Genomic DNA, 71,361 nt, shown 5'->3' on the forward strand with positions numbered 1-71,361 from the left:
CACTATATTGTCTAGGTGGCTATTGCTAAAGATATAGTGCTGGACTGACAAGATCATAGCCAGGGCTGGTGTACTACTAAAAAAATGATGCATAAACAGATATCACTGTCTGATTCTATGCCCATTGAAAATTAAATAAATGAGCAAGGAAATGGCAAGGGGTGTCCTTCGTTACCAGAGTGCACAGTTCTTTGTGGGGAGAACACGAACATGACTGAGCCAGCAACTTGCAATAGAAATAAAACTAAAGAACTCATCAGGTTTCAGAGATACGCTTTGGAAAGGTTCGCTCAGTAGAACCATGAGGAAAGGAGGGTCGGTATTAATATATTTAATAAATAAATAAAATAACTGAAGTCCTGGCACAGGCAGTTCTTGGAACTTTATTTAGAATGTTACATGCAAGTAGGAAAAATCCAAAGGAGAATATACAAATACACACACACACAAATACACCCTGCCAAATAAAACTGACAGGCATAGCTGACTATTCCCCTCAGTGCTGAGGAAATTAAAATCCTTGCTTTGGTAACCTGAAAGATTCTGCTTAGAGTCCATAAAAGTAATGAATAAACGAACAAAAAGCAGCGGTGTTATTGTGTCTTGCACTCAGGGGCGCTGTCTTTATTTGTTCTGGCAATCCTGCGTTTAAGACCGTTTTCTGAAGATGCTGCTTCTGTGGATTCACCACCTGCAAGCTTTACGTCTGTTGGAGATAAAGAACGTATGACAGTTATCCAAGATTGAAAAGTCTGCAATCCAACATATGCCCTGAAATTACCTGTAATGTTAGATACAACCAGAAAATAAACAGTTGTTCAGAAAATATTGGCCTGAGGCAAATGTGCCCAGGCCTCTTAGACTTTCCCTCCTAATGTTCATTGGTCATTGTATGGAGATTATTGTTTGTAAACGAGTCTCTACAGACAGCCAGAGTAGTGTAGTATAGTAGTTAAGTGTCAGACTACAATCTAGGAGACCCAGGTTTGAATCCTCAGTGCCATGAAAGATCACTGGGTAACCTTGGGCCAGTCACACACTCTCAGCCTAATTTACCTCATAGGGTTGTTGTGTGAGGATAAAATGGAGGAAAGTAAAATCATGTAAGCCACCTTGGGTCCCCCTTTAGGGAAAAAGGTGGAGTATAAACAAATAAGACTTGAAAAAGACAAGAATTTAACTGTATCAGTACATTTTGTCCCAAAAGCACTGTCAAGTAATCTGTGCAATTTAACTGTATGCTGCTGAGGACAAGCTACATTTTGGAAGGGGGTGATTAAGAACTGTTCTTGGCAGGAATGAAGAGATTTACAGTGCTGAAGTGGGTAGACAAGGACTGCAAACATGCTGCGAAGTATGTTTAAGAGAAAGATAAAAATATCCTGGATTTGGAGGTTTCTGATCAATTTGGTGTCTCCAAATGTGTGGAGACAATGGCACAGCCACATACCATGCACACTAATCTCAGTCATGAGCCTCTAAATTGAATAAAGATGGGTGGGCATGGTTTTACTCATAGCAATTGCTCCCTCAATGAATTTGATAGTTGGGACTGGATTTGCACATACACGTGAAGCTGCCTTCCCATGAATCAGACCATTGGTCCATCAAGGTCACTATCGTCTACTTAGACTAGCAACGGCACTCCAGTGTCTCAGGCTGAGGTCTTTCATATCACCAACTACCTTTTAACTTGAGATGCTGAACCTGGGACCTTCTGCATACCCAGCAGATACTCTGCCATTGAGCAATACTCTCTCCCCCAAGACTTTAAAAATTAGAAACAATTCAGAGCCCAAAGTCTCCCAGAGACAGGAACGAGCCATCTCCCCCAAGAGTCTGGCAGTCCGTTTTAAAGAATGTATTAAGATTGTGTATGATACACTAACAGGTGCTGTCAGAACACTTGACTGTACTTGTAACTGAGAGCTCCAAGAGCTCGTATGACAGTATTCTTCAGCAGCACTTGTACTTAAAGTGTAATTTTGTTTGACTCGTACCTTTTGGTACAGTGATTAAGGCTCTAGTTCTACCCACATAGAAGATGAGAAAGAAGACTTGGGCCAACAACCCACTAATCACTAGAACAGGAAGGTGCCGCTGCTGCCTGCCATCTTGTTGCCTTGGAGGTTTAGCAGCTACAGGCCTGATGTGGGGAAACGATCAGCATCCAAGGAAAACCTGCAAACAAGTTTTATGTGGAGTCTTTTGGGCTGCCCATACTGTTGAGTCATGAAGACTACTAATCAGTCTTGTGTGATTAGGCTGACTTAAATCTAAAAATGGACAAGATTCAAGCAAAGCCTTTGATGAAAGAAAGTAGGTCCAAAGTGCATCCTAAGTTACCTACCATTAAAGGTTCCCAAGCATGAATTATCAAAGAAAGACACTGGACAATTCAACTGCACAGGTGGTGTATCCAATGACAGAACTGCTCGTGAGGAAGGAGAGGAAGACAGCCCTGCCAATGAGGGAGGTGCAGTTTTCCTTGGAGATTTTAATCTTGGTTCTTCACTAATGTCTCTAGATTGTTCTTTCATCTTCAGAGCTCGCTCCTTCCATTTCTTAACTTCCTCTTTCAACAGAAGTTCATTTCTTAAAGAGACAGGTACAAATATGTAAGTATTCAATGTTCAGCTGAACTCAACAATTTTAACAAGAGAAAAGGGTTTTGTGTTTAGGCAGAGGAAGATATTCCACTGCAACCACCTTCATGACAATATCACATGTGAATCTTCAGATGGCTCAGTACTGAGGCGAGATTTTCCTATTTGTCAGCTTTGAACTGGTATTTGTACTGTGCACACACATGCCTGGGTACAAACAGTTATACAGAGTAACTCACTGCTACAGGTGACCACCCGCTATTCAGAACTGGTGGCAAAGAGATAAAACGATCACCATCCAAAAAAGCTCAGGCAAACTGCCAACCCTATCCAACTGCATCAGGCTGGCTCAGATGGTTCTGTTCCAATAACAGCAGTCTCTTCCATTAGTGTAAAGAGCCTCTTCTGCTAGGCTTTTGCATCAGGGTACGGCACCTTGTGCCAGTGGAAGGCACCCATTAGTAGAACAGATCTGTTGGATCCAGTCCATCTTGTGACAGGCTACAGCCTGACCAGCCCACTGTTTAAGGGAGGCAGCCAATACAGATACATTGTTAAACCTAATAGATAGTTTTCAGCTTGTTGGTCTAGAAGTCGTATGTACCAGTGGAAACCTGATGCTTCATGGTTAAAAAAAAAGCACTTTGGAGAATGCATTCTTTAAAAGAGCAACAAAACCTAAATGTCGAAAAGGCAGGCAACGATCTATAGAAACGAAAGTTCTGGATCATTGTTAAGACTTACTTCAGCAGCAGTTCATGTTCTTTCTTGAGCTGGCCAAGTTCTCTTTCCAGTTTAGCACGCTCACACTGCAGCATGAGCAGCTGGGTATTTTGTACAATTCCACTTCCACCACCGCAAGTTATAGGTAGGGATGGCTGAGAAATGTCTTTGCTGGACATTACTGAAAAATAATTCACCAGAGTCTGTATGAGAAACAGAAGCATAAAATGCACCACAGCAGCATAGCTGCCTCTGGATGAGCAAGAGGAGTGATGGAGGTGGTGTGGTAAGGAAATATTTCAACCTTCCAGCTTTTGTAACTGACACTGTAGCCTGAAAAGAGGACTCTCCCAAATGCTGGACTACCAGCTGTTCCCAAAGCATACAGATGTGTCCCAGTTTCACCTTTTAATCAAAAGTGCGCATGTTCAAGGTTGTATGGCTGGGATTTTAATTGGAGAATTCTACACCTTTAGACTTAAAGAGTAGACGTGGGTATGGATCGAAATACAAATCAAATTTCGTGACGAATTGGGCAGATTTGTGTTTTGCGAAACGTGTTTCGTGGGGCTGCAGTTTTTGTGAAATTCATGAATTTTGGAGCCGATTTGTTTGATTTTTGAATGATTCGTGATGCCAGACAGGCTGGCGCCGCTCCAGATTCCCTAGGCAACATAGGCCCGGAATGTCTGCAGATCTTTTGTTGCCATTGGAAACCCCAATCTTAGCCCATATAACCTTGATAGGCAGCTCTCCCTGCCAACTGGAGAGCTTCCATTCTGCCTTATACAGCAAGGAGTGGGGTGGGGGGTTAATCCCCTAGGCAACTGAGGAGATGGGCCTTCTGTAGCCATGGGAACACCAATCTCATCCCTCCAAACCCTGTTAGGCAGTTCTGTCTGCCAACCAGAGACCTCCTGTTCTGCTCTATGTGAGCATTTCTTACATAAGGCACAGCTCTCTGTCTCATGTTTTTCAGTTCCAGTAGACAGAGGGAGAGGGAGGACCTGTTGCTGGGATTCGGAGTGAGAGAGTGGAATTGGGAGCTTTTGGCTGGATTTGCTGCGGCTTTAAAAGAGACTGAAAAGCCTCTTTCTTATTTTCAGCTCTTGGCCTTGCTGGGAAGGTCGTTGGGTGAGGGTGCCTTCTTTCCTCCACCCCACTCAACCCCAGTCTCAGGGCATTGCCTAGCTCTGGGGTCTAGCTTGACTGAGGTCTACCTTTTTCCCTTTATTTTTCTTTGCTTATATTCTTATTTAGAACATTTGTTCTTGCTGGCTTGTTGGGTGAGGGTGTGTGGAGGAGAGCTTGCTGAAGTCTCCCTGCGAGTTTGGCATCTCTGGGTATGAAGGGGGCCATTGAAGTGCCCTGAGTTCTGATGAATCACAAAACTAACGAATCATTTCACGAATCGGGACAATTTCGTGAAAGTTCATGATTCATGGAATGTGATGAAACATGAAATGCTTGTTTCGTTTTTTCCCCATTTCGTGCCCATCTCTATTAAAGAGCCTTCTATAAAAAACTTAAGTTCTGATGCAGTTGCAAGTACCAATGTGTGCAATCCAGAATGAAAAAAGTGTCTCCATAATTTCAGATGCAAATTTTGGTTTTATAGTGCCAAGACTTTGAGTATAGGGGGAGGAATTTCTTCAAGAATCCTAGTTATTCTTTGTGCATTAATTGGGAGGAAAGTCTCTGCTTTCCAGTAAGCTCTCTTTCAACAACTGACTTGAAAATCACACCTTCTTCTTTGTAGAAACTCACACTTTGCCCAACAAATATTTACTTTAAACTCACCTGTTACATCTTGATCTTGTTGTGCTTGGCGCAGATCTTCCCTCAGTTTTCTTAACTGTTCACCCCTGTGCTCTGCAAGAGCTTTTGCGTTTGCCATTCTAATAAGAAATAACAGTCTTGTGATTTACCATCCACATTCCATGCTTTAAAGAAGTTTCATCAGAACGTAAGAGCGGCCCTACTGGATCATGCCAATGGTCTATCTAGTACAGCAACCTGTTTCATCCAGTGCCCAACAAGCAGGGCATAGAGTCCAAACCTTTCACTTGATGTTGCCTCCTAGCCTTTGAATATGGAGGTTCCCTTTAGTCACCATTGATGGACCTGTCCTCTAGGAAATCTGTCGAACCTCCTTTTAAAACCATCCATGCTCATGACCATCTCTATGGCCACTGGCAGTGAGTTCCACAATGTAACTACTTGTTGAGTAAAAAAGTATTCTCTTTTGTGCACCTCGAATCTTTTTACCTATCAACTTCACAGGGTGCCACTGAGTGCTAGCACTATGGGAGAGGGAGAAAAGTTCTTCTCTATCCACTTTCCCTACCCCATGCATACTTTTATAAACCTCCATTATGTCCGTCCCTCCCCTTAGTCATCTCTTTTCCAAACTGGAAAGTCCCAGACTCTTCAGCCTTTCCTCATAGCAAAGATGCTCCAACCCCTTAATCACTACAGTTGCCCTCTTCTGAATGTTTTTCAGCTCTGTAATGCCCTCTGAGATACAGTGAGTAGAACTACAGTGAGTAGAACTGCACAATGTGCTCAAAATAGTTGCTTTTCTGTAAGTATGCAAGAGTTATTTTCACCCAAGTCTAAAAATGCATAATACATCCCACTAAAAAAGTGTAATAACATTAGCAGTATTCATTATTAAACCCAGAGTCAACCAGAACCCACCATGCAATCCTAAGCAAAGACACACCCTTCTAAGCCACTGGTTTTAATGGGGTTAGAATTGCACCGCAGAGGTCCTAGAAATAAGGCACTTTTCAGCAGAAGCTGCAGGAGGCATCTGCCTGGCACATCACTCAAGGCATTTACAACATAGGAAGACCATGCCCTGGTTCCTAGTTTCTTTAGTCCAAGTTAAGTTGGATTCAGTACTAACATTTAAGCTGCATATAAATATGTGATATGCTGTGGATCTTTAAAGATACTTCTGGCTGTTAAGTGAACTAAAGCAACAGGACAATTCTCCTGTTAACACAAGGCCTCTTCAAATGGAGGTATTTGGTCCTCCTCTGAAAGAGGTGCAAGACCCAGAGGGACTGAAGTGCGGCTAACCTTTCTCCATCCACAGTTTGAGATACAAGGGCCGAATGAGCAAGACACTGGTCAAATTAAAAAGGGAACAAGTGGAAGTGTAGCCACCGGGTGCTGTAAAAGACACTCACAGTGGGAAGGGAGCTGGCAAAGGAACCCAGGAATCATCCTATTCCAGGTGTTCCAAGGTAATAATATTATTATTTATTTTATTTATTCTTGGGCTCTCAGCTAGCAAAGTGTCGAAAAGACTATATATATAAAAAAGCCATCAGCTAGAAATTTAGAACTTACTCCCGGTCAAAACATTTGGACTGTTTCATTATTGCCATATCAGCTTTAGCAAGTTTAGTTTTGAGGTCCTCAATTTCTTCCTTATACAGTTGAGCACCTTTGTTCAGCTGGGCCTAAACAGAGGGGGAGAAGAGGAGAAAGGAACACGTATGGGAGAAAAATCCTGCTTTTTATTCTTCTGTACAGATTCCTCCCCAAGACAACAGATAAGTGGCTTTTTAAAAAACTGCTTGGTTTTTTTAAAGTCCTAGGAAGATAAACATTACTAGGACTATAGCATAAGGCTTCTCATTTCAGTAAATGAATAATGAAAAAGCCTCACTCTGTCTACAATTTTTGTTGTTTGTTATTATTTAAAAACATTTTTATGCTGCCTTTCACACAGTGTGAGGTCCCCAAAGTGGCAAACAATCCAAAACACTGAAAACATGCTGTAATGATTTGAAGTGTATGTTTTTTTTAAATGCTTGGTGTGTTACAGAAGAAGGGGGGCAGGGGTCAAAGAGAGGGATGAGTGAGTGAGGTGATTGGTTGATGACTGAGAGTATGGGTGGAGCTAAAAAGTGTGTGTGGGGAGAGAGAGGCAGTTAGCTATGTAGCCGGGAGTTAATGGTCAAGCTGTTAGGAGGTAATAGAGTGTCTTCCAATTAGAATCCAAAAAAAGTTGCTGTGAAAAGCCCTAGAATTCTAGAGGGCAATTTAAGGACTAGAGAATAGAGGTTGGCATGGACCAGAAAACAGACCAAAATTTAACATGGACTGGGCCTGTTCAGCATTCGTGAACCTGTGGGTCATGGGACACCCATTTCCCACGGACACCATGGAATTTTCGCTGGTCCATTGGTCTGTTAAAGCCTCCCTGCCTTTGTGGCAAGCAGCGCTGGGAGCGCTTTCGTATTTAAATCCTCCCTTGCTCCAACTGACTGGTGACCCACCAGTCAGCTGGAGCAAGGGGGAGAGTTAGAGTGCTCCCAGCACTGCTGGCAAGAGGCGCCAGGAGCGCTTTAACATTTAAATCCCCCCTTGCTCCAGCTGACTGGCAGGCCTGCCAGTTAGCTGGAGCAAGTTTGGGGTTAAAGTGCTCCCATTGCCAGCCCGGACCGATGAACCGATTGGTTTGCGAACTGCCGCTGGACTGTTAAAAGTTTGTGGTCCGTCACGGACCATGGGTTTTTCCTTGTCTGTGCCCACCTCTACTAGAGAGAGTCAGATCTTGATATTGCCAGAGTATCATAGGAGAGTGAGATGAATAAGCTAAAGAAGAGAAGTGAAAGGAGAGAGAAGTGACTGTGACTCTAAGCCAGAAGAATAACATACCCAGTTTTATTTTCTGAAGAGAAATTATCCAACAACCTGAAACCAATATGCTTCATGTATTAATAAAGGTTTGTTTTGGATTTTTTTGTTCACTCCAGAGTTATATGTGATTTCTATATACCGGTCTCATCCTCAGGGCCCATATAGTCCCACAAAGGAGCCCAACGCTTGGGCACAATAATCAGGGAAAAATTAGTTAACTAGATTGGAATTGAATTCCTGGTGGCAGCATTACCTACCCAGAGGGTGAAATAACAAGAGGGTTTAAGGTACCAAATCTAAACACATGACAGAAAGGGAGTCGTGAAACATGCTTTTAAAAATACAGAGTATAAAAGCAATTAAAAACATTAAACTACATGCATATGCACAATTGAGCCACATACACCAGCAGGAGGGTCACTGAGGGAATGCCAAATGAAACAGTTAATTTTTCACTCGCCAGTGAAAGACCATGACAGAGGAATCCCCCTGGGGAGAGAATTTCACAGTTTGGGTATCATGACCAAGGAGGCCCAGCTCTAAGTTTGCCACCTGACTTGCCTCTGAGGACAGAGTTGCATGAAGAAGGACCCTTGAGGATGAATAACATTTATATACCTTGTAGGTGGTTCATAAGATATGTTGGTCCCAAGCCATATAGGGCTTTAAAAGTCAACATCAGCACCTAGGATTGGACCCAAAAGAGTAAGGGCAATACATCACATACTATTCCCTCCTCCTGTATCATATGGCTTTGCAATTATTGGGCTCTTTGAGAATGTTTGTCACCCATCTGTAATGGGAAATAGGAAGACAAGGCAGCACATACCTTGAGAGTCTGGTTCTCCATTACTGTACTAGTTAGGCAGTTCTCTTTCTCCTCTAATGAAGCCCGAAGTCGGACCACTTCGCTCTTGGATGCTCTCACTTTAAGTTCCATTTCTAGCACCGCTATTCTTTTTTCCTTTTCTAGAAGATTTTTCCCTGCTTTGTTTGCTGCATTTTCTAGTTCTTGAATTTTCAGCTTCAGACCCTTTGAACAAGCACATGTTATTTGAATAGTCATCAATGACAAACACCAGTGGAATCTGCTGAGTTTTTGCTGTTGGTGACAGCTTGTCCCTTTGGCTCACAGCCTAGAGGACAGTTACAGCAACCCTATTATTTCAGACTGAGGAGCTTTAAGACCAAGTGCATCTTGACAACTTAATGCACATACTTAAAAGCCATGCAACAAATCCCATCCAGTCTCTGCTGCAGCACTAGCCGTGTCTAGAAAGGACACTTCAATACACCTCCTATCTAGAAAGCAGCTTGAGGACACTGCAGGTTCTCATGGCCATGTTTTCCCATATAGGGACGTGCTGCAGGGAGATGCAGCCTCTCCCCATTAGGGCATGTGTTAGATACTTGTTCTATTTTTAAAACATGCAGCCAATGCTGAAAATGTGTCAAATGAAGAAGTGACATGCCCCCTGACCTCAAGATCAGTTCTGTCTTCCCTGATTGGAAGCCTAGAAACTCAGCAATGTGGATTGAGAGATACAAGAAACAGCACACACTTGCTCTAGATGTTCAAGGTGGACGCACAGCTGCTACTGAAAGCAAGCAGCTCCACATCTCCTCCACCCCATCTATGGGGTCTTCAGATTGCCTAACCGTGAACTAACAAGGTGACACATTGCTCTTGGTCTCCCACCTTCGTAAGCCACACCCAAAGTGGAAGAGGGCTGCCATGCATCACGAGCTTTCAATGGGGAGAAGGGAGAGGATTCAGGACTACTGTTTTCAGCAGGAGCCATGCATCCTCCATAATATCTAGTTCCAGTAACCCACGTCACCTTCTTTAAGGACTGCCTCGTGTTTCAGTTCTCCAAGGTAAACTTGAATGCCCTATTAGGACTTATGACTAAAAAAAAAAAAAATCTTTTATCACCAACACATCTGAAGAGCTGATATGAGACAGTACATGTGGATGTGTGTGTCTTATTCTGATGCCTCTGACTGTATAAACAAGTCATACCTGCATGTCTTGATCTTGCGCTTTTAATTTACTGTCAAGTCTGTAATTTTCTTCTTCTAGGATAAGGTTAGCATGACCACTAGGCACTTGCAGTTCTTTAAGGGTATTCAGTTCCTGAAGCAATTCCCTCGTTCTCTCTCTGCATATTTTCAGAGCGGCTTCTGCCTCTGTGCAGTAATTAGCTTTCCTGGCTTCTAGCTCTTCTCTAGCTTCTATGAGAACCTGAGATTTAGGTTTCAAGAACCGGCCCACAGGCAACAGCCTCTCGCTGTCTTGCTTTGTTCTCGTCTCAAAGTCTTGTACATCAAAAGGAACTGAACACCTGCTTGCTCTTCTGCCATCGATCTCCAGTTGTTGCAACATCACTTCTATACTGTGAATTTCATCATCCATTTGGGACACATCGTTCCAAATTTGCTGCATCAGGGAAAAAAAAAAAGATGTTCACATATTCTTCATGCCCCCACCTGTCCCTTTAAAGTTCAAGCTTCTGGTCTTTGTGGTTAGGTCAAAAGTCTGAACACAACACTTGTTATAACACTAATAATGATTTCAATGAGTGTGTATCTACTAATATACCTGAACTCCATTCTCAGCAGTCACCCAAATACACATTTTTTCACCTTCTCTGTACTCCACTTCCTTAGTTTACATCACAATTACTTTGGCAACAAGTTCAAATCGTTTGGGGCATTATTCCTCTTTTTTCAAAGAGTCAACTCTGCTTGTCCTTGATAACTAAATTGTATCAGAAACAGCAATACTCAGAAGGGGTGACACTAGATATACTGCAACTGATGTACACAGAGGCTAGAATCCATATCGCTACTTGGGCATAACCAGCAGATTCTAATTTTTCCTTCCTTGAATAGCAGACTTCCATGCCATTATTGGAGGACTTCTGAATGTCTAGCTAGGTGGCTCCTGCTTTAAAGACAGACATGGCCCAAACCAGCACCATGAGTCTCTGGGTCCTGGCTTATGTACTCCATTTTCAGAATATCTGGCACTATCAAAGTAGAATGTTTTGTCATGTTAATATAAAATGCTGTGGTTGTACACACAGGGTTGGATTCAGCAGAAACTTTCTACAAAGGGAAGGAAAACCAATTCTCCACCTGCTTCTCCTCTAACCCCTTTCATGCTGTTCCTGGGGTGTCCTTAACCTCACCCTCCTAATGCTGCTGTGGGACATTTTTGGGCTGCAGCTGGGGAAAGGTGAGACAGACATGCTCCATTGGTGGAAATCCTTTCTGTCAACAGACATGATCTGTGGGAACCAAGCCAAATTCAAAAGCAGAAAGATGACTGAATTGTATTCCTTAAGGAGAAGCCGTAACCTACTGAATTTTTTTGAATTTTCACTCTAGATTAAAAAAAATATCAACACATGAGTATCTATTTTGGACACTTGTAGCAGTGACCAACTTCAAGTTTTTCCCTTTCTAAAATATAAATTTTCTGACTTAAAGGGACATCTTAACACAACAGCTTAAAACCACCTGATTCCCGGACAGGAAGTATAATCAAAATACTACCTCTCCATAGAAGTCCAAATTCTGGCTCAGTTCAGGTATACGGAGCTGCTGAGATACAGCGGCATGTGGGTTCTGGCAAGGCTTAAGACTTTGGATCTGAATTAACAGCTCGTGTTGTTTTCTCCTCTCATCAAGCAGCTCCAGTGTGTAGTTGCTGATGCTAGCATAGTATTCACCCTTCTTCTTGCACAGGCGGGTAAAAAGGAACTGCAGAAAATGGAAATACTTTTACTGAGAACATGCAAATGGTACTTAGTCAGGCACTGCCTTTGCAGCACTGCCTGACTCATGAGAAATCACAAACAAAAACTATTTATCTGGATTGGTAGGAAGAAGATGAAAAACCATTTGCCTTCTGCTCCCCTCCAACCCCACTCCAATACCGGCAGTTATAATAGGTTTTCTACAGCTATCTAGCAAACATATTATGAGCTCATACTAATTCAGCGCAACTAAGACAGAATGAAGACGGATAGTTCAGTCAACAGGATCACATTAGTAGCAGCCAAATAAAAGGGAAGTCGACTGTGTTTTGTGACAAGGATTATTTCGCCAGGAGTTAATTTTGGCCATAAACATGAAGAGAGGCAGATTTGTTTCAATGGGTAGTTTCTCCTGTAATTGCAACCAGAAATATCCAGCGGTTGGCTCTTTCCTAGTTCTAAAAGACCTGGCAACTCTAAGATCTTTGAAAACTTACCGGAGTTTTCTCAGTGAGAAGACTGTCAGAAGTTATTTAACACATGCACACAGGTGGGCTTGGATGTGTTCTTTTTCCTGCTTCCCCACAACATTGCGTTTCCATGCACCTCCTGGTTTCCCCCATCTTTCTTGAAACCTTCCTCAAATCTGCTGTGCAGTGATGTTTGGGGAAAGAACACCACAAAACCAGGATGGCACCCAAGTGGATGGTAATGGCCAGAACGTTCTGGTCCTGCCCTGTTCCCCTTGGCTATTCCCCCCATCACTGGTAGGCTTTTTTGGGTGTTTTAGTCAATAATTGAAAATTATAACCATCTTTTAAGGCAGCTGCAAAAAACAAAATGCTGTTGCTCGACTATTAACAGGAGCAAGCAGGAGCTTGAACATCATTCCCATCCTACAGTCACTCCATTGGCTACCTATCAGTTACTGTGCTCAGTTCAAGGTAATGGTTATCACATACAAAGCCCTTCACGGCCTTGGTCCAGCATACCTACGGGACCGCCTCTCTCCCTATGTCCCTCCACAGCAGCTTCGCTCATCTGAACAGGGTCTCTTGCAAGTGCCAGCCTGTACATGGGCTAAATCAACAGCCGCCCATACACGGGCTTTCTCTGTGGTGGCCCCTACCCCATGGAATGGCCTGCCTGAGGAGGTCAGGAGAGCCCCCACCCTCCTGGCTTTCCACAAACAATGAAAAACTGAATTATTCAAAAAGGCCTTTTTCTCAGCTAAGAGGGTGATATTGTAGGAAAGGGATCCCAAATGTTTTGCGAATGAGTTAGAAACCATAGAATTCACCATTATGTTGCCTTACATAATGTTGCTTTAAATATGTACTCCTATATCCTACCTGTGCTTTCTATTGTTCAATGTAAGTCTTAGAATTGATTATGTTCTGTTTCAGCAATTCCTCAACCCCATACTGGATCCTTGCTAATACTATATCTTTGTAAACTTATATTCTTTTACCCCATGACATTGTTTATGGAAATGTTCTTGACACTGTATAGAAATACCTGCCCTTGTCCTTGCCACTAATTGTACTAATCTCACACTATGTAATCCGCCTTGAGTCTCAGTGAGAAAGGCAGAATATAAATAAGATAAATAAAATAAAATAATGAAAAGTTAATTCTTCTAAGAATTTTTAATCAAAGCTGAGAATTCAGAGGACGTGCTATATTACAAAATATAATTCTATAACAATATTCAACTGCCAGTTTAAAAACCCTGAAGAAAAACCCCAGTGTCACAGAGGGGACTGGCCATTGCTAGATGGCTGGAGAAGGGAAAATGCAGGGAAACCCACCGTACATAAGCCCCTTAGCAGCTGCAGCAGGGAAACCATGGAAGACTGTCCACATGTGGAAAACATGAGCGGCAGACAAGACTTCTTGAAAGGCAACTTGACTACCCACCAGTTTCCCTTGCAGTATTAAACTGCAGGAACACAGTGGGCATTCCAGTTTGTATGCTCATTTCATACTTGTCTATAGTGAGGCCAAACCGAACCAGATGGTGCCACACTTTTTGTTATTAAATGTTCCTATCGTGAAATCTGTATGCACAGAGCTCTATGTAATACAAAACAGCAGGTCCCTGCCTTGAGGAGCTTCATGTAAAATCCAACATAAGGAAACGGAACTAGAAATTAATGCACTGAAATGGGTCTTGGAATACTCTCCCAGAACCCACCGCAACACAGCACTTGCATAAAGCTTCCAGGGCAGGCAGGCAAATGCAGAAAGAGATACCTGAAGGCAGAAAGCAAGGACTAGCACTTCTGTTATATGAAGCGCAAGACTGTGGCTACACACAAACAGAAAAATTCTCTGTGCCCACGTTTACATTTCATGCAAAGCTACTGCATAGTGAAGAATGTTACAGAACACACATGAATTATTTAAAACTGATACCTGCACTTTGTTCAGCAATCTGTGGAGACTGTTGCTTACGAGCTCATGTTCCACTTGAAGTTTTCTGATCGGTTTTGCCTTCTCGCGGGACACTTCTTCAAGACCTTTTGCCACTAGTGCTTTTTGATTGTTAACTTCAATGTTTAGATAAAGTGCAATTCTTCCAAGATATTCGTATCTCTTTTCTATCAGCGGGAGTTTCTGCAGAGCCTCCTGATATAAGAGAAACAGAATAAGGTTCAGTTGCAAATAATGGGTTGGATCCAACCAGCTTTTCTGCTGGTGCAAAAGGAACAAGGAGGGGTCCCTTTTGATCGCTCACAAAGGCTAGGCAGCTTTTGGATCCTGCTTTATTGCTGGAGAAGCAAGGCAATATGGCTGCAAAAAAAAAAAAAAAGCATTTTACCAACTTAGCTTGGAAGACAGCTCTTATCTTGATCCAACTGACTTGGCTATATGGATCCGTGCTACAGTTACCTCAGTGCTAGACTACATGGGTCTGCCCTTAAAGACAACTTGGAAACTCAGGTTAGTATAGAATGTCGCAGCATGGTTATCAACAGGCACTAAACAGAATCTTCTATCGCTCATTCTGCAGACACTCCATTGTTTGCCGATCAGTTACTGGGCTTAAGTTCTAGCTATTGTTTACAAAGTGCTTAAGGGCATGAGCCTGCATACCTGCAGGACCACTTACCGGTGTGTTCTATTGCAACAGCTGCCATCACTGGACCAAAGCCTTCTGAGGGTACCACCCTGCAGAACAGGCAAAACTGGCAACTGTCTGTTCATGCAAATGGTGGCGACTCCCACATTATGCAGCAGCCTGCCTGAGACTATCAGGAAGGCTGCCCCCCGCCCCCGGTACTTCCATTGTTTTACACAATGTGCAGAACAGAATTGTGCAGGAGGGCATCCTTTTAAAAGGAGATGCACTATAGTATAATGGATCAGCCCAGGTAGTGACTTCTATTAAGAGATAAAATTTTCCTACATTGATTGTTCTGTTGTCTTAGACAACTGTTCCTTGATCCTCGTTCCATTGTGTTATTTTGTTTTATTAAATATCATTGCTGTTAGACTGAATTGTTTTATACAAGGAATAAATTTGTACCTACATTGATCATCTGAGTGCCTTACGTCTTTTGTTTGCTTGTGTTGCTTTCCCCATTCTTCAGTCCCAGCCCGTGTATTATTCTGTTTCATTAAGAACCTTTGCTGTTAGCCAGAATTGTTTTATCATATTTTTACTCTGACTGACTGACTGTCTTTCTTGTACCTGTAATCTGCCCAGTCCTTCTACATTATACTGTTTTAAAAGAAGCTTTGTTAGACTCAACTGCTTTTTATCATATTTTGTAATTTACTTGCTGATTGACTGAGCAGTTCTTATATTTGCAATCCGTCTTGAGTCCCAGTGAGAAAGGAGAACTATAAATGAAGCTAATAATAATCATGGGATCTGTGTACCAAAGCTAAGTGAAATTTACTACCAGTGGAAATAGCAATGGCCATATCTTTAAAAGGGGGTTAAGACAGATTTATGGAAGACAGATCCACCAATGGCTACTAGCCATGGTGAGTAAAAGAGACTTTCATATTCAGAGGCAGTAAGCCTTTGAAACCCAGTGCTAGGAGGTAACATCAGGAGAAGCCCTTGGCCTCTATGCCCTGGGTTTTTTTTGCCATCCAGGGCAATGGGTTGACCACTGAGTGAAACAGGAAGCTGGACTAGATTACACAGGGAGCACAAAAGAGGTGTCATTTCATCATGTTGCTGTGGTCGAGTGGAGAAAGAGCCAGCTAAAAATGAAACATAACGCAAGACTATTTTGAAGGGTATATTGCCAATTTTATGCATCATCTGTGCATTCTCTTCAAAACTGATTTGGAAATTTGTTCTGGGCAAACTTCAATGACAGCTATTACTTTCTAACATTTTAAGTATGATTATAATCTTTCCAGGCGTATTGTTATTCTGTTGTAAGCTGCTCCAGAGTCCTGGTGGGAAGGGCAGGGTATAAATATTTTAAATCAGTAGAATTTTTTAAACATTCATATACCACATCTCAGTATCAATTTTTCAAAGCCATTTATAACTATAACACAACACATCAGAATTAAACCACTAGAACAGCAGATCAAGCAAAAGCACTGGAAGAGAAGCCTGCCTGTCAGAATGATACCAGACACAATTACAGTGGGCGTCAATAAGCGAGCATCTCCTGGAATAAATTTGTAGGGCAAAATAAAAGCTCTCTTGCACCTAAATGCACTTTCAGGGCATAAAAATAGATTCTGTAATAAATGCAGTTCAGTATATATGTGAAGAATGTGATGAATGTTAATGTTATTCACCGTTATTTTTGAGACTTTTGCTTGAAGCATTTCAAGGTTCTCTTGTTCTTTGTTTTCCGGCATCTTTTCTTGAGTGTCTTTTTCCAGTTGCTGTTTCAGTTCATGCAAATCTTGCTCCAATTTTGCATTTGTTTTGGAGAACTAAAATGCAGAATATGTATTGAAAGAACAATGAAATAGTTGAAGCAGGGCGTGTGCAATATCCAAGTAGTTGTGCAGCTTCATCTTGGTGTCAAATTAAAACCAAATACAGAAAAACCTTTTTAATTCTCTCTGTGAATGTAAATGGGAACACAATTTGGTTGACTAAGTCACTGTGACAAATTGTAAGCATTGGAACACTCAAGCAACTGCTATGTGTCTGTCCTGAATAGATGGGAAACAAATGAGGAGTACAGGCTGGATTAAACTTGTTCATTTTCAATTCACCAATTTTTAGCCACCAAGATAGTTAATTTGGCATTAGAACTGCAGCCCAAATTGACTTGTGTATGGATGAATTAATAGATTTTTCCAGAGAGGGACTACATCTTGGTGTAGTGATTAGAAGCAGCAAGACTCTAATCTGGAGGGCCAGGTTTGATTCCCCACTCCTTCACCTGAAGCCAGCTGAGTGACCTTGAGTCGGTCACAGCATCTAGGAGCTCTCTCAGCCCCACCCACCTCACAGGGTGATTGTTGTGAGGATAATAATGACACACTTTGTAAACCGCTCTGAGTGGGCATTACGTTGTCCTGAAGGGCGGTATATAAATCAAATGTTGTTATTATTACTTGGAAATGATAAAAAGGAGGGCTGCTTTGGTCTTGTCCCTCCACAACTGAATTCATACTCTACTTTCCCACACAACCCCAAAGCAGGCCATAGTACATTCTCTGTATAAGACTGCAGAAGAAGCTAAATATAGCACCAACTAGCTCCATTTTTTAAAAGTGATAAGATGAAGCGATATAGATGTCAACTTTGATAGTTATTACTTCAATAATCACATAATGTTCATTTTGCAGTTTTGTTTTTAAAAGTTAGGCTTCAACGTCTCTAAAACTGCCAGATATGCTTCTGTTCACACAACTGCTAATTAAGAACTGAACCGGTCTCAGAAAGTTGGAAATTGGATCAATTTAAAACCATATTTAAATACTTTGTTAACCAGTGTTGTCAAAAGATAGCTAAAAGCCAGAAGGTTCCAAGTCTTGGCTTCTTCTAAACTGCACTCCCACACCAGGTCAAGACAACATCAATTCAGAACGGGCAGGAACATGGTTTACTGCCAGTTTTGTTCATGCGTCTCCACCACACCACCAACGTAGGAATTCTGGTTCAAAACTCTGGTGACATATATATATGCTTGGTTCTATGGAATTAGTTTTTCTTCCATAAACTGCAGTTCTAATCCTGGATTAAACTCTGGTTTGTAGGCTGGGGTGAGAACACACTCAATTAATGATGCATGATTGCACTCATGCGGCATGTGTAATGAGAGTTAGTTTTAGAACAGGATTCCTACATCACACTTGGCATGGGAAGGGAGGAGGAAGGACTTGAACACATAGTCAAGCCTGATGTTGATTTGGTGCAATGTCTGAATGCAGCCCTCGTCTTACTCCAACATAACAAGAGCTGAGTGCTTATATTGGTGGAGTCCTCCCTAAAAAGCTATAGTGTTTGGGGTAGTTAAGTCTACTCTACAAGCTGAGATACAGACAAGGCCCTGGCCCAGCTTTGCAGCTTGGCAAGTAGCAGCTCTCTTAACAGGTATACCACCATCAAGAAGTACTGCCCCATCACAAGAATATGATACTTTGTTCAAACACACACTTTCTCGAACACATTAAAACTATCCAGAATTTAAGTAACTTCTCACAAGACACTGTTGCTCAAGTGACAGAGGTGGGGCTGGCCCGTCTAATTTACATTTGGCACTACAGTTCAAGTTACAAGGATGAAAACATTCCTGCTATTATTCTACATGCTTGAGCATCTCAAATACCTTCTCAGTGTTTTCAAGCAAGTTGCTCTGAAGCTGGTCGTTCTCAGCTTTAGCGTTCTCCATTGCTTGCTGGATGTTGTCCCTTTCTTTTTTAAGCATAGAATTCTCCATCCCAAGTTGCTGCACATTCTTGGCCTCAGCTTTCCATTTAGCCAGCAAATGGTTGTTTTCAGCAACTTGTAATGTTAATTTTTCAGTCAACTCCTCCAACTATCAAGACAAAAAATTATAAAAACAAAGTTAAACTTTCTGGTAATATCTGTTACAGACTTATAGGAAAGAGAGAAGAATAAAGCTCTCTAACCCCCTCCCTGGAAATTTGCACCCAAGTGCCTCAAGGCACACAGAGCAGTCTACATAGAAACCAAACTTTGCCCAAGATGCATATTATCAATTGTTTTGCAAGGCTCAACATTTGAGCTGAGGGCATAATTACATACATAGGTTTTGTCACATAAGCACATATTCTGCATGCATGGGGACTTAACATTTTACGCTCAATATCTTACTAGAGCATTAGTTAGAGACACCCATTTTAAGTAAAAACGTTTAATGGGAACTCATGGCCCCCATCAGCGCCTGCGGCATGCTGAACCATCCCCTTTCAAAGTGTGCGACAAATTCTCCACAGAAGCCTCTGTCTTCGAAACCATGACAACCACATCTGCTATAGTTGAAAAGCAAGTATTCTGTCTATGGCCTTTAAGGTCAGGTTTCAGAGAGTTGCTTATTCTGAACAGCCAAATTCAAAAAGCCCTCACCTAAGTTATAGACAATCTTGTTTGTTGCACTGCTCCACAGACCAATGGTGAATGAGAACATGAAAGAAGGTTCAGCGCACCCAGATGAGACTGAGCAACTGCTGGACCATTTGGACTTTTCTGAACTTTGGATTTAAGACTAGTAGTTGTTGGCTGGAAACTGCAGGAGGAGTCTTTATCAAATTTCCTTTGCCTGTGCAAATGCTGTCTGAAAAGTCCAATTTCTACTCCGTGCAGCCCCTTATTGGAAAATGGTGGTTACGGCTATAATGGTTTATGGAGAAGTTTTTAAAATAAAGTTTGATGTATCAAAAGAGCTCTAAAGGATGGAAATATATCTAAAGGATGCAACTGTTTTCCAACTACACTTCAAGGATTTTCTTGTGCAATTACATGTTTTGCATAGAGTAAATGTATAAAGTGGCCAAAAGGATGTAATGAAGAACATACAATGAAAATTTTGCAAGTCCTTGTTGACCAGCTCTCACGTATTTCAATTTTTAAAATGTTCGGAATACAAAATGAATATATTGCTGTGAGGAAATCTTACTTTGCAAGGTAGTATTTTGTGGATCTCATGCATTTCGAAATCACTTCAATGGGCGCACAGAACTTCCAGCGTTTAACAGTCTCCTGCCAGTCATTTTCATACCTGCATTTTTAGCAGTGCCGTTTCTGTTTCAAGTTCTGCTTCCCGTTTCCGAAGCTGCTCCTCTTGCTCAATGATCAAGCTCTCCTGCCTAGCAATCTGCTGCTCTTGGCATTTTGTTTTCTCCAGCAACTTCTCCACCTCTGCCTGAGTATCTAAAACCTTAAAAGACAAAGTATGCACAAGAAATGAAAGTTCAGGCTGTTAGCCACTGGCACTTCTAGACTGAAATGGCAGCAAGGGCATCAGGTGCCTTTTCGGCAGTCAATGGGAAAACAAGTGTGCACGAACCCCAGCAACTCACACCTCCCAGTTCTGAGTGCTGACCACAGCCACTCCGGAAATCAGGCAGGTAGGATGCGGTTCAAGTTATTTGTGAGCGGTCCCTCAGTGGAACAGGCTTCCTCGGGAGCTGGTGGGCTCTCCTTCTTTGGAGGTTTTTAAGGAGAGGCTAGATGGCCATCTGACAGCAATGCTGATTCTGTGAACCTGGGCAGATCATGAGGGGTAGGGCAGAATGGGTTACATTAGTTCTCATGGCCCTTCTTACATGCCCACGGTAATGCTGCTCACCACCTTGGGGTCAGGTAGCAATTTTCCACAGTTCCTGGAGGAGTTTTGCCATCTTCTGGGCATGGAGCTGGGGGTCACTGGGGCAGTCGGGGGGAGGTAGTTGTGAATTTCCTGCATTGTGCAGGGGGTTGGACTAGATGATCCTAAAAGTCCTTTTCAACCCTATGATTGGAAGCTCTCCCTTTCTCAAAGGCCACACTTCCCAATCTCTGGTCCGTTTCTGGGGTGTACCCATGCACAAGGCATGAATTCCAGACTTCAGCTTAATAAAAGGTAAATTTATTAGTTAAGGAGTGTCTCCACAAAACATGAAACACTCTATTCAGGCAAAAAGCATTAAAACAAGAAATCCTTACTGTTGCTAAATGCTAAAACCAGTCTATCTAAACTTTCAAGCTACCTAGCAAAGCATCTTTTTGTGGTTTCCATAGTTGCATATCTCACCCATCAATCACAAAACAAGCCATCTCTCTCATACTCAATCAATTCAGCTAAGGACATACTAAGGGTGATAAAACTTTCAGCGTTCATTTTACAGCTTCCATCTCTGTTGAGTAAGTGAACGGAGAAGTCATCTTTCTAGCCCTCACTGAGTCACCCAGCAACACAGGAACCAATCAGAACTAAGCTGTTAATTGGCATTACAGCTGTGTGAAAACTAGGGAGTTGAGCAGAGAGCCCTCTTGAGAACAGTCTCTTCAGGGAATCTCTAGGGAACTCAGAAACTGTATTGTCGAAGGCTTTCACAGCCGGAGAATGATGGTTGTTGTGGGTTTTCCGGGCTGTATTGCCGTGGTCTTGGCATTGTAGTTCCTGACGTTTCGCCAGCAGCTGTGGCTGGCATCTTCAGAGGTGTAGCACCAAAAGACAGAGATCTCTCAGTGTCACAGTGTGGAAAAGATGTTGGCAGGTCATTTATATCTACTCAGGAGGGGTGGGGTTGAGCTGAGTCATCCTGTAAGAGTTTCCCAGGGTGTGCAATGCTAATGGCGGGAGGCTTCACTGTATCCTGAGGAGGTTCTTTTGCATATGGATTGGTACTTGATGTGCTAATCTTCTCTGCAGGGCTATTGTTGGGGATAGAATGTTTTGTTAGCCTGGTGTTTTTCAGAACTGGAAACCATGCTCTGTTCATTCTTAAGGTTTCTTCTTTCCTGTTGAAGTTTTGCTTATGCTTGTGAATTTCAATGGCTTCCCTGTGCAGTCTGACAAAGTAGTTGGAAGTGTTGTCCAGTATTTTGGTGTCCTAGAATAAGATACTGTGCCCTGTTTGCGTTAGGCTATGTTCAGCCACTGCTGATTTTTCAGGTTGTCCAAGTCTGCAGTGTCTTTCATGTTCTTTTATTCTTGTCTGGATGCTACGCTTTGTGGCCCCGATGTAAACTTGTCCACAGCTGCAGGGTATACGGTATACTCCTGCAGAGGTGAGGGGGTCTCTACTGTCTTTTGCTGATCGTAGCATCTGTTGTATTTTTCGGGTGGGTCTGAATACTGCTTGAAGGTTATGCTTTTTCATAAGCTTTCCCATCTGATCAGTAATTCCTTTGATATATGGCAAAAACACTTTTCCTGTAGGAGACTGTTTTTCCTTGGTTGTTTGATTCATCCTGGGTTTGATTGCTCTTCGGATTTCATTTCTGGAGTAGCCATTTGCCTGAAGTGCGTGGTTTAGATGATTAATTTCCTCATTGAGAAAGTGCGGCTCACATATCCGTCTTGCACGATCCACTAATGTTTTCATTATGCCTCTTTTCTGTCGGGGGTGGTGATTGGAGTTTTTGTGTAAGTACCGATCAGTGTGAGTTGTGAGTTGGTTTCCTGTAGACCTTGTGACCTAACTGAAAGTTTGCTTTCACAAACCCAGCTGCTGACGAAACGTCAGGAACTACAATGCCAAGACCACGGCAATACAGCCCGGAAAACCCACAACAACCAACTCAGAAACTGTTCCAAAGGTGTTTCCCAATCAGCTCTGGCAAACATATTCCTGTGCTAGGCCACAAACCAACAACACATACAGCCTGAACCTAAATTCAGGCATTTTCTTCTAAAGACCTAATCTCAGGCTAGCAACTTCCATACAAAGTAGTAATCAGAGACCGTCCTGCCACGGGAACTTCAGTTCAAAGAAGAATTCCTGAAAATGTGTAAATGGAAAGTGGCCTCTTACCTTCTGCTTCAGTTCCTCAATGTTCTGGTGGAGATTCTCCTGCATTCTTGATGCCTGGGAGTTCTCACCTCTCAATTCTTCTACAGTATCATGATATTCTCTGAGGGAACCATTAGCATTTTCAAGCTGTTCTTGCAGCTCCAAAGCCTTTGAATTTAAGAAATAGCCACACAGTTATTTAGCTATTGCTGGCTTAATAGTAAAATCAGAGAAGATATTTTTCTTGGAATCTTGAAAAGCTTTTATTAAAAAAAATTGTGTGTGCCCTGACCTGGATAGCCCAAGCAAGCCTGATCTTGTCAGATCTCAGAAGCCATGGGGCTGGCCTTGGTTAGTAATTGGCTGGGAGACCTTCAAGGAAGACGAGTCACTACCTAGGTGCAGGCAATGGCAAACCACCTATATTAGTCCCTTGTCTTGAAAACCCCAGCAGGGGTTGGGACATCTGCTATGACTTGAAGGCAGTCCACATTTTTTCATCCATCATAAGGGAACAGAGAAGAAATGAAACCTGAGGTGTTTGTGCCAAAGCTCAAGAGCCCCATCCCCCTTTATAATTGTCCAAACCATTCTCCCGGTTGCCTGATGGAACACGTAGAGCCTTCTCTTTAGAATTCTGTTTGCTCCAGAGCAGAGGTCAGCCACAGCACCACTGATTACCCCTCCACCACCCATGCTGTTCTCCTCCATATTAGGCCCACTTCAAAGGATGATGCTATAGATCAAGCAGGAAGGACCGTGCATGGAAAGGTATTTATAGAAATTCAAAGTTGGCATTGCAGCACAGCTCGCTTACAGGGAAGGCTCAAAGCAAGCAGATGCAGCACATCCTTAACTGGAGAAGGCTGTTTAGAATGGCAGACCAAAATAATATCTGAGAGCTCACCCAATCCCCTGGGTAAATTCCCCAGCTGGAATGGTACAGAGTCCCTTTTAAGTGCACAGAGGATCCTTCTCCAATCTTAGAAGTGCCAGTAGAAGCCTCATTTGGGGAGAGGACAGTGACACTTAAGGCTACGTTACTTAGAAACCACAGAGGTTAAACTGTCACACTAAAGAAATGCCTCAGCCAAGCAGTTAGACGGCAAGCCAGATGACATTCCCTTTTGTTGGCATTTTAATTCTAGTACAGGACAAAGCATGCTCAGCATACAATCAGCACAAAAAGTCAATTTTTGATTGTTTGAAGTTAATTATTTTGGGTAGGAGTTTCCCAGGCTGTAAGATTTCAACGTTGATTTGGGAACTGGCCATCAAAATATTGTCAAGTCCTACAATGTCCAAGTCACAAATCTCAGGGACTGCACTTGCAGCCTCCCGCCTTGCAGCAGGTCTTTGCTTACCTTGGAGGTGGCCTCTTCCAGGAGCTCTTTCAGCTTCTCTGTCTCAGTGTGGAGAGCAGCCCACCGCTGCTTCAAGTCGTCCCTTTCCAGGACTAAGGCTCTTCTCTCCTCTTCACCACCCTGAAGTCTCTCAGCCATTTCCAATTTCTCTCTCTCTTTAGCCTCAAGCCGGGATTCTAGAGCCCTCAGTTGCTCTGCCAGTTGTTCCGTCTCCCTCTGATTCTGGTGGGCTTCACCACACAGCTGTTCTTTCACTTGAAGCAACTCTCTTGCCTCGACTTGTAGCTCTTTAATCTTGCTCGACAACTTTAGCAGGTTAAAAAAAACCCCAACGTTCAGCATTAACGCAAAATTAAGAGTTTGTTCTGTGGCAGTTTTATCTATTTATGTCATTTATAGTCCACCTTTCTCACTGAGACTCAAGGCAGATTACACAGTATGAGATTAGTACAATCAGTATCAAGTACATTTCAATAGAGTATCAAGAACATTTCCAGAAACAATGCCATAGGGTAAACAAACACAAGTTTAAAAGACAGCATTAGCAAGAATCCAAAATAGAGCAGAAAAAATACTGAAATGGAACATAATCAATTCTAGGACTGACATTAGACAACATGGAGCACAGGTGGTACGTAGGAGTACATATTTAAAGCAAGAGATAATATGCAAGGCAACATAGTAGTGAAGTCTACGGTCCCTAACTCATTAGCGAAGCATCTGAGACCGCATCCCTACAATAGAGCTCTCCCACTTGAGTAAAGAGCCTTTTTGAATAATTCAAGACCAATCCTATTTTCTCAGTGCCCTCTGGGTTTGTTCAGGCCCAGAATTCTACTTGGGCTGACACCTACAGTAAGTCCCCCAAACTCTACCTTTCCCTTGCCTCTCAACATGACATGAAGGTAACACACACCTAATCTGGAAGAAGTAGGCACAAGCTAGAGGCTTCCTCAAGGGCTGCAATTACATTTGAGGAGTCTCTGGGACAGCTAACTAACAAGTAACTGGCTTTCCACACCAAAGTCTACAAGGTCTAAATGGCCCAATTGTACCGAACAGGTACATCACAGTGCTGTTCATCAATGTGCCTCTCTCTCTCTGGTTAGGTACTCCTAACCATTTTGCAGGTAGGATGATGCTTGTTCTAACAACTGCTTTAGCCAATTTATGAAACTGTTCTTCAGTCTTGCATTGGTTTGGGGGACAGTATCCTCTACTTTTCCCAGAGAAGCCCCAGATGCTAAATGGAAGCGCCTGAAGCTGTTTCAGTGACCAATACATCGCTCCCCTCCAAATCTCCTTTGGAGTGTTTTCCTCACCCTCAAGGACTGTAGCCTTCATAGAGGGCATTTTTAAAGCTTCTATAGTTTCCCAAAGATGATGATGGAAAGTCGCAGCTCCAGCCTTAACAGAGGGACAGATTACTAAAGTGTGACCAAGGGAGCTTGGGCTCTTTGAGATAGCTTCTGGGAGCCAAGTGGAAGCGCCACTCAATAACAGGAACGCCTCGATTGTCTTGGCCAAGTCAGGCTGAGCTTTCTACTCTTCCCTGCATCTGGAGGCAGCTCCTCCCTTGAAACAATACTGAGAGAATAACAAGAGAAACCCCTTTGAGCGTTATCTATTGAAGTCACAAAGCTGGCGCTTTGAAGAGCTCGGGGCTGCTGTATTTCAAGACCTTCCATGAAAGAAGATTCAAGTAAAAAACGACTTCCACTCTTAGCTAGCCAAAACCTAGGAAGAGCAGAAGAACTCCTAGGACCCTGAAGCCTGGGTTAAGGGTAGACAGACTGAGTACTGCTAGAGTTTTGTACCTTAGAATAGACAGGATTAAAAAAGTGGTATCTTGGTTAGGCAACAGTGGGGAGGAGGAAGGAAGGGCTCTTCCACCATCACAGATTATATTAGAAATTATTTGCTTAATACTACCTATGGAAAAATCCATTCCTCTGTTACCTTCTATTAATGCCTTCTGCCAGCGGATGTTTTGTTTGGCAGATCCCAGTAACTGTTACTGGCCCTTCTCCTTGTTTTTGTTGTTGTGTGTATTATAATATTTTACATTTTTAAAAAGTGTTTTAATGTTTGCTGCCCTGGGGACCCTATTTGGGTATAAAGGCAGCGCCTGAATAAATAATAAACAGAAGGGACTGATACAGATGTGCTTTACCATGGATTGAGTTGCTCTCATTTCCTCTTGGACTTGATCCCTCTCTAGCTGGAGAGCAGCCTGCTTATGCCTCAAGTCGTCTCTTTCCTGGACGAGAGTTCTTATTGCTTCTTCATGTTCACGAAGTTCCTGAGCAGCTGCCATCCTGTCCGCTTCCATTCTGCGCTCGCTGTCTTTCAGTTGCTCTCTCATCTCTTCCATTTCACTCAGTTTCTGAAGAGCTTGGCTGAGCTTCTCCTGCGCAATGATGAGCTCTTCCTCTTGAGTATTCTTTGCTTGCCACTCTTGGATATTGCTGGCCAGCTGTTTTGGAGAAAAGGACACAGATTTGCTGGTGAAGCATTAGATTGTAAAGCTCATTCTACTTTATTCGGAGACTACAGGATGCTTTATTTTCTGACCCGCTTTATTATTTCATGCCATTTAAGACTGCTTTTTGGTTGCACTATCATTTCCCAGTATTCAGCAGCTTTGTAAAACCATGTGAGAATACTCAAAGTTACTGTCTACCAGGTTTAGATGGATGGTTGCTTTATTCTAAAATTATTTTCTCATTTTCAGTTTGATTGGCACTGCCTCTAGTAGCAGGTGTCTGGAGAAGTGGCTGATAAGTGGCCCAAATAAAGGAAAATAGTATTTTCCTTCTGCATGCTGCCCAGTCTGGATGATTTTACAAGCAAAAGTACTTACACAGTAGGACTGAAAACTCAAGACTGAGCACATGCTAAGCAGAACTTGTGCTTTAAATACATGCTTACTTTAGTGAACTCAAGTCTCATGTACAATGAGATATCCAAGGTATTTCCCATGCCTTCAATTAGCTTACATTTATTTCCCACTTACTTCTGCAGTGGTCTCTTCTAGGAGCTCTCTGAGCTTGTCTTTTTCAGCTTTGGCGGCATCCCACTTGTGCTTCAAGGCATCTCTTTCAAGGACTAAGGATTTTCTCTCTTCTTCACTCCGCTGAAGCCTCTCAGTCATTTCCTGGATCTCCATCTCTTTAGCCTCAAGCCTGGACTCCAGATCCTTCAGATGGTCAATTTCACTCTTATTCTGCTGGGCTTCCCCAGAGTGCTGCTCTTCCATTTGCAGAGACTCTTCTTGCTCTTTTTCCTGGTCTTGCAGTTCTTGGGTCTTGTTGGAGAGCTTTAATCAGTTAGAGAATCATTTACAATCAAATGCTTGGTGATAGTTTAAGACCAATACCATGTTGCTGACTAAGTACTGCTTTAACTACAACTGAGCTTGTCCAGACTTCAAAAAGACTTTTTAAAACTGCAGACCAGGAAACAATATCTGAGAGCTCACCCACTCCCCAGGTAAATTTCCCAGCTGGAATGGTAGAGAGTCCTTTTTAAACACACAAGAGGATCCTACTCCAATCCTACAATTGCCAGTAGAAGCCTCAATTTGGGAGAGGACAGTGACACTTAAGGCTACTTAGAAACCACAGAGGTTAAACTATCACACTAATTTTTAAAGAAACGTTAAAGTTAACGTATATTCTTTGTCATCCTTTATGAATTCGTAAAGAAATGCCTCAGCCAAGCAGTTAGACGGCAAGCCAGATGACATTCCCTTTTGTTGGCATTTTAATTCTACTACAGGTCAAAGCATGCTCAGCATACAATCAGCACAAAAAGTCAATTTTTGATTGTTTGAAGTTAATTATTTTGGGTAGGAGTTTCCCAGGCTGTAAGATTTCAACGTTGATTTGGGAACTGGCCATCAAAATATTGTCAAGTCCTACAACGTCCAAGTCACAAATCTCAGGGACTGCACTTGCAGCCTCCCGCCTTGCAGCAGGTCTTTGCTTACCTTGGAGGTGGTCTCTTCCAGGAGCTCTTTCAGCTTCTCTGTCTCAGTGTGGAGAGCAGCCCACCGCTGCTTCAAGTCGTCCCTTTCCAGGACTAAGGCTCTTCTCTCCTCTTCACCACCCTGAAGTCTCTCAGCCATTTCCAATTTCTCTCTCTCTTTAGCCTCAAGCCGGGATTCTAGAGCCCTCAGTTGCTCCGCCAGTTGTTCCGTCTCCCTCCGATTCTGGTGGGCTTCACCACAGAGCTGTTCTTTCACCTGAAGGAACTCTCTTGCCTCGACTTGTAGCTCTTGAATCTTGCTCGACAACTTTAACAGGTTAAAAAAACCCCAACATTCAGCATTAACGCAAAATTAAGAGTTTTTTCTGTGGCAGTTCAAGACCAATATTTTTTTCCCTCAGTGCTTTCTGGGTTTGTTCAGACCCAGAATTCTATCTGGAATGACATTAGATTAAGGCCCCAATTCTACCCTTCCTTCTCCTCTCATCAGAAACACCTAGTCTGGAAGGAATAGGCGCACAAGCTAGAGGCCTTCTCAAGGCCTCAGCGCTGGTGGAATCCAAGGGCTGAAGTTACATTTGAGGTATCCACTTGAATGACCTACCTTGTAGAGCCAGGTTTGTATTCCAATGGAATTTCAACATACATGCTACTCCCATTGTATTCTTACCTTGCGGCAGTCTCTGGGACATGGACATCCAACTAACAAACTGGCTTTCCATGCAAAAGTCTACAGCTCTGAATGGTCCAATTATATCTAGCAGATATTTCACAGTGCTGTTCATCAATGTACCGTCTATATTCTTGCAGCATTGCTTAAAGGAAGGATTACTGCATACACTCTGAAAATCGAATTCTGTTCCGTAGATGCAATGAATCCTGATAGTGGAGGTGCTCCTAACCATTCTGTAGGCGGCATGTTCTGGCAACTGCTTTGACCAATTTATGAAGCTCTTCCTCAGTTTTGCATTGGCTAGGGGGCAGTCTCCACTACATTCTCCACTGAAGTGAAGCCCCAGGTACTAAACGGAAGCCCCAGGAAGCCATTGGAACAACTTCTGGGGTTTCACTTCTGTGGGAAATGTAGAGGAGCCTGCCCCCTAGCCAATACAAAACTGAGGAAGAGCTTCATAAATTGGCCAAAGCAGTTGTCAGAAAAAGCATCATTCTCCTTTCTTGGCCCTCATATCTGTGCCACCATCTCTCCCCCTATGTTCTGCAGCCACAGGAGCTTCACTCATCTGGACAGGCCTTCTGCAGATACCACCCTGCAGTTGAGTAAAATTAGCAGCTGCCCACACATGTGCCTTCTCTGTGGTGGCTCCCACCTTATGGAATGGCCTGCCTGAGGAGGTCAGGAAAGACCCCAGTCTCCTGGCTTTCTGAAAACTTAAGCAAAACTGAAGCATTCAGGAGGGCTTTCTACCCAGACTACAGGACTGCTTCATAAGAAATAGCTCAGAGAGGGGCCTTGGGAGAGACAGGGACTGAATGCTTCGGTGTGGGTACTGTCTGCTGATGTTGATGTGCACCTGCTAGGGAGTTTCCACGCTGCTAAACATGCCATTGAAATAAGTTATGCTTTGTTTCATATGTATTTCATCTCTGTGCTTGGATTTTTGCTTATTTAAACATTTTCTGCTAATATTCACTCTTGTATCCGTTTCCCTCAATGTCCTACATGTTGTTCATTACTGTGTTTTGCTCAATGAATGTCCTAGTTGTTGTATTGTCGAAGGCTTTCACGGCCGGAGAACGATGGTTGTTGTGGATTTTCCGGGCTGTATAGCCGTGGTCTTGGCATTGTAGTTCCTGACGTTTCGCCTGACATTCCTGACTGTGACACTGAGAGATCTCTGTCTTTTGGTGCTACACCTCTGAAGATGCCAGTCACAGCTGCTGGCGAAACGTCAGGAACTACAATGCCAAGACCACGGCAATACAGCCCGGAAAACCCACAACAACCATCGTCCTAGTTGTTGATTATATTGTATTTTCACTTACACTGTGTAATCTGCCTTGTAATGCAATGTCAGTGAGAAAGGCGGAACCACCACCACCACCACCACCACCACCACCACCACCACCACCACTCCCCCCTCTCCTTTGGAGTGCTTTCCCCATCATCAAGGACCATAACTTTCAAGACAAAGGTAGCAACTAGGTCTTCATTAGAGGGCACTTTCAAACCTTCTATAGTTTCTCTAAGAATTTGAGAGTGACAGGAAGTCTCAGTTTCAGCCTTAATAGAGGGATGGACTACCAAGACATGACCAAGGGAGCTTCAAGTGGTGTCTTGGTTGGGCAATAGTGGGGAGAACCCCCACCATCAGAGGTTATGCTAAAAATAATTTGTTTAATCCTGCCTATGGAAAAACCCATCCCAGGATCACACTTCCACCCCAGGAAATTCCCAGACTCTCAGCTCTTTCTGTGCTTCAGTACAGAACTTTGGGACTCTCTTCCCAGGGAGATTCGTCTGTCCCTCTCTGTTGTTGCCTTCCACCAGCAGGTGAAATTTTTTGTTTTGCATATCCCAGTAACTGTTCTTGGCCCACTTCCCTGTTCTTGGTGGTATGTGCTTCAAAATGTTGTTTTAAATTTTTTTAGAAGGTTTTCCTATCTGCTGCCTCCGGGATCCTATTTGGGGGAAAAAGCAGCATACAAATACATCCTTAAACATAAAAGGTGAGCCGTATTCCTGATGACTCACCTCTTATCCTGGTGCAGGTGCACTGAGGACCCTCTGGTGCGCTTGTGCCAGGATAAAAGGAGAGTTGCTGGCAGCAGGCCTCTGAGGGACCGTGGAACCGTCAGGGAGGTGCAGCATGGGGAAGTTCCCGCCAGCTTTGCTGCGGCCACGGGTCCCTGCTGCACTTCCCTGCAGGCTCCACGGCCCCTCAGAGGCCTGCCTACAGAGCTGGCGGGGAGGCACAGCATGGGGGACCCCCCCATGTGGCCTTCCTGTGGCAGCTGTGGGGCAATGGAGCCAGCAGGGACTGAGGTGCAAGCATGGGGGTGCCCCTCTACAGCCTTCCCACTGCATCTATTGTGGCAGCGGGGTCTTGGCCCCGCTGCTAGAGCCTGTTGTATTTATTTTTACAATGGGCTCTACTGCTAGTTATAAATAAACAAAGAACTGATGCAGATTTAACATTCTGGTCACAGATTGTATGTCATCTTTCCCTTATCTGCCTACTGGTGTTCTACTAAGGAAAGTGACAGAAATCAAGGTCTGCTTTACCATGGATTGAGTTGCTCTCATTTCCTCTTGGACTTGATCCCTCTCTAGCTGGAGAGCAGCCTGTTTATGCCTCAAGTCGTCTCTTTCCTGGACTAGAGTTCTTATTGCTTCTTCATGTTCACGAAGTTCCTGAGCAGCTGCCATCCTGTCCGCTTCCATTCTGTGCTCGCTGTCTTTCAGTTGCTCTCTCATCTCTTCCATTTCACTCAGTTTCTGAAGAGCTTGGCTGAGCTTCTCCTGCGCAATGATGAGCTCTTCCTCTTGAGTATTCTTTGCTTGCCACTCTTGGATATTGCTGGCCAGCTGTTTTGGAGAAAAGGACAGATTTGCTGGTGATGCATTAGATTGTAAGCTCAGACATTCTATTTTAAGACTACAAGATGCTTTATTGTCTGACTCATGTTACTATTTCATGACAGCTAATACTGCTTATGGGTTGTTCTACCTGGTAGTATCTAGTATTCAGCAGCTTTCTCAAGCCATTTGAAGATACAGGGTTGCTGCTGTGTTACTGTCTACCAGGTTTAGATGGATTGCAGCTTTAATCAAAAATTGATTTCTTGTTTTCAGATTAATTTGGACTATCTGTAGCAGCAGGTGTCTGAAGAAGTGGCAGATAAGTAGTCCAAATAAAAGAAAATAGTGTTTTCATTCTGCATGCTGCCCAGACTGAGTTCCTTTGAATTTACAAGCAAAAGAAGTACCTACAAAAGCAGGGAAAACTCAAGACTCGACACATGCTAAGCAGAACTTTCATTTGAAATATAACATGACTTCAGTGAACTCGAGTGCCATATACAATGAGAAATCCAAAATATTTCCCATGCCCCCAATCATGTTACCTTTAGTTCCTACTTACCTTTGTGGTGGTCACTTCAAGTGGCTCCTTGAGATTCTCTTTTTCAACTTGGAGACCATCCCACTTGTGCTTCAGGTCATCTGGTTCCAGGACTAAGCATTTTCTCTCTTCTTCATTCTGCTGCAGTCTCTCAGCCATTTCATGGATCTCCATCTCTTTAGCCTCAAGCCTGGACTCCAGATCCTTCCGATGTTCAATTTCACTCTTATTCTGCTGGGCTTCCCCAGAGTACTGCTCTTCCATTTGCAGATACTCTTCTTGCTCCTTCTCCTGGTCTTGCAGCTCTTGGGTCTTGCTGGAGTGCTTTAATCAGTTAGAGAATCATTTACAATCAAATGCTTGGTGGTGGTTTAAGACCAATACCATGTTGCTGACTAAACACTGCTTTATCTACATCTGAGCTTGTTCAGAACTTAGCCTAGAATCCTGCGTAAAGTGAAATTGATGGGCAAAGGAAGGAGGCTTCTGGGGACACCATAAGCCAGGAGTTATAACAAGCGTCTGGCTTCCGTGCTTTAAGGGAGACAGCTAAAGAGTATTAAATGTGATTTTAAAAATCCATTTCCCAGAAAGGTTTTTTAAACGTAGAAGGAAAAAAAGAGAAGGGAACACCAGATCAAGAGTGACATCTGAGTACTGCAGGGTTGGGTGAGTGTTGCAGGCAGGATTTTTAAAATGGAGCCATTGATAATGGTCAGTGGGAGATGGCAAGGCATGAGCAAGAAGAGAGGGGCCTTTTCCATCATCATGGAATCTGCTAAAAACAAATCTTGCATATTAAAAAAAAACCCCTCCATTTTAGGATCTCCAGGGAAGGAGTTTTCAGCTCTTTCTATGCTTCCATATTCTTTTGCATAGGACAAAGATATGCAGCATGCTGACTCTAGCCGCTGACTCTAGCCACAGACTGCAATGCCACCTTTCTCCTATCTGAGAAGAGCTATTCTACTGGGCAGAGCGATGGAAATAAAATTCTGCTTTACCACTGATTGAATGACTCGCATTTCTTCTTGGACTTGTTCCTTCTCGAGCTGAAGAGTATCTCGCTCATGTCTCAAGAGATCTCTTTCCTGAACGAGAGATCTTACTACTTCTTCCTGCTTGCAAAGTTCCTGAGCCATCGCCAGCTTGTCTGCTTCCATTCTGGACTCACTGGCTCTTAGTTGCTCTCCCATTTCACTCAGTTTCTGAAGAGTTTTGCCAAGTTCTTCTTTCATGCCAATGAGCTCTTCCTCTTGCATTCCCTTTGCTTGAGAGTCTTTTATGTGAATGGTCAGCTTTTGGGGAAAACAGTACAAGGTTACATCAGAAACATATTTGATTGCAAGATCAAACACTTCTTTATTCTGAGATGGTTATAAGATGTTTTAGCTCTCCATCTGAATTTGCTACTCAAACAGTAATCACAATTAGAATGGATAAAGTGAGACAAAAGAGTTTGCATTTTAAATACAAAATGCTCACTTCTGTTGTACTGTAGCAGTCATTGTTTTTGTTGGCCCATTTATCCACTGAGAGAGAGAGTGTTTGGGTGGGGTGGGGGGGCACCTCCTGCTTCTAAAATACCTTTGTCTAAAAGTTTATAGTTATAACTAATGATCCAGTTATGATGGCTGTGCTTTGAAATACTGTAGTGATCACTTGTTATTTCATTCCTTACTAAAGGCATTACTGTAATCCAATTCATCTCTGGCTGTTATGAAAACAACTGACGCCTGACTTTGTCCATCTAGAAGTTATGATATTTACCAATTGATGGCTTTCCTGGCTCAGAGCCTTTTCCTCTTGCATAGCTTCCAGTTGTTGCTGTAACTTAGTTTTCTCTTCCTCTAGGCAGAAAATTTGCTCCCTCATTAATTGAAGCTCATTATTTTCTTTTAGTACTTCCCCTCCTGCGTTTAATTGATTCTTCTCCAGGGCGGCCTGCTCCAAATCTTCTGTTAATCTCAATATCTGTAATAATAATAACAGGACTTTTTTGTACACTGGAAGGGATTGTTGAACTTTTAATTTACCTGCCCCCAATGAAGTAGCAGTTTTTCCTTCTCTGTAACCTCTGTTCATATTAAGCCAAATAAAGGGACAAGTTCAACACGTATTTCCCTGATCTTTTCATTTCATTCCATGGTGCTGGATATCTAGAGAAACTTGATAGATCCTCAGTTGTCTGAACCACCTGACATGCATTTCTTCCTACCGCTAAATCTAGTCTTTCTGCCGGTTTCCTCAGTGGTTTACACCAGCAGCTCCTGGCCCTTAAGGGCTCAGTGCAAGCTGAACATTCTTTAGCCCTGTGCAAAGGACACAGCAAGGATTTCCATGCCTTGATTTATACTGGGATTTAGTCTCAAGTGGACACAGGCTCATTAATTTAGAAACAAAAACTCTGATGTCTTAACACCCCTGTAGTGTAGGGTCTTGTCCAAAGAATTTAATGTTTTTAATTATCTTCTGTAATTATGTATTGATGATGTAAATCTGCTCTGAGCCCGCTTGTAGGGAGAGCGGACAATAAATTAAATTAATAAAATAAATAAATAATTTCACATCTCAGTAGACTGGGCACTGATGCCACTGACGGAGAAGGCTGCTTTCACAGGAAGTTGTAGCGTCAGCCAGAAGTTATTATTTGCGTTACAGACGAGGCTTTTTCAGCCGTGGCCCCTTCACTTTTGGAATTGCCATGTGGCACACCTGACACTGTACTGTACTGTTGTGTAAGTGCTGGGCCAAAACATTCTTTTTAATCAAGGCTTTTAATGGAAGGGTTCCATCTTTTGAGGGGTTGTTTTTGTGACTGCTTTTACCTAGTTTCAGAGAGGCACCTGTGCTGGTCTGCAGGATTTTGAGTCCAGTGGCACCTTAGAGATCAAGAAGATTTTCAGGGTATGAGCTTTCAAGCATCAAAGCTCCCTTCATCAGGAAAGGCAGCATATATGTTTTCTAATGATAAATGGTTATGCTATCCTTTTGTTGTGCTATTCTTCTTCTCAATAACAACTGTAGCTTATTTTACGTATTTTATGCTACTTTCTAAATCATGTATGTATACAGAACTCAAGGTGGCTTATGTGTACAAACCCTTGACCCACTACTGATTAATGCATTATGTCTATGTAAGATCCTGAACTTTGTCTTAAGCTGTTAACAACAAATCTGTTGTTAACTGCTAAAATAGTCAGGGTGAAATATTGCAAAGATTCATCTGTGCCTACAACCCAAAAATGGCGCAGGACATCATGCTGTTGGAAGAACAGCATATCATTAAGTTTTTTTAAAAAGGAGGTCAGGATGGTCTCCAAAAACTTGCTGCAGAAATGTGGGAGAATTTTGTGCCAGTGACTGCAGCACAGAACAAAACTGAAATCCCCCTGAAAGTCTGCTGTATCTGTGCCAAGAACTCAATGAGAGCCTCGCTAATGGGTTACCAGTATCTTACCTGTAGCTCCTGCTCATTAATGGTAGTCTCCGAAGTTTCTTTAAGACTTGCAATTTGGGACTCTCTCTCTAAAACTGTTGCCTGCAGCTCTTTGATGTCTTTTTGACACTGCTTCAGAGCAGTCTGAGTACTTCTCAGTTCATTCTGTGCTTCAATGTTCTTTTAAATACAAAAATAAGAACACGCACATGAGTTTATGTAACATACAAGCTCTCTTACAAGGATGCTGTAAAATGGTCATGCTACAAACTACTGCCCTCCCCCAGTTTAATGCCTTTTGATTCACTTACCACGGTCACTGACTCTTCTATGTCATCTTTCATTTGATCTCTTTCTCTCTGAAGTACCTCCAGCATTTGCTTCAGCTCATCTCTTTCCTGGGACAGGGCACTTATTTCTTCTCCTCTGCCTTGAAGTCGCTGGACGAGGGCCAGCCTTTCCACCTCCCCAGCTGCCACTTTAGACTCATAATCCTTCAACTGATCTTTGAGCTGCTGTTCCATGTGGCTCAGCTCCTGGCGGGCATGGTTGAGCTGTTCTTCCATACAGAGAAACTTCTCCTGTTCTAGGTCCTTTGCTTGGAGTTCTTCAACCTTGCTGGACAGCTTTAAATATTAAGCAAGGGCACCATGCGCTTAGCATTAAACAGGGTTAGTGGACAAGCTTATGCATGTTTCCTCTGAATACACCAAGTTTTGTTGGAAATGTACATGAATTGCTTGCACACTATTAAGGAGAAATCTTATTCTCACCTACCACCCCCATAAGCCTTTGCTACCATATCAATGAAAAATAATAACGTATCTGTATTTTAAGAGTAACTGATCAAGTTGTCTTTCACATTTGACCAGCCACTGATAAGCCAATTGTTTTGTCTCAGCATCTATGTTAGGACTCTTAAATTAACGAGATCGCGCACAGCTTTGGGATATCAATATGCTGATGGTACCCAGCTCTCCATCTCCACCTTAGGCCACTGCCCAAATGGTTCAAGAGGAAGCAGCCAAAACTGAATCCAGAAAAGACAGAGGTCGGATGGGAAGGCTAATAACCTGAAAGGGGTTGTACAGCTAACAATGGATGGGATGGCCCTATCATCTTTGGCATATTCTGTGAAAAGCTTCGGGGGTATTATTGGGCCTGGATCTACGGAAGAAGATTGATGTTATTGGCAAAAGTGCTTTCTGCAAGTTATGTCTGGCTGAATGTAAATCGGGAACCGATTTACAGGCCAGTCTGTCCATGGTGATCCCATGCCACTGTGACCTTGAGGCTAGATTACTGCAATGCCATCACGAAGGGAGCTAACTCACTCTTCCACCATAGCATACCGATCTCAGAATGCTTGCACTGGTTCTGTCTCACTATGTTTCCAGGTTCAAATTAAGATACTGAGATTGGTCCTATTCCTACCTATTACAACTGTTTGTCTGAATCATATACATTTTCCTTACTAAAAATTTTCTCTCTCCAACTTTTATCTTTTCCTGCCTTGCAGCAGGCAAAAATCATGATACACGCACTAAGATAGCAAAGGGTGCAGCAGTTTGCACCTCTCTCAAGTTCTGGGTGTATTTGCAATTTTGTTTATAGACAATTAAGGTGTATATACTTTTACATTCTATAAACAGGCCAATTAATTAACATATAACATGTACAATTGTACATAACACGTGAAATAAGTTTAGGTTTGATAGGAAATTAAGTACTGCACGTATTTCAATTCCCCCTCCTATTTTCTCCCATACGTACGATATCTTCAACATTTCCTTAAGTTTTACGTATCTATTTCTCCATCATGCCATAAAATGCACTCATCACATATGTTGAACATCCATCATGAATTCTCAGCACTTCAGAGCTTACTCACTCTTTTACAATATTTTGGATGCCCCCCCCCCACCCCGCCAATAAGAAGAATGTTGGGAGTTTTTCTATGGACCAACATGGTTAACTACAATCTATCAGACACATTTCAAACCACCATCCCCCTCGCCAAAAGGCAATACCATTTGCAATACTGCGTCTCTCAAAAGTCTTCCAATAGGTCCCACATTGGTAGTTACTTCATTAAAAACAGTCAGAAAAAAACATAGGGACAGAGATGGACTCACCTCTTGCACTATCTCACTAATGGCTGCATTGAGTTTGAGGTTTTCACCAATTAACTTTTCTATTTGGTCTTTTATCTGTGTGTTCTCTTCTGATACCGTGGATAATTCCCGCTCTAATCCATGACACTGATGCTTTAGCTCTTGAACAGCTTCGTTTTTTCTTACTGCTTCAGCATTTGCAAAATCCTCTTTGGCTTTTAGGGCATCAGCCATTTGAAGGAGCATCTGTTCCTTTTCAGCTAATTGAGACAACAAGGTTTCCCTTTCAGAGGTTAAGGAAGTGATTGTCTCAGATTTTTCAAGAATCTGTAAGTGGAACAAGCCCATGTTTTAAATAGGGATTAATATATCCATTACCATTTAAGCTGCATTCCAGCTGAACAAGGAAAGGGAGCAAAGGTTAAATCTAGCCTTTTAAACTTGGCTTGTGTGTCTACACTGGAAATGGAAGGCTGGACACTCTTCCAACCATGAGATCCTCTTTGCATGTACACATATCCCATCTTTCTCCAAGAGCTTAGAGCAAAACTTTACAAAGCATTAAAAAATTTTAATATTCAAATCAATGCTTGAAGGCAGATCAGGCAGGGAGATGGTGATGGCTGTGAAATTTCAAGAGGCCAAGGAAGGATTTGAACCCAGGTCTCTAGTTTCAGTCCCCCCACTTATCACAGTCACTGTTGATTTTACTCCTTCATCCCCTCCCCTTTCTGAAAGCAACCCCTTTTTCCTTGTAACACGGGTCTATTTTCAGAGGGTAGGAGCACCTGAATCTCTCCTCTGCCTTGAAAAATATCCAGTTCTCCTTCTCTTCCCTGAAAAGAAGTTCTAATAAAGCAATATTCCAGAAGAACAAGGTGATTTCTGTTAAATGACTAGGAGGCAAATGTTTGCCCTCCCTGCACCACTTATAATGTACTAGAAGCACACCAGTATGCCAGCTGCAGCTAAGAACATTAATGTGGCCAGAAAAAATGTGTTTCCAGAAAGTGTATACTTCATTACAGAAAGCCCTGTTCATGGGAAACAGCGTCGTGAGTTGTATTTCTTTCCTTTTTTTACCTCCTTGTGCAAGATCTCGAGGTCAGGTTTCGGGCCAGTTTCTGACAATGCAGCCACTTCTTTTCTTAAAGAAATGTTCTCTCCTAAAGTGTTATTCAATTCATTTTTTAAATGCACCATTTTTTCATGCAGCTCCACAGAGGATTGGTTGTCTATTAAAAAAAAGACTTCAAACGATTAGGATCTCTTTGTTATGTGGCCTAGTTCCCAACAAGGCAGCTCTCTCAAAGACACTCCCCCAGTATCATTCATACTTCATTTCTGCCAATTGCAAAGCCTCCATTACTCATAAAGCCGCTTATTCTCCTCTAGCCCTGTAAAGCTTATTGCTTTCTACTAGGATGTTTGGCTTAGTGAAACCCTCCCACCTCGGCTTCAATATTCCCAGAAGTTCAGTCTCTAGAGGGACATGCAAGGAAATGGGAAGAAGGGAAAAATCGGTGTTGTGCTGATGGGTCATTGGATACAAACCGTCAACCCCAAACCCCTCCAAGAGGATGACATCAAGACCATCTTCTTTGGGTCATCAGTTGGATGAGTTTGATGATAGTTAATCCTCTGCTGCTTTTTGCCTTTTATCTAAAGCAAGCTTTCAAAATGCTGAAGATGGTAGCTCCATTTGATGTTGTTTTTTTAAACCTGCAACCATCTTTTATTTACTGCCCTTTTACCTCCCAATCCTTCATGGCTTTCAGGAGACTTTGAATAGTCATTGTCTCATTTGTTGCGTATGGTTTTATTGTAATCTGCTTTGGTAGGTTCTCTGAAACGCTGGCTACATTATTTTTTTAAAAATAAAGCGGATTCCATGCTCTTTGGAGGCGGCCAGAGCTCCTGTCCACAGAGACTGCTCACCAAATTTCTGAATGGTTCATGATGGCCCTAGCTTTGCATTTTTGTGATCCATCCCTGATGGACATCTCTAGAAAAAGAGAGCTGGAAGGATTCTGCAGCATCTTCGTATTGATTGATTATACTGCTCAGCCATTCACTAATCTGGATACATAGACTCTACCAGGGCAGATTAATTCTGAGGAATCACACTGGAAACACTGGCTCTTACAGTGACGTGAGGGTGGGGTGGGGGAGAAGCTGTGCTTGCCGCCCACTCCCACCCTGCTCCCATGCACCTAGACGTAAGCCCCTGGGGAAAAATGTGTCCAATTTTAAATTGGGGGAGAAAAGCAATATTCTGCTATCAACTGTTTCAGACATTCAAACATGACACAGTGATTATTTGAAAGTCATCCTTTTGACCGTACCTTCTGGAATTTTACCCTCCAGGAGAGAAGTCAGTTTTGCATTTTCTTGAAAATAATATTGCAATTCCTTCTGCAAGTCAGACTGCATTTTTTTGTACATGACTTTGCCGGCTTCTAACTGGCTTTTGTAAGACTCAGCATCTTTTTTGATGTGGTTGTAATCATCCAAGAGTTGGTCCTACATGGAAACAAATTAAAATACCATTACTCCATGCATTTACACGCTGGAGCAATGCTCAGGCACAATGCTTGTTGATGCTGCAGGCATTTTGGTAATTCTGAGAAAGGGTAGTCTGTGCCACCAAATGGGTGCCATGAGAGCTGAGCCAATTACAAAATGTTGGGAGGGGGGACACTCAGCTTGGAAACTTCAAGGACAGCTGCTTCTAAATGGGTAATCTCTGCAGATGAAATGTGGGCTTTCTGAAGCTCTTTCTGCACTGGGGCAGTTCTGTGCATATATTAAGTACTCTGGAGGCGGCCAGAATTGTCCCATCCTTCCAAAATTCAACATGAAGGAACTCTGTAAAGAGTATGCTTTTCTGCAGCCCCACCCGCATTTTCTTTTCCTGATGTAAAACAGGGAGGCTTTGAGACAGTCCTAGGGACATTAATGAAACACTACTAGATGACTCACCATTCGCTCTTTTAGTGCTCGGTTTTCACTCCGGAGGAAAGCAGATTCCTTCTTGGCATCCATGGCTACGATTTCAGCATCACTGAGAGACCGTTTCATTTCATCCATTTGACTTGAAGTTCCCTGAAAGAATTAAATAGCGGTAAGATATTCACATGCAAAAATTCCAGGAATCAAGGGACTGGTTAAATAAAGGTTCCGTGACTTCAGCAGACCTCAGTCCTAAGCATATTTTCACAGCTAAAGAATTAGGTCTTCCTGTAACCACTGTTTAAGAGACAGTGGTTTCGATGCCATTTTCTCTTTTGGAATGAGTGAAATGCATTTTAAGGTAAGGTTTTACTCATTCAGGGTATGTACTTATGTAGATTGTGTTTTGTACTGCTGATTTTCGAAGTAGAGTTTGGCCAGCCTTGATGCAGCGCTGCAGCTGATCAGGATTCCTCAGCAAGAAGACAACAATATCATTAAAACATGACCAAAAAAAGAGATCCAGAGGAGTTAGCCGTGTTAGTCTGTAGTAGCAAAATAGAAAAGAGTCCAGTAGCACCTTTAAGATTAACCAACTTTACTGTAGCATAAGCTTTCGAGAATCACAGTTCTCTTCGTCAGATGCATGGAGGGTAAGAAGAAACTGGTCAGATATATAGGTGGAGAGGGGAGTAGATGCAATCAGTAGCTTCTGATAATGAGATAACCATTCATATTCCCTATTCAATCCAAGCCTGACTGAGTCAAATTTACATATGAATTCCAATTCAGCAACTTCCCGTTGGATTGTTTTTGAAAGGTTTCTGTTGAACTACAGTGGCCTTTAAGTCCTTGATGGCATGTCCTGCTCTCACCAGCGGAAGAACACTTCAGTTTTAAAGGTGCTACTGGACTCTTTTCAAAAAAGAGACAGATGGTTGTGAATCACAACTGATACTGCACAGCAACAGGGAGAGGTGAGTGCTCTTGGTTCACACAGGGCACTCATGAAGCCCCAAAAGCCTAGCCAAAGCCCACATGAGGTCAGCCTGCATTCTAAAGTGCTTTACAGAACTTTATGCAACATGTAGTGACTCAAGGCAGGCGGAAAATATTCATATGAAATCAGGGAGTTTGAAAATGATTATTCTATGGAAAATTCAAAATCTAAGCCTTCCCAGTGAAAATCTAGTCCTAAATTCCCATACACAATGTAGATTTTTCAGTTCATTCTGCTACTAATCCAAGCTTACCATTAGAGACACCTCTTCTATGTTCCCACTGTCTGTCCTCCGAGATTCTTCCAAAAGGCTATTTAGCTCAGTTATCTGTTTTTCTAATGCTGTTATTTTGTTCTCTTTTTCCTTGAGCTGTAACTCTTTTGACTTCAAGTCATCCTGTAAAGCAAGGAAGAGCAACAAATGCTAGGAAAGACTGCAAGATACTATGTTCAACTTTCTGGTTCAACTGTATTTCCAGCTGTATTTCGTGTTACATAGTAACTGAAACGGGCCAAGGTGTTTTTGCTAGCCAACTGAGGGGTTTCAAGAGCAACAGGCTCATGGTCACTTGTGTTGCATGCAAGGCCGCCGCCGCCGCCACCAGCTCACCTGAAGATCTTGATTGTACCCTTCAGCATTTGCAATTACAGCCTTTAAGTTGGAAATTTCATGCATTAGTTGCATCTGTGGAGCAATTGAAGCAAAATTGTACATGCCGTTAGCAAGCACCCTTCTAGCAGTTTACCTCACCACAAAAGCAAGGAAAATTTTGCACTCCTTTCCCTTCAGATCCACTTGAGCCATTTGGAAGATAAAAAGGGATGAGGCTGTGACTGTAGGAAAAGGCAGCACACAGTGGAAAGGAGTTCTAGGAAACCAAACTGCTAACAGATCAACACAGTCCACCACTCCTCAACCTTTCAAAGAGCAAGGGCAGAATAAAGTATTGCTGCAGGATCGTGTTCTGTTCAGGGAGAGCAATTTCATACTAGTACACATCAGTTGTGTGTTTGTGTTGAGGCCGATGCTGAAAAATCAGGGCTGAGTTCTCAGAGAAGGCGGATGGTTCTAGATGAAATGATTAAATGAGAAGAGTCTCACTAAGTCTTATTCCCTCTCCTTACCTCATGCTCCTTATGGGTTTCCTTTTCCAGAACTACAAATTCATTTATTTCTATTTTCTCTGTCAGTTCCCTTACTTCTTGCGACAGCTGTTCTTTTTCTATCTGCAAGAACTCCAACTCTGCTTGGGTAACTTGCTGTTTATTCACAGCACTGTCCTATATAGTGAAAGAAAACAGAGTAAGAGGTTTTCACTTGGGCTTTAGATTCAATCAGTTCCCAGATAATGCTAAACTGACTTACTCTTTCTGCTGCAAGAGTTTCACAGAGATGGACGGAATCTGCAAAATCTTTCTGGATCTAGAATGAGAAAAATACTTAAGTGAGGTACTGAGTTCTGACTCTTCCTCTCACTCCAGTTAGAATCTGTTTGGTGCTAGGCCTGTGCATGTCAGAAATACTGTGTTGGACCCAAACAGCTTTTCTGTTGGTGAAAAAGCCAGGCCTAACCCGTCCCCGCTATGTTTGTGATCATGGGGCCTGGATGCACAATAGCCACGTGGGACAGGAGCTGCACTACGCAAGGGAATTAGGTAAATCTAAGTGGGAAAGCTCTCTGGATTCAATCCAATATACTGGTAGCTCAAAAGGTGAAGTCAACCTAAAGCTGTTCAGAGATACTACTGTAGAGGCCAGAATCCCCTCTCTCTTAATAGGAAGGTTCCCGGCTTGCTCACCAGACTCATTTCAGGCCCTGGAATCCACTCTTCTTCTGGTATTGAAGCAGTGACTGTCAGGCACTGATCATCGTACTCTGAGAATTCTGAAGACACAGCTGTGGGAACAAAATCCATTTTTTTTCTACACAGGAAGTCAGATGATTGCAAACTTAACACAATGCAACAGTCCTAGGCTTCTCAAGAGCAAAAATGTGAATGTTCTTTCATATAGCTAGAACCTGAGAGGTTTGCATCATGGAAGACAAAAAAAGGAACATCAAGCTGATGGAGTCAGGCTGAGACAGCTTGATGGGACAGAAGTAAGCTTTGATAACATTTGGGGGCAGCCTGGATCAGCCTAGTACCTGGAGATGACTGTCAAAAGTTGGACCTTTTGAGCACCCACCTAGGAGAGAAGTTGCTAAGCTAGCCAAGGACCCACATCTTCCTCTGACCCTTTAGTTCTAATACAACTACGCAATAACTAATGAGATAAAACTTTGAAATACTAGTACCAATTTAACTGCAGTTACCCAGGATGCAATTGAGCACTTGTGATTTATCTATGTTATTGTATTACCTATATTATTGTTTTGTTAATTTCTTCTCAACTACACATCCATGCAATTGACTGCCCACTCATTTAGAATACCATTCTGTTCATCTTTCCCCAGAAAGCCACTTACATTCTTCCATCTCCGGTAAGGCCAAAAAAGAGGCTTTAAATCTTTTGGCCGTTTCAGGGAAACCTGAAAATATTTTCCTGTTGTGGTTTATTTGTCCAGGGGCCCAGGTAACTCTCCTCTTCTTTCTAGCCTGAAATATAAAATTATACCAAATGACAAAAAGAGTCAAACAGCACAAAACTAAAAGCAGTGCTTTCAGCATGTCCTTATGACAGAGCTGAGTTGCGATTGTCTCAAGGCAAGGGCCACAGATGTATGGGAGCACACTCTGCCTTTCAGCACCAGAGTTCTCAAGATGCCAGTTCAGGGCCACTTCCTTGTAGAGCTGCCACCACAGTAGACAGTGGGCAGGGCTTGTTCCTGGTTTTGGGGGGCCCTGGGCAGAGATTGTCCAGGCCCCCCTGTGGGCACTACTAGGCTTCTTTCTTGCCTTCCCACCCATGTGCCCCCCCCATTTACATACGAATCCTTCCTTTGCCCACCTGCAAGATCACCCACTACCTGCAGTCACAGCTGTCCATGCCTGTCCACCCTTTCCCCAACGGTGCTGTTACAGTTAGGAGTGCTATTGCCACAGCTACCGGGAATGCTGATGCTTTATGCACCACCCACATGCCTTTCTTCAGCAGCACTAGGTAGTTGTGAGCAGAGGTGACAAAGCACTCAAAAGCAGATGCTGGAAGGGTGTGAGTGCAGGCATCAGAGGAGATGTATGAGCAGCGATGGGCCCCACCAGAAGCCACAGGCCCTGGCAACTGCTCCTCGCCATGTGCTGATGCTGGCTCTGACTACTGGGGCTGATGCTCAGTGACCTGATTATGTATATGCCAACTGCACATGGCCCCCGTATTTCTATGCACTGCTGCCCACCATACAAAAGCCCCAGAAAGCTCACTGAAATGTCTATCTTTCTTTGTTCTCAGTAGAATGCTTTTGTTCAACCCTACATGTGACATCTCATTGTGGCGTTCTGTGTATGGCACCCACTCAGCAATACAGAAAGTTAGTTTCTAAGAGAGCAATCCTGAGAAGGTCTAATCAGAACCCCACTCAGGTCTTTTCAGTGGTGCTGAGTACTCCAGGGAATGGTTTCTGAGGACTGCACTGCAAGTGTTATCTTTTGTAGCCGTAAACTTTACTGAGGTCTTGCAACAACCAACTTTTCAAGCTCACTTTTAACTCTTGTTCTTGCAAAAAAGACGACGAAGTGACCACCATCTCGGCCAAGGTTCTTATCTGGTCTTGCTGCTGCTTCTGCAGTGAGTTCTTTTCTTCCAAGAGCTGTGCAAGCTGGTCTTTCTCTTCATTTCTGGTGTGACAGTCTGAAGAAACCTGGAAATTAATACAGATGTGTAAACTAAAGATACATGTTGAATTATGACGGAGTAACCAACTGAGGATTCATCGAAAAGTTGATTTTTAAACTAAAACATTGCTCCCTGCCCCCACTCCAATGTTCAGTGTCTGTTTGCACTGGCTTAATTTGCTCTGATTTCTCATTCAAACTACAAGTCAGACCTAAAACCAGATCATGTCTGCTTGCTTGGTATATGCAGCTGCCTTTGATCTGGAAGGAAAGGCACCTCATGTTAAACTGATGGGTCAAAATGATCCCCAACATGCACTCCAAGAATGAAGGAGAGGGGAAACTCATCCTGTCTGCTGCAGAACAGGATGGCTACAACGTATCCTGTATTCTATTTTAAGATACTACAAGCTGCAGACTAAGGGCTACACAACTAATAGCTTAGAGTTGTGTGTGCTTTGGGGGACATTGCACGTGTGCAAGGGGAGGGAGAAAGGGTAGTAGCATCTCATTCCTGATCTACATACTGAACCACAAGGCAATGTTATCAAGTTTAGCATTCAATTTCCAGCTCTACCATGTTCTCCTTCTGGTCTCTACCCTTACAAAGAAGCTCTGTGTTCCAACTAGTGCTGGGGAGACAGCTGATTAACCGCTGGCTATTATAGACTCAAAAAGGAGAGGGGTCTTTTTTGGTTCAGTGTCCTAGTAGCCTTTGGTGCAGAGTAGGGGGTTAACTCTACCAGGTCCTAACGCCATCTCTCCCTCCTTGTATCAAACACCCTGTTGTGATTGGAAGTTGTAAGCTGCCTGGAATTATACCCATGGGAATCAAATCTTTCTTTCCCAGGAAAAGGAGTAATAAACTGCTTAAACTGCCAACTAAGCATAGATTCCTACAAGGAGCTAACCATTTGCCCAACTGCCAGGAAGCTGCAAGATGGATGGCCATTTGGGTAATCTATGCAGGACAGTAAAGGAGGGAGATATGTACTCCAAGATGACTGGAGAAAGGAGTGCCAAGTATGGGGGTGGGTGGGGGGCACTCAGGATTGGGTTAAGCCTGCAGGGGTGGCCAAACTGCGGCTTGGGAGCCACATGTGGCTCCTGGAGGTCTCTGAGTATCACTGTGGCCATACATTTTATTTTAGTTTATTTCCTTTCCTTCTTTCTTTCCATGTTTTTCTCTCCCTTTTCCTTCTTTCTTTCCATGTCTGTCATATGTTCAATAAATATGTTGGGGTTGCCAGGTCTGACTCAGAAAATACCTGGGGACTTTGGGGGTGAAGCCTAGCAAGGATGTGATATCACTTTTGTGATGTCACTTCCAAGTCAAAGATCAGGTGATGGCTCTTCCCAAGCTCCACCCCTTCCAATGATGTCACTTCCCGCACACTGCACCAAAACCCCACCTCTACCTGTGATGTCACTTTCAGGACACTTCCCCAAACTCCCCTCTTCATCTGAAGTCACTTAAATGCATCATGTCTTGTGGCTCTCAAACATCTGACGTTTATTGTATGTGGCTCTTACATTAAGCAAATTTGGCCACCCCTGGGCTAAGGGAATCCACCAAGGTGCAGCAAAAATGGTTAAAAGATCTGGACACTGTGTCAAAGGCGCTAAAGCTGGACCGTGAATGAGGGAGGGAACAGAGGGGTTCTACCTAAGTTCTAACAGAAATGTGTTCCTCTAAGGAGGGGATGCCAAAGGCAGTATCCGTTAAGTCTAGAACAACTGTTTTACTTTCTCTCTTTAGTCCACAGTAGCCCTTCAGTGCTGCAACACACTTTCCCCATACTTATATGTTCTAGTCTAAACTGCACCATAGTAACTAAAGATCTTTCCCTTTAGAAACTCAAACTGTGTTCAAAGAGCCTTACCCGCAAGTCTAACCGCTCACTAGGCTGAGTTACAGAGCAATCAGGAGAAAGGGGAGTGGAATGCTGGGAGTATCCACACTCCACGCATGCACACAAAACCCTGCCAGTGCCCCAAACCACTGGTAAACAGGAGGGACAGGAATCAGTTTGGGCTAAACATTAGGAAGAACTTCCTGACAGAGCAGCCTCTCATTAGAACAGGTTTCCTCGGACAGTGGTGGGCTCTCCTTCTTTGGAGGTTTTTAAGCAGAGGCTAGATGGCCATCTGACATCAATGCTGATTCTGTGAATCTAGGCAAATCATGACAGGGAGGGCAGGAAGGGTTACATCAGTGCTTAGTTCTCATGGTCCCTTCTTACATGTCCAGGGTAAGGCCAATCACCACCTTGGGGTCAGGTAGCAATTTTCTCCAGGCCATTTTGGCTAGGAATCCTGACAGTGTTTTGCTATCTTCTGAACATGGAGTAAGGGTCACTGGGTGTGTACGTGTGGCAGGGGGGTGGGGGAGGTATTTGTGAATTTCCTGCATTGTGCGGGTTGGACTAGATGACTCTAGAAGTCCCTTTCAACCCTATGATTCTATGATGGTGAATCCAAAGTAATCCTGGGGAGGTAAGAGAGAACACATGCAGCCCCTTGGCCTGCTGTAACATGCTGAGCTTAGTGAAGATCTCTGGGGAACCTGAAAACCTGTTGACTGTTTTGTGACATTTTTGTTGGTCCCAGTATAAAAAGCTATTATAACTTCCTGCAACCTTTTCCTGAACTTTATCAACTCCAGTTCTTAGAATTCTGAGGAAGAACTGAAGCATACCTCTTCTAGGCGGCGCTTTAAGTCTTCTATTTCTCTTCGGTACCTCTTCAAGAGGGCATCATCATCTAGAACTTCATTTACCTTGGGGCTATTTTTCATCTCCTTCGCTGTACTAGCAAACTAGAAAACCGCAGACAAATCAAGATCAGTAAGCCTTATTACCAGAAGCCAAAGAAAACACTCCTGCACACAATACCTTCTTTCTCTATCTTGGCTATAAACAAAAAGACACAAACTGAGCAAGTGGGTGACCTGCAAGGGCAGGAGAATCCCATCTCCATTTTATTGCCCTTTTTAAGTCTCGTGTTCTGAGTCACTACAGATCAGATCGGTCACTGCTGACCAGTTCAGTGGAAGCAGAAGAAAAGGCAGAGGCCAAATCAGGATGAGCGCTACAAAGAGAACTTGAACATTTTTAATACTATTCAGTAGCAATATTTGTGAATACCAGAACTTGTATACTGAGGTAGATCACAGGGACTCTTGGCTCCAGCCTTTGGTAATGTATATGAGGTCCCTGATTTATCGCTGACCTTCTGGGTAGTTGTGCGATGAGTATGTATATGCATGTGCAATATAGGATTGCAGGTTTTTGCCTCCAGAGATCCCAAGATGGTAGAGGGGGAAGGAAAAGAGGTTCTACCCATATGGACCATACCCTCAATTCCTTCAGCACTGGATTTAAAATATGCTTTGCCTTCCCTCTTTCCTCCTGAGCCAATACAGGCTCTCTTTTGGGATCTTTGGGCCTTTCTCCCAGTTAGTCTTCAGTGCTATCTTGTTTTAAGTCTTTGGGCCAGCTACCTGGGATCCAAGGCCATCTGGATGTATTACGTAGTTTTTAGAGCTTAAAAACTAAGGCCAGAATTTAGTACTTAGTCACTGCAGCATGTATCATCCACTCCTGGTTTGTCATTCCATTCAGCAATTTGGATATGGGGGTTGGAGGGCATTATCTGTAACAACTAGGGCGTTCTCCCATAGTGTACAAGTCAGGATTAATTGTTCTTTCTTACACTTTCAGCAAGCAGCACAAATTCTAATGATGTAGCTGTCATTTAAGCACATTAAACCAATGCTGTGACCATGAAGTTATTGCAACATTTCCTGTACTGTCTTTGGTGCACCATAGATCCAGAGGAGTTAGCCGTGTTAGTCTGTAGTAGCAAAATCGAAGAGTCCAGTAGCACCTTTAAGACCAACCAACTTTACTGTAGCATAAGCTTTCGAGAATCACAGTTCTGTTTGTCAGACTGACGAAGAGAGCTGTGATTCTCGAAAGCTTATGCTACAGTAAAGTTGGTTGGTCTTAAAGGTGCTACTGGACTCTTTTCGATTTCGGTGCACCATACATTCAAAGAAGATAGTAGGGGCCCTTGTCAAGTGAATATTACAGTGAACGGTGAATAAGAACAAGAGATCCTTCTGCTGAGGAATAAAACAAATGATGGACAGCTCCAACCTTTGCCTGAAGGGCTTTGTTCCAAAATGCCAGCCAGCTCTAGACTCACAAGACCAGTAAACTGACTCCATTTGTGGGGCTACAAGAGACCACCAAAGGGAACATTTTTGTCCATCGAGTTAAGAAGGAAAAAAGCGCCATCAAAGCATTTCGAATAGATGGCTTGAGATTCTTCGCCTGACAAATTACACTTATTTTGATTCCAGTGACGGCCAAGTCAGGAGTTCAGTAAAGAGTATGTAACCCAGCACAATGGAAAGTTTTAATTAAGTTTCTTCTAGGAAACTTCTGCAGGGTAACTGCTGGGAAAAAGCAAACTGAAGACAAGAAGAAACTTTACGGCCCATTTCAAACCTTTAAAACTGGATTACATCAAAAACTTCCTAAGCCAGAAAGTCTTCACCTCCACCTCCACCCTCCAGGGGAAAGAGGCACATGCTTGTGCACGGAAGCCTCGAGCCATTGCTACCGATGTGGCCAGTTTTAAATTGTTTAATGGCTTTGTATATAGTTGGAAATTTGGAAAATTGCCTTATGGGGGTGGTTTGTGCAGAAAGACAACAGAAATTTCTTAAATTACAAATCTGAGAACTATTGTCGAACTAGTGTTACCTGAAGGGTGCTTAATGTCTCCTCCAAGGATACTGGAGTAACTGTACAGATTATAGCAGTCTTTGCATTCCCACCGAGAGAGTTCTGTAGAATTCTTGTAAGTTTGCTGTCTCTATAATTTATGAAGCCTCTGGTTTAAAAAAAAATAAATGGCAGGACGTAGGAGTAAGAATTCAAGTTTTACTTGTAAGTAGTGGAAGAACTGTTCTAAAAGCTTCTCCACTTACGCCCACAATACAGTGAAAGTGTTCTTGTCCTTACCCAAACTGATCATCACAAAGTTTCTTGATGACCTGACCCAAGATGAACAGGCTCCGGTTTATATTGCAACCTTCTTTAAGCCGAATGCCTAGAATTTAAACATTACTAGCTTAAAATGAAGTTAATCACAGCTCATTTCAAACTCATTTTGCTACTGTGCTGTAGTTAGCACAAAATCACAGCTTCAACATATGACAGCAGTAGCTTATTATTTTAAGAGCCATCTAGGAACAGATAGTGTAATAAATGCCAGTAAAGCTAGATGACACAACACCATCCTCTCAGCCCTATCTACCCCCCCGAATCATTACAAATATGAAAGTAAAAGAAAGAAAGAAAAACTAGTTAGCACCCCAAACTCCTTGGAGAAAATAGTAGAATTAAAATGTAATAATTAAGTCAGGCCTCAACAAATCCCAGGCACCGGGTCATTATGGCGCCTAGGAGTTTCATTGTGACATCTAGAAATTTAAGTGATGATTTTACTGTACTGTTTCTCAGCAATTCTCATTGGAAATACTAAGGGTTAAATCCAGTCAGTTTTTTCTATGGCGTAAAAAGGAAGAAAGGGTTTCCTTTGAAGGAAGGGTCTCCTTTGACTATCAAAAGAGCTGCATGGACAAAAGCCGTGTAATAAGGAGAGGAACAGGCTGAGACTGAGCAAACCCCCCAAAGTTCATCATTTTGCATCAGAACATTTTCAGTGGCAATCTTAATCATTTGCCTTGTAATCTGGCTCCAATGGGTTTTTTTGGTATAATATGTTTTATTAAATTTTTCAAAAATATTTACAGACATATCAGTACAATTGTTACATATTGTTATAGTTATAATAATACAACTGCAAATAAACTATGATCTCTAAACGTCTGCCATATAAAAACGCTGAGAAACTATGAAGATTTTAGGATTAGGCTTTGGGGTAGCAATCATTAGAAAATATGGTCATCCTATAGCCAAACAAAATTTTTGAAAGCCTGAATTATTCGGCAAACATGGAGTGGACACAAACTTCTAAAATAAGATGGTTCAATAGAAGCTACATACCTTCGGTGCCTGTTTGGCTAGCTCTCTCACTTCCAGCCAAATCTACCAAATTCTGCAAAGACATTTGAGACTGTTAGGAAAAGATCTGATGTGGGTTTAAGGCACCAACTGGAGACTCTCAACAAATACATGTCAGACAATAGCATATGAATGAGAATAATCAAAGGCAAGAAAATCACCTTTGTTAGTCTCTTGCCATGAAAACCCCACCAGAGGTCGCCATAAGTCAGCTATGACCTGAGGGCATTCTCCACCACCATACATCAGCAGAGTGTCTTTCAAACTGGGGCCTGGGGACCCCCGGTGGCCCAAGAGAGTACACTAAGAGAACACTAAGCCCTTTGTAAGGACAGAGGGGAACCCGTTTGTGCTACCCAGCTAAAATAAAAAAACAGACTTTTCTAAGATTGGAGACAGAGACTCTCCAACTCAAGGGAAGGGATCAGAATCTGCTTTCCTCTTTTAAGGGGAAGGCACTAATACAGGTGTCACTTTTACAATGGCCTAGCTTCCAGGTTACCCCAGAAACACATGCTGACTGGTTGCTGGGACCCAAGAGCTCAGCCTTACTCGATTGACGGGCACAAAGGAGGTAGAATCTTAACACAGTCATCGTAGTTACTTCTGGTATAAAACTGAACTGGGCTTCACTCTATCTTCCAAGGGAAAGCATTTCAGGATAGAGACAGAGATGCCACTCTACATCTGTAGACAACAGCTAATGTTGGTTTCAAACAAAAAATGTACAAGTTGTGCATGATGCTGGTCTTTTTCAGTTTTTACAAGCAGTTCAGAAACTTCCTCCAGGCCCCTTCTTAATCATTCCACTAGCCTGTATCTAGCCCACCTCCATCTTTTTAACCAAGAAGGAAGCTTCTGGCTGCCACCAGTGCAAGCTAGGGGTTAGACTGATTAGGGGCTTAAGTCACAGGACTGGGAGAAAGTTGTACCATTCTAGTCATTAATTTTGTGATTTCAAGCACTATATCTCCCCCTCCCCACTCTAGACATACAGTACTTAAAAAGCAGTATGGAATAAAGGAAGGCAGCTTCAGCAAAACTCAGCTTCAGATAGGTAGACTGCAAGGGAGGACAGGCTTTTCAGGGAAAAAAACATGCTAATATTTTGATAGTATGACTTCAGATTGCAGACAGAGGCACTGTGAATTTTTCAGTAATCCACTGCTGTGATGTAGCTGTGTCCTCAATTCTACGCACACTTTACTCGGAGCCAAGTTCTTGTGATGTCAGCAGAACTTCTTTCACAGTGAACATCCTTAGGATTGGTGTGTCAGACTGACTATTACCAAGAGCAACATTCAATGATAAATGCAAGATTCCTGACTGAACCGTTCCTATTTTACACTCCAGCAGTTCCTAGATTTCTCCCTTTTGTGCTTGAAGCAGATGTTGGACTCTGATTGCCCAAGATCAAATTAAGAAGTCGCAAACTAGGATCTTTCAGCAATTTTGTAACATGAAATGTTAACCTCTGCCATGCCCAAACTCACTCAGAATCTCAACGCTATCTTTCAGAAACTTACCAAGTGAGAGACCATGACAGCCCCGTCACAGTTTGAACTGGAAGAATCAGTCTTTTCTTTGCTTTCAATTATCTTCAAAAGAAATGGAACAGAGCAGTGACTCAGGGTAACTTAGCAGAACATATACAGTTATGAAAGCATAGGTAGGAGCAAGGGTCTCTGTGTTGTCTGAACTGTAATGTGTGTACACCCCCTCCAAGGTCCTGACAGAAAGACAATGGGGCACTCAGAGAAACGCTGTCACCAAGTGTAGAGCTGCCCCCTCACTTGTGAGCAAACTGCAGCTTGTTATATGGGCTGTGTTCAGCCACTGCTGAGATGGGAGCCAAGCCAGCTTCTCAAGCACTCTAGAGCAAAAGGCCGCAACCCTTTTGAGTCAGGGAGCACCTCTGGAATTTTGACAGATTGGCAGGCACAACAACAAAATGTCAGGAAGCGAGGTCATGCATAACTCAAATAGTAACTCTTCAACATTTGGGACAGAAGCTCCGTATAACAGGATGCCTTTTAAAACGGACATGTTGCCTAAAAATATTTTCTTGCATATACACAGCTTACGTTCAGTCATGCAGCAAGGATTCTTGTGCTGTGGCAGCTGCTGCTGCCAAAGCAAAGTTTTCTTAAATCCTCACAGCCAATCGAAAGCCCTGCTGGGCAAAAGCCCCACTTGGTCCAACCACTTTCCAAGAACACTTGTCAGGAGCCACGGTGCTCACAGATGCCCCGGTGGGGACTCTTGCCTTAGAGAATTAGCGACAAGGGTTGTGTATTGTCTTTTCCCAGCTAGCCCATTGATTCAATGGGAACCACTAAAATCTGAGCCTGTTCCAATCTGCATGTGCCCAGCTTAGATCTCACTTGGTGGAAACTTTTTTGTTTTAAGTAAAAGTGAAGTACATGACATGCTGAACAACAGCCACAATAGATTACCATTCTGAAGATCGTATGGGAACGGCTGCTTCTCGCATTCATTTTTGTCTCCCCATAGTGTCTGTTTTCTGTTTTAAAATGAAGAAAATTCTATGAAAGAACAGATACGCTAACTGGTCTAAGGCACAAAGCTTGTATAAATGAATTTCGAAATTGTGTTCAGCCACACAAACTCTTACTTTCGCCTTTTTGCAGCCAGCTCATAACTTGCTCTGGTGAAACCACCACCTCTTCAATCAGATCTTCCACATAGATGTTCCTCTACGAGAGAATTTAGAAGTCAGAATATTCTAGCAACGCACGCACAGAGCCTTCTTCACTTATTTATCATCGTTTTTTGCAGCAAGTAGGAGGGGTGACAGCTGAATGTAAGTGAAGCATCTCTTTTTTTAAAATAGAGGGACCTTGTGCCTCCTCAATGTAACTCCGAAGGATTCCAGTTTTGCTAGGAAAACACTGAAAACTGCCATTGGGATCCACATGAGCTTCTTTGGGCATGCCCACTACGATAAAAATAACTTTCTTCCTTTGAAGAGCAGACACATCCCTGAGTGAGGTTTGCCATGAGGCATGGGGGACTGCTGCTCTAAAAAACACAACCCCACTGCCTCCTTTATATCAACAACTGAAATGCAGCCTTCCTACCCCATGGGCATTCTATGCCACTCACAATAAAAATCCAATCAAATCTATAACAAATAATTAAATCCCAAGTTATACCATAGTAGCAGCATTCAAAAACATCCTTCAAATGTCAGCTCCCATGAATTAGGAAACCAGGAAAGACAAAGAAATAAATTAACTGCTCTCAATGCAACTGGGACCAGTTACACTAACCTCAGATACAACTTTAGGTGACTAAATTTAGCACCAGTGCATTTTACTCTATACAGAACAAAGATCTGTATGACTCAGACAACCCAAGGCATAACTCAGCCATTTTAAAGAACATCTGAAAGAGTTTCGAGTGCAGAAGCATGGTCTAGTCAGACTGCAAGATACTCAGCTGCATACGTGGAAGATCAGCATTTTTCCTTCTAACTTGCAAGAGCTTATAAGAACCTAAATGATTTCCTTGTAATCCAGGAGTTTTGCAACTTCAGTTACTTACGCCGATGTCTTCTCGGACTATGAGAGGTTTCTTCTTCCTGATACTACTACACAGCAGATCTTTTATCGTCTCGTTATGAATTTCCATATAAGAGATGCGGAGTAAGAACTCCCTATCAGGAATCTAACAAAGAGAATGAAATCAAGAAGGCACAGTTCACTACTCAGACTTCAGGCATAACTTCCGCAACGTGACGCTCACTACTGTAAGGCCCTAACAGAGCCATCCCTGAACTTCTCCACCTGCCCTGGACTCTACTTTGGTTTCATATCTTGGGGGTCCTCAGGAAACTTGTTTTAGGTAAGCAAGCAAACATAAGAGAAGCTTCCATCTCCCTTAGGTGTGGGATATCACAGGAGAGAAGGAAAGGCAGCAGCAGGCAGGAGAGGAGGGAAGTCCTTCAGGGCTATGTTCAAAAGGAAAGCCTAGAGCAGTTAGAGCAGATGAGCGTGTAAATGCACACTACTATCCTTTTCTAACTTTGCAACACGACTTTGGCATCTGAAAGATAAAATTTAGCACAAGGACTTACTGCACATATTGTCTTGAATACATCTTCAATGGCCATAGGTAAAATCCCTGGAGAATTCTTCGTTCCCAACATTGTATAGGTTTTGCCTGAAGCAGTCTGGCCATATGCAAAAATCGTGCCTATGAAGGATGCACAAAAGTTAGCGCGCACCAATAGTCTCACAGTCTGCAATTATGCCTGTGAAGTGTGATTTTAAAAGGTACCATTATATCCTCGAACAGCAGATTTTATAATGGGATCAGCCACCTCTTTATAAACTTCAGCGGTACTTTCTTCTGAATGAAACACTCGATCTTTGAGGAAGAGAAAGAGAAAGGGTTAGCCCTCAGAAAATCAGACTCTACCCTGATTTGCTAAGGTGTCAGCTCTGAAGTAAACTATTTGATTATCATTTATTTCATTTACACCCTTCCTTTCCACCCCAATGGGGACACAAAATAGCTTACGTCACTCATCTCCTCCATCATACCATCAAGTGAGGTAAGTTAGGCTGAGGGTGCCCAACCGGCCCAAGGTCACCCAGAAAGTTCCCATGGTAGTGCAGGGATTCAACCGGTGTCTCCCCAACCCTAGCCCAACTATCTAATCACTATACCTAAGTTGGCTCTTCATTGTACCTTGGACACAGTAAAGCTTCTTCTTTTGATTATTTTATGTTTTAACAATGGACAGTCACTGTTTGCACAAGTAGTACTTCTCATAGCCAATAAGTTCAGTTCCAACTAAATATATCTTCTGGCTAATGCAAATCAACTTTGCATGACACCCATGCCTACCAAAGATGTTACAACCCCCTCCCGCAGTGCTCCAAGGCCAAAGATTGCCAGCGGCACACTTGCTATTATTGCATTTGCTTAGCCAGTGGCTAGTCAAATCATCCTCCCCAGAACTGTCTATTCCGACTGGCGGTAGCTCTCCAGTTTCTCAGTAGAGGGAAAGTCTCCAATCAGCTGCTACTGAACAGAAGCCAGGGGATGAGTGGCTCAGGGCAGGATACTTAAGAGCCAGGCCTCCTCCCATGTCCAGCCTGCCAGTTAAGATCTGTCATACAAGCCCTGTTCTTGGTTTCTCCGCCTACAGGGGTGAGGAGGGTGGCAACCAGACACAAGGCTTTTTTCAGTTCCTCTTGAGGCTCACATGGTATACACTGCTAGATCAGACCTTTCTGTTCACCCATCCTTTCAACTAAGGGTTGAACTTTTAGTGTTTTTTTTAGTCTGGAAACTTATTTTAAACTGCTCAGAGGCTTTATGGTTTATGTTTTTATGCTGTGGCTGGGTTTTTAAAGCTGGATTTTAAATAGTAATGCTTAATACTGTGTCTTGATTATTGTTTTCTTTTGTAAACCCCCTGGGGCAGGTTCCCTGGAGAGATGGCATAATTTTTTTTTTTTAAAAAAATGAACCTGGAACTATCTGCATGAGAAATATCTACCACTGAGCTGTGCCCCCTTCCTCAAAGGGAATCTACATGACAGGCTGTCACCCCAGCTAACCCCGGCATTAGATAAGCACATTATAGATTCTGAATCCAATTCAGCACCACATGTGCACCCGACATCACAAGAAGAGCAGCAGCAACACATACAGGCAACAAACCCACATCTTTATGAATGATGTCCTCTTTATTCTATGTGGTGGTGTATTGATGCAATGGTAGGAATAAGCAGGCCTGTTTGGCTTCCTATAGAAGCACTGTGATGGATGTAGCAGGCATGTACTGCTTTGCTTCTTGGCTGAACTGCTCCTAAAGGAATTCTGGACATTGAAGGGGAAAGGAGCAGCATAGAGATAGCTTACCAAATGTAAAAGACTTTGTTCCATCCACTTGAGAGATGTTGCATTTCTCACTCTTCCATGAAATGGCTTCTTTAACACCCAGCTCTGCATTCTCTCTTAAGGAACAGACAAATTACACAGTCATATTATTTCAGCAGTAGGGACAGGGAAAAACATATTCACCCTACCACTTCTTCAGGCTGCACAGACAAGATAATACACAAATCTGTTGTCAGATTTCAACTATTAGCATTCTGGGAATATTCAGGCTACATTGGCTTACAAAATAACTAGGGAGAGAGTACCTCTAACCACATGCAGAATGATCTTTGGCAACAGCTTTTTAAACCAAGGTTCCCAAGGGTGGTGCACATGGTGCCCGCCAACACCTCTCCTGGTACACACCAAGTGTTTTTAGAAAACAGGCAGGCCCAGATGGGGCTTTTGCCAAGCAACAATTTATTGGCTACTGGAGAGTTAATAGGCTATTGGAGATTTTAAAAAAACACTGCTTTGGCAGCAGCTGCCATCACGGCACAAGGATCTTCACTGTGTGACTGATGCTAAGCTGCAGCAGCCATTTTGTGACAGCACCCACCATGGTGGACCAGAATCCCAAAGGTGCCCCACAGGCTCAAAAAGGTTGGGGACTCCTGTTACAAACCGTACCAGGGGGAAAGTATTACTACATATTAAATACTTGTGAGCATGTACAAATGGCCCTGCTCCTCAGAGACTTATATCCACTTAGATAAATATCATTTAAGTACCTTAAATCTCCACTTGGGAGAAAGGTGGGGAAATTTAGATCCAAGCTTGCCCTTCAAAGAGGTCTAGAAGACCCACCATTAGGGCATTTTAGCCAGTGTTGTTTCATTTTTTTTAAAAAAAAAATACAAACTCACCTGATGTTTGTGTCAATTCACTCTATTAACAAAAGAAACCCTTTTATGCCCCATCTTTCCTCTCTTCTCCACCCCTGCCTTTTCAAGACCAGCAAGAAACACAGGGCCATGCAAACTTCCCAGCTCATTCAGCGCAGGAAGAAAGCCCCGCCTTTTGATTACTAATGATGGCTAAACCAAAGCACAACTTAGGGAAATAAAATTTGGGGAAACAAATAAATACTACGGGAAATAAATGCAGGCAATGTAGTTCTCTACATCAAAGCCTAGCAAGTGGACAAGTTTTAAAAAGGGGCACCCAAGTAAGGTTGCCAACTTCTTGGTGGGCTTGGAGATCTCCCAGAATTACAGATGATAGAGATCAGCTCCCCGGGAGAAAACGGACTCCATGGCATTATTCCCTGCTGAGCTCCCGCCCCAAACCCTGCCTTTCCTAGGCTTCACTTCCCAGATCTCCTGGAATTTCCCATCTCAGAGTTGGCAACCCTGCACCCAAGGGAAAGAAAATGAATGAGCTTGGAAGAAGGGCTGAACCTCCACAGAACCCCAAGAGAGCAAACTCCCTCCCTTCAGGGGCAGCCCGGCGCCCTCCCCGGGACTCAGCCCTACTGACCCCCGGCGAGGCTGACCCCCCAATACGCCCGCAAGGGACGCCCCGCGGAGAAAGCGCGACAAGACACGTAAAGGAGAAAGGCTCCCCCTTCCCGCACCTTTCGATAAGCGGGCGCACCCTCACGCAGACCGTCACGGCCCCCTCGTCAGCCATTCCCGCAGCCCCACCAGCCTCCCTCTCGCAACGCTTCAGCTCCAGAGTTTGAAATTTTATCAAGGTCCTTTCCCATTGGTCGCCCTCCGTACTTCCCGCCCCCCGGCGGACCGTACTACTATCGCTACTGGAATGGGGAGAGTGGGCGTATCCATTTGACTGCACCGCGGGGGCGGGAGGGAGCAGAGGGTTTAATACAGCAGAAGGGATTTCTTCTGATACGTGGCGTTTTTCTTTGCGCCGTCAATCGTTTGGCAAGAGCGGCTCAGACAACTCAATTTTTAAAACCCCAACTTGTTCTTTTAGACTTTTTTAAAAGCTCAGTGGTGCTGATATGGTTAAAAAGTAGACAAGAGCAAGACTGACAAAAATTGTAGTGGGGTATGAGCTTTCGTGAGAGAGCCAAAGAGGTGAGTCCTTCCTGTTGGGATTGGCAGGCTTTAAACAGTAATAGAGGGACGAATTTTGAGCAGGTGCTGCCTAGCTGGTTTTTGGGTGTTGCTACTCACGAGGAAGCTGCTTTAGAGCTATGCTTTGGCCACGGCGTTACATGAATGTTTTGCACTTTGGATCCAGAAATTTTGTTTAGTTTTTTTTTTATTGAAAAACCTCTAGAAGCTTTTTTTGTTGTTGTCCAATTTTCTGCTACCATATCCTTTTGCATCTGTTCATTGAATGTGGATCGGATTGTATTTTTGCTCAGTGAATGCGCTAGCTGTTGATTTTATTGCGTTCACTTGTGCTGTATAATCCGCCTTGGGTCTCAGTGAGAAAAGTGGACTATAAATAAATAATATGTTGCAGATACGGTCTATGGCCCTTACCTGCTGCAGATGTGGTCCGTGTGAAACCAAGTGAGAGAGACAGTTCTCTCTGAAGGCTGAGACCAGAAGGAAGCATTTGGTAGTCTTTATATTAATCATGTATGAGATAAATTTAGAGGGTGCACAAGGTATAGCCAAATGAAGGCAAATTGGGTAGCTTTACCTTATCTTCCCCAGGCTTTCCCCCATCTTATTGTTATCATTTCAAGGCTGAGATTGAGGGGCTTGCAACAATGTTGCACTAAGACCACATTTTAAAAAAATCCAGTGCATCTAGTGACCAATTCCCACCAACCTGTGTTCTGTAACATAATGTAACACCCCTTGTCCTGGACCTCTCATTATAAATAGCTTTCTTTCTGTCCCTACATCCTCTTGCTGTTTGTAGCCCCCCATATAAGTCTCTCTGTGAAAGTAAGAGCGGAACCACAAGTGACGCCTGACACAGGTTGGACACTTGCCAGCTTCCCTCAAGTTTTGATGGGGAATGTAGGCAGCTTGGCGGAATGTTGGACAAGTGACAGTTGAAAAGTCCATTGGACAGCAGTCAGAGAGCGAAGTTGCAAGACCAGGATGCCTACATTTCCCATCAAAACTTGAGGGAAGCTGACAAGTGTCCAACCTGTGTCAGGCGTCACTTGTGGTTCCGCTCTCAGACTTCATGCATCTGATGAAGTATCTCTGGCTCATAACAGCGGATGTCATGATATATTTAATAGAGTGCCCCGAGAGTCTCTTATTATCTTAATTTCAATCCAACTCACTCCCAAGTAAAGATGCATTACTCTGCTGCCCTGTAGCAAGTTATGTTCATTGAGAAGCAAGGCTTGCTAAATTCAATGGCACTTACTCTGTGGTAAGTAGTGCAACATTTGTAGCCTTAGATAGCTATTTCAGTGTACTGCTGGAAAGGGGGAGCAATGCTAAACCAGCCTAAATGTAACCACTCCTCTGCCTTAACTCCACATTTCCCATAATCACCCCTCTTGATAATTAACGGGATGTCGCCAGTTTGTTTTCCAGCTCCTATTAAACGCCTGTGGAGTTGAATTGTTTTATTGCCTCTTGCCCCAAAGAGTTGGGTGTAAGTCGAAGCCAGCCTCATTTAGAACAACGTGACCAGGATGTACCATCACATCCTGAGGAGTTTTAAAACTTTTATTGATTTTTTAATGACATCCAACCTGATGAAGGGTTCGAGGGAACTGGAAAGCACACTGTTAATGTGTCATTTGGTTGTTCTCCTATTATGAAGACTGTGGTGTGATTTTTGGATTTTCCTTTGGGACTCACATGGGTGCTAACAACTGTTTTTTGCCTGAACATTACAGGAACTGAAGAGCAGAATTTCTGGAGCAAATTTTGATCCAGTGGTTCATCATTTAAAAATGGAGTAGATCAGCCTGGGCAGCATTTCCTGTTTCAATTTCTTTATCAGACTTGCCTCTTTCCCCTGCCCCAGCCCCATCTCTCACTTCCAACTTCAGCCCTGGCTTCCTATCCTCTGCAATCTCCCTCTCTCTTTGGGCTGAACATGGTGGTGGAAACTGGTCATGGCCATACTTTTTTCAAGGTTTAGATTTAGGAAAACCTAGAGCCAAAGCTGGGACCCTAGGTAACAGACAGATGCTAAAGTAATATTTGTTTGCTGTATCCTGAGATAATTTTGCTGTCTGGGGACATGATTGTGCTGCCCTATGAATTTATTTCACAACATTTCTCCTGTTTTGTCTGTATTATTTATGCCAATAAAGGTTGCTGTGGCTGTTAAAAATATTTATTTTTTTAAAAAATCCTCTCCAATATTGAGCTTGTGGCTATGTGTGGCTGGAAAATTTTGATTAAAATAACTTCACTGTCATGATGCAGAGCACAGTTGTAGACTATGGGAAAGATGCTAAGAGGCTTTGGCCTGATTTATCAGTGACATTGGCAGGCAGGAGGAACAATCCTGTGATGGCACCAGCATCTCATTTAAAGCGGACTGCTACATGTGGTGTGCATCTTCTTATGAAACATTAGCACACCAGCACACTGCTCAGCGGGTCTATGGATCTGTAGTGTGTTCATAATAATAATGCAGCTGACAGTCCAGAAGAGATGCTGTGTGCACACAACATCAAACAAGTAAATGTTTCCTATCCACATAATGTTGAAGTGGGCCACAGCCTTGTCTTATCAAGCAATAGCTGATGATTGTCAGCCTGCATCCTGGTTGCTAGGGTCACTTCCAAGCAGCTGTTTTGCTTCGGTCTAAAACTGCAGCATTCTCCCTCCTTTCCACTTTTAGAGCTTCCACATGACTTTGTCCTCCAGTCATTGGTTCTGCAGTTTGATCTGCTCTTTCCCAAACTAACTTTGGTGTAATCTTTTCATAAAGATTGTATTCAAAACAGTCTTGCCTACCATTTGGAGAAGAAGGCACAACATTTCCCTTTGAATCTACCATCCTCTCCCATGCCACTGGCAAGCTTTTGGCTACCTTTTTTTTTAAAAAAAGAGTGCCTATATAGTTACGGAGTAATTATACTACAGTCCTAGAATTACTACTGATTTTTTTAAAATGCCAAAAAGCCTTCTGAGAGCATTGGGGAGGAGGGGACATGAGGAATGGCAGGCCTGAGGGGAAAGAATGGAGGATGCCACCCCTCTTAGACGTGGATTCTTCATTGCCACTGCAAATGCCTTGGCAGTCGCAATGGCAATGAGTGCACAATAGGGAATCATCAGCTGTGGAGCCGTTTCAGCCTAAAGGACTAACATGTAACTTTGCTCTTCATTGGCTAGCAAAGACATTTCCCTAAAATTATTAGCCTGAAACAAAAACATCTCCTTGCAGTGAAGCTAGTAGGTAAATATTTATTAAATTGTGCTCTTGTTCTAATACATTAATAGAAAAGTCAATGAATTCTTGGAAAAAATACTACAATGTATCTAACACTCTGCAGTTTAATCATCCTCATCTTCATCTTCTTCCTCTTCCTCTTCCATCTCTTCTGCAGCCAAAGCCTCCTCCTGGGCAGCCTTGAGTGCGAGCTCTTCTTCCACAGTCGGATCAGTCGCTTCCGTGATTTCTGGTCCACTGGGGTACTCGGTCTGCACTGGGGGTAGCACTGCAGGAGTGTAATTTTCTGGACTGTATTTATGACCCCAACCAATGTAGATGTTATCAAATCTCCTACAGGAAAAATGAGGAATAATCTTAAAATTAACTTGAAACTATAGTTTAGCTTCTTTCAAGAGATGAATGAATTGCATGAGCCTCCAATTCTCTGTCTGGCATGTTCAATAAAGCAAAATCACACTACCATGTTATTGCATTTCCCTGTCCTGTAAGTGGCAAGTGGAGAAACTAACACTAAGGATATGCCATGCTCTCCCAATTGGACTGAGACTGCTGGAATGCCACACAGTAGTTTAGACTACTCAGATATCATGGCTGCCACGTTTTACTGAACTGGCCTCTGGTACAATCCATTGCTCTGCGTTGTGCTAGGAATGATGTCATCCCCCAGCACGATACAGAAGTGTTCTGGAACACAGCGTGTGCTCCAGTTTTTGCTCCCCCCCCCCCGCTGGCCAGGTGAGAGGTGGGGGGCGGGTGGAGGCTGGGAGCAGTGTAACTTTAGTGTAAAAGCAGGCATTGAGACTTATTCTTTCTAACAATGCTTATGTTTATTAAATCTAACACTTAAAAGAGACTGTGTTCTTCAATTTCAATTAAATCAGTTATGTAAATGTTAAAACAATTGACTACAAACCTTTAATACAAATAAGAATGAATGCAAATACACGTGATGTTGTTATACTATCCTGAAGTTGACAGAATCCCCCATGGGTACTTGTGTGGATTCACCTGCCATCATTTTTTGGTTGTGACATGCAATATCCAAAGTTGTCTTTGCTACTGGGCAATGTTTTGCCTTGATCTGTGAGCTGTTACTGAGATGTCTCTTTGAGTTCTGCCATCTTCAGGAGGAGCCAGGGTGGTGGAGGTGTTGCTTTCCTGACCACAGACAGCCAATTCCACCTTAAGTTACTAGAAATTAGTAATGTTAAAAGTCCTTTTTTAAAGTGCACAGAAAGCTTTTAAAGTTGCAATGTGACTAATATATTTATGAAATAAATTATGGGGATATGGAAAGAAAATTGGATTGTATTATCATTTGTGGACAAAATGATTCTGTGTTTTTTAAAATGAGAAACAAGTCCCATTGACATGACTCCAGCTAGACTTACTCCCTTGTAAACATGAATCGGATTGCAGCCTTAATGGGAGATCTGTGCAAATGGGTTAAGAATATGAAAGCCAAACTGGTTTTAGCAATGAAACTGGGAAACTCTAAAGAAGAAATGGTCTAAATAACAGAACAGACATAACAAAAGTATGGGTTTTATTCTGCTTGGGCAAGGGAAAAAAATCCATTTTCTTCTCCTTACCTGCCAATAGCAAAGGAATATGCTCCTGGCCACAAGTTAGCCTGAAGAACTGCAAGGGCATATTGAGGAGCCAAGTTTGAGGAGGCCTCAGATGACCACGGAGGGATATTCTGAATGTCTGTTTGAAGAAAAAAACTGATTCTTAGTAAAGCTATGAAATATTTGGGTTGTGAGTTAGACAGTTGTTCCATGGAACTTTAAACAAAAATCTAAAATTCAGTGGCTGAACTGTAAAATTCAGTGGAATGAAGTAAGAGCACATTAGGGTTTTTTTAAAAAAGTAACCTGTCTTCTGGGAGACACCATATAGTGGTAAATAACCATTGGGTTGGATCCAACCAATTTTTCCACTGGTGAAAATGGAGCAGTTGGTCCCCTAAGAACACCAAAAGGCTATGCTGGGGATCATGGGACCTGCATAGACAAAAGCCACATGAGATTGGGGCTGTAGTAAGAAGGGAAATGGAGTAAAAAAGTCAGCTGGATCCAACTAGTCACTACTATCATTTAAATGTAAGAGGAAAAATGTGCTATGCTTAAGAAACGCTGCTGGGCCTCCTTTCACTAACATCAAAACAAGGCAGACTGAAGAGCTTTAGCCGCATCTTACCAGAAGCATCCAAATGATCCCCCATGGCCACCTAGTTCCTGACATGTCGGTCTCCTTGTTTTGCTCCTCTTATGAGAACTATAAGCCTTCCAGATTGGGACCGTGTCCCTTCAGGGGAGAGGATATGGCTCAGTGGCAGAGCATCTAAAAGGATTAGGTAGTGAGTGATACGAAAGAACTCCACCTGGGTCTCAGAGAACCACAGTCAGAGTAGACAATACTGATCTTGATAGACCAATATTCTGACTCTGTGTGTGGCAGCTTCATGTGTGTGCTTAGCACAGTAATAATATATGTTCAGTAAGTCAGAAACTACCTATTTAACACAGAAATACATAAAGGATGGTCCCTGGAATAACATCTGAGCCTTTTCTAAAGATCTGTTAAAATGAAATATCATATTGAAGGGAAAATGTGTGTCCCTGAGGCTGTTTCTGGGTTTTCACTTATGTTGTTTTCTTCAGACATGTGAATGCATTATCTATCAGTCTTATCTGTTTTGCCTTTCCTACAGGCAGCATAAGTGGTCCTCCCCTCTGTGAGATAATTAGGCTGAGAGATAGTAACTGGCCCAAGGTCACACCTAGTGAGCTTCATGACTGAGGGCCAAGACACAAGTGATGAATAACTCTTGAATGGAAAGTGGATCGAGTGGAGGGCAAGTGAACAGGGAGAAATACACTTGTCATTCAAGTGTCATTCGTCACTTGTAGCTTGGCCCTGAATGGGAACTAAACCTGGCTCTCTTAGTCCAGCATCCCGTCCTAGTCCACTACATTCTAACCCTGGGGCCTCTAACCTTGTTGTGTCTGTGGATATTTCTGGAATGTTTTGAAAGGGTAGTGGGTGTCCTGGGGGCACGGGTCTCTCTCAGAATGCTGTGAGATTTCAAGCCCAGTGTCCTTCTAGGGTAGAGGGAGCAGCTGTTTCTGAATTGAGGCTCTCTGTGCATTGATAGAACATAAATTAAACAGTAGAAAATAGGTTGGATCTATTGTCGAAGGCTTTCATGGTCAGAGAACGATGGTTGTTGTGGATTTTCCGGGCTGTATAGCCATGGTCTTGGCACTGTAGTTCCTGACGTTTCGCCAGCAGCTGTGACTGGCATCTTCAGAGGTATAGCACCAAAAGACAGAGATCTCTCAGTGTCACAGTATGAAGAAGATGTTGGCAGGTAATTTATATCTACTCAGGAAGGTGGGTTTGGGCTGAGTCATCCTGTAAGAGTTTCCCAGAGTGTGGAATGCTAATGGAGGGAGGCTTCACTGTATCCTGAGGAGGTTCTTTTGCATATGGAGGGTAACTATAGCTCTCGAGGGTAACTATAGGACTGAAAACAAACATGTTGAGTGGATTGATTTTAACCAACTCATGGCTTCTTCCACACATTGTGTTACAGTAATCATTTGCAAATGGATTTTTCTGCAGGAATAGGATGCTCTAAAAGGTGAATGACTGCTGTGATGCTGTGTGGATGCAAGCATTGGACATTTCACTATTGCTGCACTATAGCAATCATGGACTGTCTTGACAGACCTGGAAAACTCAGACGCAAACAATTACTACAGCACAACAATAGCACAATCTGGCACCAATGCCTGTTTTTGTCAATAGCCAAATACTTTGTCAGTGATGCCATGTGGTGTGTGGTGTCTACCTGCATCTTCAGAGAGTGGACTGAGAAGTGGGGGTCCTACTTCTTGCTGTGACTCTTCTTGATCTTCTTTCTCTTCTTCCTCGTCCTCCTCCTCTTCTTCCTCCCCCTTTAGAAGGGGATTAACCCACGTACAGCGTCCCTATATCCAAGGACCAAGGGTTACAAAACAAGGTTGATGGGAACCAAGACTAGGACGGACCATTAGTCTTCAACTACTATGAACCATGCTTGAGAAGACCTTATGGAAAGGAAGGGGAAAAAAGGGAATAACTGACACTTGGCAGATTTCTCAAGGTGCTTTGAATGAACTGCTTAGTAGTTTAAATTTGTCTAATGCTTCAATCACTCAGCACAAAGAGAGCAATTAAGCTGCACTCAGAAATCACATAAATGTCATTAGGAGGGCATGTGCATAAACTTAGCTTGCTGCTGAGCTCTTGTATGAGCCTTCCTCCTTCCCTTCTTGTGCAGAGAACCCTGGTTAGAAATTAATTCCGGTTATCTGCGAACTAGAAATACATGTGTGTGTCAACAGGAGATAATTTTCCTGCCCCAAACTAGCATTTGAAAGCAGCTGCATTGGTTGCCAAAGGAGTACCAAATCAGATTCAACGTTTTGGTACTTACCTATAAAGCCCTATGCGGACTGGGACCAGTGTATCTGTGGAGCCACCTTTCCCTATATGCCCCCCAGAGGATGCTCAGATCAGGTGACAAACAACTGCTAGTTGTCCCTGGCCCCAGAGAGGCCCACTTAGCCTCAACCAGAGCCAGGGCCTTTTTGGACCTGGCTCCAACCTGGTGGAACGCTCTGTGCAACGAGACCAGGGCCAGGCAGGATCTGTTATCCTTCCGCCGGGCCTGTAAGACAGAGCTGTTCCACCAGGCATATGGTTGAGACTGAGCTGGGCCCCCACCGGCCAAATAGAGGTGAACGCCCTCCCTACTAGAGGCATCCACCATCAAACTTTTTAACCACCCACACAAGTAATTTTAATATGGCAGAGTAGGTGGTGGACGGCTTGATTAACTGACTACCCCAGCGCTGCTTTCTTGTACCTTTTAAATATTTCTATTGCACTCTTTTATATGGCTGTTTTAAAATTGTAAAATGTAAATTTTTAGTGTGTTGTTTTGCAGAGTGTAATCTGCCCTGAGCCTGCCAGTTCAAGGAGGGCAGAATAGAAATTGAAAGTAAATAAATAAAATAAAAGAGTTGAATCTAGACTGAGCATCTTGATTTGTGTGTGAGAAATAAGTCAACCTGTGTGCCTACATTTGTGTGTCATGGGTAACTAAAGTTTGTTTCTAACTGTTCTCCATGTGAGAAGGGAGGGAAAACAGAAGAGAAACAAGGCATTCACACAAGACTGGCAACAAAAACAGGATCATGTGCATCCCATTTTAAAATTCAAATAAACATCTGGATATGGTGTAAAATAGGGATGGAGCGATAAATAAGGGATGGCCTTCACTGCCAAACCTCAGTTCCCTTAAACCTGTCAAGAATCAGGAAGGAAAAAAACCCTGCTCCAACTCTTATATGGTCCTTCTAGCTTTTTTTTTTTAAAATCAGGTTTCTATTTTAGATTAATCCATTAAACATGGCCTTAAACTCTGTTTGGAACATTATATACACCATGCAGTTGCATACTATAATATGCAACATCCTAGGTTAATGATGGCCAAATGAGAGCTAATTAATGGGTGGGGCGTCTATTTTTTTTCCCAGGAAAAAAAAAGTATGCAGATAAGGGGACCTAAACTCTCTCCCACCTTACCAGAGTGCATTATGTTGTTTGAAGCAGTTTCTTCCAACTCTGGCCCTGATAACCAGAAACGAGTCAGGCTAGAAGTAAACTGGTAATGGAGCCCAGTGACATAAGGAGGAAGAGGCTGGAGGATTTCATTCTCTTCAGCAGCACATTCTGCTTTGTGTAATAAATGGGCTCCCTGCCCCCTGCTTTACATCTGAGCAAGTGGATGCATAACTGAATGCACAGACATCCCCCACCCTCACTTCTGGCTTGGCTCTTAATTGTGGCCAACACAATTCAGCCAAAGTGTTTTAATGTAAACTTTTCAATTGTTTGACAGATTTTCTTTGACTCTTCTTTACATCTGCTTGTCTTGAATGTTCATTACATAGTTTTCTTCCATTATGACTGTAGCTTTTGACACTAAATAGTAGCTAAATAGTATGCTCTAGCATAGCTGTTAAGTGGTTTGGTTGCAAATCAGCACTCTGCTGGTTCGAATCCCACCACTGCCACGAGCTCAGTAGGTGGCCTTGGGTAAACCACTCCTCTCAACCCCAGCCATATTGGTGGTGGAGGAGAGTGCTTTCCAGTCATAGCTGACTTATGGCGACCCCTGGTGGGGTTTTCATGGCAAAAGACTACAGAGGTGGTTTGCCATTGCCTGCTTCCACAACCCTGGTCTTCCTTGGACCCCAGCTGTATTGTGAGGATAATAATTCACTGACTTTGTTCACCGTTCTGAGTGGGGCACTTATCTGTCTAGAAGAGCAGTATAAAAGTGCAGTCATTGTTATCCTGTACTTTGTATAGACCGAACAGGGTGTGGAGCAGCTAGTTTCTAGCAGCTCTGCTATGAGGATCTGCTTTTCCATATTGAAAAGAGTCCAGTAGCACCTTTAAGACTAACTAATTTTATTGTAGCATAAGCTTTCGAGAATCAAGTTCTCTTCATCAGATGCATGATCCGAACTGCATCTGACGAAGAGAACTTGATTCTCGAAAGCTTATGCTACAATAAAGTTGGTTAGTCTTAAAGGTGCTACTGGACTCTTTTTGATTTTGCTACTACAGACTAACACGGCTAACTCCTCTGGATCTATTTTCCATATTGGGTCTGCTTCTGCTTCTATTGAGCCCCACCCCAGAGACATGGGGCTGGATCAGGCTGCTGCATGCCCTAAAGTAAATGGTGCAGCATGGAGGGGCCTAGTTTCAGAGAGAACTGATGAGAGATAGCATGTAGCAGAACAGCAGAGGTGCCTTGAGAGGGAAAAGAAGGGTACACCTTTTTATGAGAAGTATCTTGCTCTGCTGCCATGAGATAAAGAATGGCAGCCTAAATGTGTGTGTATTATAGTGTACTTCTGCAACTAATAAAATAATACTATTTATTACAAAGAGGACCAGAAACAATGAACCTCACCTATGTTGCCTGTAGATTATTCCTATAGAATGGTTAAAAATTTTATAGTTTGAAATTAAAGCCATCGAGAGTATACTGTTTTCATACTGAGAAGCCTTTGGTACCTTTAGGAGATCAACATAGACTTAAGGCATACCTGCATTAGGATATTCAGTACATGGTGCACCCAGTTGGAAAGAGAATCCACCAACTCTACCACAGAAATGGGTTCAAAGTCGGGGTTTTCTTCATACGAATCTCTTCCTGCTCCTCCCTCTTCTTCTTCATCTCCTTCTTCTTCTCCAAACTGGTAAAATCCCAGCGGACTGATCTGGGTAGCTGCTGAAATGCGGGCAATTTGGGCCCTCAGGTAATTGGACTCATTGCCTGGGAAAGGTGGGTAACTCACAATGGGAGCATCCAGCCTTCCAGTGAAGAACTTCTTGATTTTCCTGGCATTCACAATCTGTGCAGGTGTCACTGGAGGTAATCTCACCCAGGGTTTGCCTGGTTCATTGCAAACAAAATAGGTGAATTTATTGGTACCAGTCCGATTCTCTTCTTTTGGTATTGTTGGCGGAGGCTTATAGTTGGGCTTGGGTGGCTCATCTTTTTCTTCATCTTCTTCATCCTCCTCCTCCTTATCACTCCCTTCTTTTAATCCTTCTTCAGGTATTTCTTCTTCCTCTGCCTCTTCTTCCTCCTCTCCCTCACGGAATTCGACTTCAGCAATAATATAGTTTGCCTCTATTCCTAGGATCTTGCCCCAGAAGCGACATGTCTGAATTGGATGTGTGGTAACCAGTAGCTTTAGGGCCAGGAATATGTGGTAGTATTCTTCCATGCTCAAACCAAATCCAGCTTGTTCAAAATAGTAGGCTGTCTCCATTACATTGGGTAGAGGTGTTATTAGCTAGAGGGGAAAATGCCAGCATTAGATAATCACACCATCTAATAATAAAAGAGCAAGAGTCCAGTAGTACCTATAAGACTAAAATATTGTTTGTCTTCTAGGTGCTACTGGACTCATTCTTTTCTACTGCCAATAACATGCCTACTCATCTTGATACACGTAATAATAAAGTGGTTAGCTCTTATGCAGATGTTGAAAGCTGTGCAAGAGAAGCCCTGTTCGTATGTTACAGTGAACACACATTCATTCTACACGTACATGCAAATGTTTGTAAGAAAAAGCCAACACACATTCACTTTACAAATGAAATCACGAACCCGTAAAATTTAGTGTACGCTGTACTGAGTTTGTGTGTGCATTCACTCTTAACTTGTCAACAGGCCAACAGCCACCTACAAACAAGTAAATGAGCTCAATCTCCTTGGGGAATTTGCCATATAAGCAGACTGTAAATTAACTGAAAGAAGAGAGAAGAAAATATCTTAAAATGATCTGAAAGTGCTCAAGCTGTGAGTTAGGGTTGCCAGCTCCAAGCTGGGAAATTCCTGGAGATTTGGGAGGTGAAACCTGGAGAAGGCAGGGTTTGGAGAGGGAAAGGACCTCAGCATGATATAATTCCACAGAATGCACCCTCTAAAGCAGCCATTTTCTCCAGGGGAACTGATCTCTGTGGCCTGGAGATCAGTTGTAATTCCAGGAGATATCCAGCCACCACCTGGAGGCTGGCAACACTACTGTGAGTC

At 42.9% G+C, this 71,361-nt stretch overlaps 2 protein-coding genes across 3 annotated transcripts in view; both read right to left on the bottom strand.

Annotated features, from left to right (window-relative positions):
- Positions 1–373: 373 nt before the first annotated feature.
- On the bottom strand, positions 374–59,017 carry CENPE (centromere protein E). Its single transcript, XM_054989481.1, has 46 exons — positions 58,957–59,017; positions 57,363–57,457; positions 55,767–55,856; positions 55,564–55,682; positions 55,032–55,154; positions 54,100–54,181; positions 53,921–53,988; positions 52,991–53,062; positions 51,447–51,498; positions 50,400–50,487; positions 50,139–50,268; positions 48,065–48,184; positions 45,234–45,392; positions 44,061–44,190; positions 43,393–43,490; positions 42,959–43,015; positions 42,718–42,873; positions 42,203–42,277; positions 41,846–41,989; positions 40,623–40,745; positions 39,986–40,163; positions 38,724–38,875; positions 37,662–37,967; positions 35,838–36,152; positions 35,548–35,706; positions 33,858–34,061; positions 33,092–33,385; positions 32,109–32,411; positions 31,250–31,552; positions 28,007–28,312; positions 27,032–27,334; positions 26,189–26,491; positions 24,016–24,321; positions 22,673–22,819; positions 19,933–20,091; positions 18,520–18,729; positions 16,529–16,669; positions 14,171–14,383; positions 11,550–11,756; positions 10,012–10,428; positions 8,818–9,021; positions 6,690–6,802; positions 5,130–5,227; positions 3,351–3,510; positions 2,351–2,595; positions 374–706 (listed from the first exon to the last, which is right to left on the bottom strand). The coding sequence occupies exons 1-46, from the start codon at positions 59,010–59,012 to the stop codon at positions 594–596; spliced, it is 7,896 nt and encodes a 2,631-aa protein (XP_054845456.1). The 5' UTR covers positions 59,013–59,017; the 3' UTR covers positions 374–593.
- Positions 59,018–62,706: 3,689 nt separating this feature from the next.
- Positions 62,707–71,361, bottom strand: part of LOC129336839 (radial spoke head protein 6 homolog A-like) — a 13,456-nt gene continuing 4,801 nt past the window's right edge. The window contains exons 3-6 of one of the 2 annotated variants that reach the window (XM_054990206.1): positions 69,863–70,618; positions 66,544–66,682; positions 64,277–64,394; positions 62,707–63,014 (exon numbers count right to left, since the gene is read on the bottom strand). In XM_054990206.1, coding sequence (XP_054846181.1) covers positions 62,786–63,014; positions 64,277–64,394; positions 66,544–66,682; positions 69,863–70,618 — 1,242 coding nt within the window. In that variant the 3' untranslated portion in view covers positions 62,707–62,785. The remainder of the gene's footprint in view (positions 63,015–64,276; positions 64,395–66,543; positions 66,683–69,862; positions 70,619–71,361) is intronic. The other variant, XM_054990207.1, reaches the window with a different exon arrangement.

Source organism: Eublepharis macularius, chromosome 10, assembly GCF_028583425.1.
Source record: "Eublepharis macularius isolate TG4126 chromosome 10, MPM_Emac_v1.0, whole genome shotgun sequence".
In the NCBI taxonomy this organism is placed as follows: domain Eukaryota; kingdom Metazoa; phylum Chordata; class Lepidosauria; order Squamata; family Eublepharidae; genus Eublepharis; species Eublepharis macularius.

What these genes read in the sequence shown, in the direction of transcription:
- CENPE (XM_054989481.1), bottom strand. Translation starts at nt 59,012, where the DNA reads ATGGCTGACGAGGGGGCCGTGACGGTCTGCGTGAGGGTGCGCCCGCTT. An exon ending in TGCGAGTCATTCAATCAGTG is followed by an intron (nt 32,412 to 33,091) that starts GTAAAGCAGAAT and finishes AACTGATTAAAG; the next exon opens with CACTCCAGCAAGACCCAAGA. An exon ending in GAACATGAACTGCTGCTGAA is followed by an intron (nt 2,596 to 3,350) that starts GTAAGTCTTAAC and finishes TGTCTCTTTAAG; the next exon opens with AAATGAACTTCTGTTGAAAG.